The 72,089-nt window shown below is 37.9% G+C and overlaps 1 protein-coding gene and 1 pseudogene across 3 annotated transcripts; both read left to right on the top strand.

Moving 5' to 3' along the window:
• Positions 1–19,101: 19,101 nt before the first annotated feature.
• On the top strand, positions 19,102–44,854 carry SLC35B3 (solute carrier family 35 member B3). Of its 3 annotated transcripts, XM_044258700.1 has the most exons (12): positions 19,123–19,208; positions 20,959–21,084; positions 22,842–22,977; positions 24,736–25,029; positions 27,109–27,230; positions 30,778–30,932; positions 32,221–32,328; positions 36,599–36,696; positions 39,383–39,475; positions 39,882–39,993; positions 43,136–43,205; positions 44,228–44,854. In XM_044258700.1, exons 4-12 carry the CDS (start codon positions 24,829–24,831, stop codon positions 44,376–44,378), a joined length of 1,110 nt encoding a protein of 369 aa, XP_044114635.1. In that variant the 5' UTR covers positions 19,123–19,208; positions 20,959–21,084; positions 22,842–22,977; positions 24,736–24,828; the 3' UTR covers positions 44,379–44,854. The 3 variants fall into 3 exon arrangements, with proteins under 3 accessions (XP_044114624.1, XP_044114635.1, XP_044114643.1); XM_044258708.1 differs by lacking the exon at positions 20,959–21,084 and having other exon boundaries at positions 19,124–19,208; XM_044258689.1 differs by lacking the exons at positions 20,959–21,084; positions 22,842–22,977 and having other exon boundaries at positions 19,102–19,208.
• Positions 32,926–34,192, top strand: LOC122893153 (annotated as a pseudogene).
• Positions 44,855–72,089: the final 27,235 nt, after the last annotated feature.

Below are 72,089 nucleotides of genomic sequence, written 5' to 3'. Positions count from 1 at the left end.
ATGTAACAGACTCTTAATGAATTGAGAACAATCATTAGGGGCCCATTTATTTCACTGATTCTTATGTCACAGTTTCCTCACCTTTGTCCACCCATAGTCTCTCTCTTCTGCATAAAAAATTTTGTTTGAAGCCCAAAGTCTAAACTTACCTCATGACCTCAAACACTTTGTCCTTTCCTTCCTTCCCACACACCCAGGTTGAAAGAAACAGTTGGTTGGTCCTACCGAACGTCATGATTAAATGCATGAAAATTATACATAATATAAATATACATGGAAAAATATAAATGTAAGAATGACAGATATAAAAAATAAATAAATAGTTCTTTTACCATGTGAGGATACCACAAGAAGCCTGTGACCTCAAGAGGACCCTTACCCACCGTGGTAGCCCCCTGATCTTGGGCTTTTGGCCTCCCGAACTGTGAGAAATAAATTTCCATTTTTTTATAAGTGAAAAAATATATAAAACTAAGAAATTAAAAAGTAAATATACATGACTAGAACAAAAAAATAAGTTACATGTTTTATATAGCCTGAGCCCCTGTTTTGGCTGAACCTAATTTTTCAACTAGGAACCTGTAGGATACCATTACATGAAAAATACAGATGCAGAAAATTATGTATTATATTACCACCTTAAGTTTCATAAAGGAAAAAATATGTGTGTATACTTCTTATGCATAATATTGCTAGAAACATATTAAGACACTAGTAACATCAGCTGCCCGAGGAGAGGGAACTAAGTGAATGAGACCCATGGTGTGTGATTGACTTTTCATTACGTATGTTTTTGCAACTTTTGAATTTTTAACTATGTGGATATGTTATATAGTCATGAGTAACATTAAAACATTAAGAAAGCAATAAAATTAAAAATATATAAATATTTAAATAAAGAATCACATCAATGTCAGCATAAAAGAAGTTTGGAGCATTTTCTCTGACAAGTAGTCTCAAGCCTATCCTAGTAATTAAGCTCAAGGGAAAATGAAATACTCTCAGAGTTGAGTTTAATCCCCAAATTGCTGACTCTCTTCCAAGATTCCCTACATATACATGAAAAGGAAGGAGTAAAATAATCCTCTTATTCAACTTTCAAAATCACATTTGTATATTAAATATCATTGTCTTTAAATTCCCATGCCTTTATATATGTCAACCATCCAGAATTGCATTGTGCGTGTATGCCCCGGTTGGAGGTTTCAAAAAAATTTAAAACTATGGCATCGCTGCTCCTTTCAGCAACATCAGTAACTAATATGTTTACTAATCTAATAAGATTAAGAATCAAAAATACATTTTTAAAGGTGTGGCAAAATTACCTTCAGATTGCACTGTTTCATGAACAGCCCTCAAAACAATTTCTTCCATCATTGAGGTTCAGAATGTGACTGAATGACTATAAAATATTCAAATTACTCTTAATACGTCACAAACCAATAAATAAGGCACTTCAGATGTCTGTGACAAACCCAGCCAATTCAGGAATTTGCAATCTGAAATAATTCAATAATAGGTTTGGGAATCATTCACTCAGCCACATGTATTATAGACCATTTGGATCAAGCACGATGCCAACTCTGTGTCAAGTTATAAACAGAAGTATTAAGAGCCATTAAAGATACCCCACTCCAACTTCCTTACATACAAATCTGTTCATTTAGCTCATACTCATTGAATGCCACCATAAAGCAAGCCCTGTATTAGGCAGGGAGAATAAATATAAGATACAGCCACTTCTTTCTTAAAGCTCCCAGCTAAGTAAGGAACAGAGAGAAAGCACAGATACTATAAAATACTGTGGTTTCTGCTCTAAAAGAAACCAACATGTGATTCATGAGAATTGCAGTGGCTCAAGACAGGAAATTAATTGTTCATCTATTTGGCAAAGAGGGGACGGGGAGGGATCTTTAGGAGGATACTACTTCTCACAGGTAGAGAGTATGCCAATCGCAGAGACTTCATTCAAAATTCAAATCTCTGGATTTCCAGTAGCATTCATTTTGCTACACCATCCCTAAAAACTTGATCAAAGATCATCAGTACTTACAGCTGTAGCCCCCACAGACAGAGGAGTGAGATTTAATTTAAGCAATGTTTTTAAGATGTGTCATGCTAACAATTACCTACCTCACAGAATTAAAATATATATATATATACATAGTATGAATATTATATATATATTTTAAACAACTCAAAACTTGTACCAAAAGCATTTAAAACTTCTACACATGCACTGTATGATAGACATACATGTGTGTGCAGTTTTACGTAGAAGTTAACAGATATGCAGAGCTAATGATAAGTGTTATTTCAAAACCAGAAGTCCAATTCAGCTTATTTACAATGATTTTGGTACTGCAAGCTTATTAACTAACCAGCTGTCAGACTGTGTTGCTACAAAACTCTTATCCCAGCAGGATGCTTAGACTGGAAGCAAGGATGAATCTTTTCATTATGGCTGTCTCTCTTATGTAACTGAACGCAGCTAATGCAGTATAAAACTAAACTGGCTACTTAGAATGTCCAAACACCTTATCCTCTTCAAATGCGTGCAAAGCAAAGCAATGGAAACATCTGAGATGATGTTTCTTAAGAAGCAGAGTATTGGAGCAAGCCGCGTGTCAGCTCCCAGCAGGTAGTAAAAGACCAAGTTTGGCCATGTAGTAGGTCACTTTTACACTTTCAGATAACCGACAGTAGAGCAATAATGCACAGCTCTACAGGAGTACTGGGGCTATGCGAATGTGTCAGAGTCAACTGTACTGATATTCGATAAGGATTGCTGGATGTTGCCACTCATTTGAACGAGAAGATGCAGCTCCTTCCTGCACAACTCTTGGTTTTCTCAAGGCTCCTATCAAGAGTGCCTTTCATAGAAGACAGGGATGCGACTTAAAACAAAACAAGACAAGACAAGACAATGGCCTTTAAGAACACTTGAGTAGGGTGCCTGGGTGGCTCAGTGGGTTGAGTGCTCTCAGCTCAAGTCATGATCCTAGGGTCTTGGGAGGGATACCCTCATTGGGCTTCTTGGTCAGCGGGGAGATTGCTTCTCCCTCTGCCTCTGTCCTCCGCCCACACTTGTGCACTCACTCTCTCTCTCTCAAATAAATAAATAAAATTTTTTTTAAAAAAAGGAACAACTAAATATTATCTGTTAAAGTGATGTGCCCTGGATCTCCCTAGAATCAGATAGTCTTCATAGAGGTTATATTCAGCCCTTGGACCTAGAACCTTTGTGTAATATCTGAGTATATCCTAATGCTAGCAATGCTTATTCCCTAGTCCTTCAGCTTTATATATTATCATACCTGCCAATAAAACGTCTCCTGTTTTCTCATTTTTATTCCATTATCTTTTTGGAAAGTTAAGACAAAAACTGGGAGAACAAAAGTAAGGAAGAACACATATTTCACATCACAGCATGCTAAAATGAAGTAAACCAAAATGCTACAATTTTTCTCCAAGTTATGTTGGTCTGCAGCCTTTTTTTCATGGTGAATCCGATTAGCTATTGTTACAAGAAACTGTCTAAGTAAATTTCTCTTTCTATGTTGGTTCTATTGCAGATAATACTAAATATCTAAGTGAATGAAAGCTAGATATTTTATTTCTAGAAGAATTTATATTGCTAAGACCTAAATCACAATAAAATAATCACAGGTTAAGCGGGAAAACAAAAGTATGTACATAGAAATAGATATGAAATAAAGATTTATTTCATCCCCTGGGGATAAAAATATATGTTTATAAAAATAAAAAATTTTTAAAAAAATTATTTCATGAATAATTATTGCAATGAAATAAAATGAAAGGCAGCAGAATCATGTTCACATGTTATTTGATTGTGACCAAAATTGATTAAAAGAACTTCAGAAGGAGGGAAGGGGAGGAGTTTCTAAAAGGGCTACTAAAAAAAGAGACTTCAAATAGTTGCTTTAAATTCAATAGTCATGTTGGCAATTTATGGACTTGATTATACCTTCAAAATGAACAATAACCCAGTAACAACTCCCATAGAAGGACACTAAATTTTTATGAAATGGTATAATCGGATTGGCAACCATATGTATAATAGACTTGATTCAAAGGAGAAACAATTCATGGTAGCAACTTTCTGATAAAAAAAGATAAACTCTAATTTTTAAGACTAATTCATGTAACTGAGAAAAGCCATCATCACATTAAACCTCATTGTGGTATTTCATTCTTGTTCTGTATAAGAATAACAAGAATGCCTATGAATATCTTAAGCAGATACCTATGGAGAAATGCATCAGGATGTTTTCAGTATAACAAAGGAAAATAATGAGGCCTCAGTCATTAACACAAGTGACATTAAAAAAGTGAGCTAATATTTTTCTAGGGTTTTAAATTTATCAATTTTTTTGGACTATTTTACTGGTCATTGATTATAAAATTTCACTTTAAGGGCTTTAGCTTTTAAGTCAAAAGAAGGACTGGGGGGGTTGTGAGTTTTTTTGGTAAAAAAGAGTTGTCCCTTCGTCATGTATTTTTTTATTTATTCAGTTAATTATTTATATCAGTGTGGACTCATAAGTATTACTTATTTATTTATTATTATTATTTAAATTCAATTAATTAACATACAATGTATTATCTGTTTCAGGGGTACAGCGCTGTGACTCATCAGTCTTATATAATACCCAGTGCTCATTATATCATGTGCCCTCCTTAAGGTCCATCACCCAGTTACCCAATCCCCCAACACCCCTCCCCTCCAGCAACCCTCCATTTGTTTCTAAGATTAAGAGTCTCTTAAGTGGAAATAATCATTTCTTTAAACTTTTTATACAATATCTTAAAAATTTAAAGAAAATAGCCATGTCACATACCTCTCCAGACTTCATTTAATTATATTTACTTAACTGTAGAAACTTCTTCTCTAGAATACAGAGAAACTAAAAATAAGGAAAAACGTATCTGTCATAAATTGATCCAATATTAGTTATAAACTGAAATAGCATAGAATAAAACAAAGATTCCCTTAGTTCTGATTCTTTGGTTCTTTGAAATGCAAAAATACAGTGTATTTAGCAAGAAGTTTTGTTGTTGTTTTTTTTTTAAAGATTTTATCCATTTATTTGACAGAGATTACAAGTAGACAGAGAGGCAGACAGAGAGAGGAAGGGAAGCAGGCTCCCTGCTGAGCAGAGAGCCTGATGTGGGGCTCCATCCCTGGACCCTGGGATCATGACCCAAGCCGAAGGCAGAGGCTTTAACCCACTGAGCCACCCAGGCACCCCTAGCAAGAAGTTTTTATGTCAATTACATTTTGCTATTATTTTATATATTATAATAGTAAATATACCTTTATATTATACTATTAGTCTCTTGGCAGACCTTCCAGAATGTGTTTTGCATGCTGATTTTTTTACCTACTTTCTAGTGTTGAACAGAGCAAATTGCCTCTAACCACAACTACAATTAGCCAAATATTAGTGTGAGTTCCACAAATCAGGCTAGTCTAATAAAATTTTTCAACTTATTTATTACAGAAGTCAGTTTTTAAAAAAGTAAAATAAACTATAATAGATTTTACAGACAAATCAAAGTTTTGATACTACCTATATAAACTGTTACTTATTCAATTGTATCAGTGAATCAAAACTTACCATTTCCATAAAGCACCTTGGGAGAAATTTGTTGATAAACACTTCCTTTGAATAGTTCTGCCCTTGATATAGGTACAAGATGATTTGTCCTGCACTAGGTTTTGCTAAGTTAACAACTGTTTTATTCCAAAAATGCAGAGCAGCCTTCTATTCCCTGCTGCAATATTGTTAAAACACCAACGTGGGAGGCCCTGGAGTTATACAATGGAGTGCCCTGGCTCAAGGGATATGCAAAATTCAAACTTCTTTGTATCTATGAGGACCTCTTCTACTGAATTCATTTGAAAATAGAAAGCAATCCCTTTTAGACAGGAATGCAAGTTTAACTTTCCTTTGTTAGGTGGTCAAAATCTGTGCCTAGAGAACACAGAGGCAATAAGAGCAGATTTTCACAAGAGTAATGTTTACCTTTGGTGTGTGGAATTACAGATTAGATACTTCATTCATAACTAATTCATTCCAGTAAGATATTTATGTTGTTTCCAAGGTCCCTTCTCAGCCAGACCACCCTGAGGATCCTGTTTTCTCTCTCCTTCCTCCATGCAGCTTTGATCTGTGCTCATGGATTTTCTCTATCACTGTCAACTCTGTCTCCTTCCAAAGGTACTACCAGAATAGATTAAAATGCTCTACAATTTCTGTAACACAATAGCCATGTGCTAGCTGAATTGTGGCTGATCAAAACTGAGACGCACTGGAAGTGTGAAAATTCAAACTGGGTTTTTAAGACTTTAGGTAAAAATATCTCATTAATAATTTTTATTTTATTTTTTATTTTTTATTTTTTATTTTTTTTAAAGATTTTATTTATTTATTTGACACAGAGAGATCACAAGTAGGCAGAGAGGCAGGCAGAGAGAGAGAGGAGGAAGCAGGCTCCCCGCTGAGCAGAGAGCCCGATGTGGGACTCGATCCCAGGACCCTGAGATCATGACCTGAGCCGAAGGCAGCGGCTTAACCCACTGAGCCACCCAGGCGCCCCTTTTATTTTATTTTTTAAAAAGAAAAAAAAAAAAGTGGAAGCAAAGCAAAGCAAGCACAGGCTCAAGATGGAGTCACTTATGCTAGGCCAAGTCAGCAAACTGGGGCTTCAACCTCCCCAAGAGGTTTCCCTCTTGGGGAAACCTTCTTCCAAACCAAGAGGTTTGGGAGTTTCAACCTCCCCAAGAAACAGTCTTGTCAGTCAGGAATTTTCTGGTCAGCACCAATGAATGAATCTGTCCAATAGGTCCTCTCTATCCCTCAAAGAAAAATGAAGTAGTCCACCTAATAAGACTCCCAGGGAAGGTGATCTTGTCCGAACAGATCCTTTCTTTTGCTAATAATTTCCTTGCCCCACCCTGCTTCTTACAAAAACCTTTCATTTTGTAACTCCCTTCTACTTTCTAGATGGGATGCTGCCTTATTCCTGAATGTCTTAACAAAGCCAACTAGATCTTCAAATTTACTAAGCTGAATTTTAGTTCTTTAACAATACTGATTACAGGGATTTCTGTGTGCCTCAGTTATTAAGCATCTGTCTTCGGCTCTGGTCATGATCCCAGAGTCCTGGGATTGAGTCCTACATCTGGCTCCTTGCTCAGCGGGAAGATTGCTTCTCCCACTCCTCCTACTTATGTTCCCTCTCTCTCTCTCTGTCAAATAAATAAATAAAATAATTTTAAAAATATATTGATTACATGTTGAAATGATAATCTTTCATCTATATTGGGTTAAATGAAACATTATTAAAATTAACTTCACTTTTTCCATTTTACCTTTTTAATGTAACTAGCAGGAAATTTAAAATTGCATACGTAGTGTATATCATATTTCTATTAGTACTGCTCTAAGAAGTAAAAGGAACCAAATGGTAAAAAGATTAACCCTCCACAGAAAGCAGTTTAGGAATAATCTTGTAAGAGGCTTAACAAATTGCTTTTTAAAAGTAAAAATAAAATAAAATTTGTCACAAAAGGGATTCTCAAACTAGTTGCTAAACAAGTAAAATAGCCCATCTTTCTCATTATATGTTTGAATTCTTCTTGCAGAATTTTGTACTACACAAATTATTCATGCAAAGAAAGAAGGGGAGAGGGGACTCAGGTCCCCGGTGGCCCAGACTGGGTGAACCTCTGTGCATTTGAGAGAGAGCAGAACAAACTCTGTAGCCTTGGGAGTCAAGCATCCTCCTGGGGAACTGAATCTATAGCCATAGTCTCCTTGGCATAATCCATAGTTTCCATCCCACCCTAGAACTAATCCTTTTATCGTTAACACTAATCGCATTGTAATTACTTGTGTAAGTATCTCCACCCCACGACTGTGAGCTTTGTGAGGGCAAGAATTGGTGTCTGTCTTACTCAGGGCCATGTCCAAGTGCCAGATGCATATATAATTTGTAAGTGCTCCTTTTTCTGTTCGGTGCACCTGGAACCACACATCTACCAATGAACTGTCTAGCTTAGAAATGCCACTGAAGTAGATAGAAAAGAGATGACCGATAATAATACTATGTAAATGATGATATAGAGTACACAATCAGCTAGATACAGGGAATAGGACTCTGTGACCTGAGAAAGAAACCACCACTGAACTCTGATCACAGCCAAGAAGCCCTAAGGCACTTGTAAGTGCTTTTCCATATAATGGCCCTAAAACAACCCATAGTTTCCTTATAATGCATTTACAATGAGGTTTTGACACCTGCTCTCTTTCAGGGGATGGCTGCCATGATCATTCCCGCAAGGACCACATAGGTCCAAAATCAACCCCTCCTCATCTGTACAATGAATCCTTTAGATGATTGGAGGCAACCTCAGTCAGAGGTTGTCCTGGCTTGGACCCATAACCTCTGAGCAATTGCCACTTCTGGGTCTGCCTGCCCCTCCCCTCCCCAGTTTAAGAGGGTACTTTCTCTCTGACCACTGTTAAAAGCTTGCCTGCTCTGAATTCTTTCAAGAATGGAGGTGGGGGAACAGGACTCCTTGTTAACAATGATATATAACAATAGTAGGTGATATTAAAAAAATATATAATGATACTAAAAAAAATTAATAGGGTGCCTATGTGGCCCAGTCAGTTAAGCCAGAGTGACTATTGGTTTTGGCTCAAGTCATGATCTCGGAGTGGTGAGATACGGCTTGGCCCTAGGCATGGAGCCTGCTTAAGACTCTTTCTTTCTCCCTCTCCCTCTGTTCCTCCCTCCCAAAAATAAAAATAGTAATAGTAGCTAACATTTATTGAGGGCTTAACAGATAATACCCATTGTGCTAACCATTTAACCACATTTAACCCTTTTTCACTTGGTAATGCAACTAACCAGATTAAGTACTGTTATCATCTCCATTTTATACCTTGGAACACTGGAACTTAGAAGATTTAGGTAATTTACTCAAAGACACCCAATAAGCAAGTCCCTGTGCCAGGATATAAATTTAGTCTGACCCTAGAATCTAAGTCTTAACACTATGCCAAGATGATTTGCCAGGACGTTTGAGAACCTGAGAAGCATAAAGAGTCCTCCCATAAAGAACTGTCCTGAGGGATAGAATGCAGAAGTACTTACAGGTGCCCCTCCTTCCCCAGGAACATTGCCTGGGAATACTAACTTCTCCAAACCTTTTAAGGGACTGTGTGTGTGTGTGTGTGTGTGTGTGTGTGTGTGTGTATGCACATGTATGCGCATAGATGCATGCATGCGTATACAGAAGATTTCATTCTCAAGGGTTAACAGAATCAACCAGAGAGCCTGCCGTTACAACACATGCTGAGGCTATAGTTGATGGCCATCTTCTTCCTCGTCCAACATCCTTCTTAGATTTATTTTACCCTTAGCCTGCACCATAGCTGATTGCTTGCCTAGTGGGGTAACTGAGACATTTGAGCCCTTAGTTGCTTTGCCCTTATCAGGTCATGCTGCTGCCATTGCTTTCAGCAGTTTTGCTCACCTTGGAAACGCCAGGAGACACCCCATGGAAACGCCAGGAGACACCCCACTGAATCCTTAGCTTTGTCAACATAGATAGTCCTTGACTACTAAATAGAGTAGTATTCATTATGAACAGGTCCTGATAAGAATCCAGGTCTTCCACCACCTGCTTGCCCACTACTATGAGGTACCCAAACAATCAAAGTGTAGTCATAACTCTAGTTTCAGCGGCTCCTATTATGGTCCCTGGTTCTTCCATGGAGATCAGAATCTCTAATTAGCAGAGGAATGGGAAGCACAGATTCTCCAGCAAAGTCACTGGGAGGCATTGGGAGAAAGGCCAATATTGTTTTCAGTTCTTGGTTCCCAGACTGATATATTCTAGCTCCTTGGGCACAAGATCATATCTATCAGCTGTGGGTTTTAGGCATATAAGTATCCTGGATAATAGTCTTCCAACTCTATCAGGGTATTATTCCTGAGAAGGAGATTTGATGTTCATTAGAGCATAGCAATGTCTTACCAAGCCAGCTGCTTCCAGGAGATGCAACACCCAGTAAGACCAGTAGAACCCATGATCATGTATAATTTTGTGACATGTCCTTTACCATAAAGTGGGTCCCGTAGTCAGAAGCAGTCAGAAAATCGGGTATTTTATAAGTTCATCAGATTGTAGGGCTGGCAAAATCCATGTGAACAGGAAAAATTCATAACAAAGGAGATACCAGTTCCATTAGGAACTGATCTCTCCAGAAAAGACAGGCTGTTCTGTAATCAGTCAAGCAGCTGACTCCTCTCCTTTCAGGATTTACCATCAGTCTTTGCTGCTGACAGGCTAGACATTCCAAGACTTCTACCAGCCTTAGTAAACGGGAGCTTTAGCTGCCCGGGACAGGCATTTACCCCTTCTTAACATCATGACTATTTTATGAGCAGATCAGGCAGACACTGAAGCAGCTGAGAACAGACGTTAACTAACATACATTGGACAAGTCATCCTGCCCACTTGTTCACTGTGTGCCTCCTCTGTGATAAAGATTCTATAGGAAGCATAAATTTAAGTCACGACTCATGAATTTTGTGTACACACCCTTATATCTATCCACATGCCTCTTCCAGAGTTCCCTGTCTTCAATCTGTCAGTTTTGTACCTTCTAGACCCCTGACCAGAGTAGATATTAATTAAGACAGAAGTGGCCATTTCTCCCTCCATGCAAGGTGGACAATCAAGTGCTCACAGCTCTGTCTCATGGGGACATTTCACCCAAATGTCTTCTTTTTTTTTTTTTTTTTTTTTTTTTAGGATTTTATTTATTTCAGAGAGAGAGAACAAGTGGGGAGAGGGGCAGATGGAAAGGAAAAACAAACCCCCCCACTGACATGGAGCCCAGTGTGGGGCTTGATCCCAGGACCCCTGGACCATGACCTGAACCAAAGGCAGATGCTTAACTGACTGAGCCACCCAGGTGCCCAGACACCCAAATGCCTTCTTAGGGCCATCCATGAGGAGGGTTGCAGTAGAGCAGTATTGCATTTTCAGCTCCCACCAAGCTATTCAGCCAACTAATCCTTTTAAAAGGTCTGTGTTGCTGCTGAGCTTGCCCTGGGGCCATAGGTGTGAGTTGAGGGAATGGTATTGGTGAACAGAGGTAGGTGATATCTAACCGACTTTGCACTCGGGACCTGCTCAGGCTTGAACCTTAAGGTACCATTTTCCTCTTACAGCATATCGCTGCTGTACCTGTCCAACCTTATGATTCAGTGGGTCTAAATTTGACAAGAGCTAGGTCATGATGGGCATTCACCCCTTTCATAGCAACTTCGTGTCTCAAGGTTACAATCCAGCCTCTGCTAGGTCCTGGGACACTACAGGAGCTTGTCAAAATCAAGCAGCTCTCCTACAGAAGGCATGCACTGCCCTTCTGATTTGCCAGTCTGAGCTGTGATTCTTGTCTTGATGTTTTCCAGAGGTTCCACCTAACCCTATCCTCTATAGTTGATGCCTCCAGCCCCCAATGAATCTACTGGGTCACACATGTCAAGTGTCAGAGCTGCTGATACTCCAGTACAGCCTGAATCTGTTACACAGCAGATCCAGGCACAATCATAGCTGAAAGTCTTTTGAGTCATCTCATGAATGGATTGACACTATTCCTAAATGTGGTATATGTGACCTCCAAAATTGAGGGGCCATCAGGTGCTGGCTCGCTCTCTCTCTTTCTCCCTCTCTCTCTCTCTTCAGTAAGGACTGCAAAGTGCAACAGATTTTCTTTCACTTGAAAAGATGTAGCCAAATCTTCTGTGTCTCATATAACTTTCCTTCAGCCAATCTCTGATTTAAGCCACAGCTCTGGTGAGTGCGCATATCCACTTGGTACTTGCAATGTTTCCCCTCCAGTAGACCCTATGAGTCTCTCTGATTCCTGCTCCAGGGTCTCCTCGATACCACATGTGTTTTTTAGACAATACTCATGTATGTTTTGAAAGTTGAAGGGATAGGAGCTGTAGATAAATGATCCAAACTCCAGTCCTGCAGGCTTTCCAGAGTATTGCCTTTGCTCATTCATTCTCCCACCTCTTCTCCTCCTTGTTTACCTTCTGCTTCCTGAGATGGCTTTCCAAACAAACTAAGGTCTAGGTCAAGGTCAAGGTCTAATGTCAGGTGAAATCAAATTAAGAGACGATGCTGCCGACTCATAATTCATTAGATGCCCATAAATTGGGCAGATTCTGAGCCCTTTTAGGTTTTATCTCCCACGCTGTGACACTCTTTCTAGAATATCTTCCCGGAATATCGAGCACTTGCCTCCTGTTCTCTTGATCCAATGAGAATGACATCAATGATATGGAGAACTTCAGGACAATCAAGATTCCTGAAGGATTCAATGTTGAGACTGAGATGTTGAGAATGAGAATGAGAAGGTTAACCTAGCCCTAGAAAAAGGCAGTGAATGTAATGTGTACTGAAGTCATTTTCACAAGGGAGCGAAGAGCTTTTTTTCTGCTTTTATGGATGGGACATTTGCCAGCTCAATAACCATAAGACAAATATGAGAGGCTGTTTTATCTATTCTAACAAAAATTGGAGCTGCCACTTTGTTAAGTTTACAGAATCTACCAAAATAACACCATGACACTCGTTTTTTTTTTTTTTTCAAAGACCAAAAAGATGAATTAAATGGGTTATGATGGAGGTCATCATCTGTACATTTTTTAAGTGTTTCCTGGTACAATCTCTGCAATCCCTCTTGGGCAAAATAAGCTTTTGATTTTTCATTCTGGCCCAGGGAGGTCATATGATTTTAGGAGCTTTCACCTGGCCCTTCCTAGCACAAGAATTCTTAATGACAGGTCAGAGAGGGATCTATCAGTTGCTAAGCATGTCAGTACCAATTACACCTGGGGGAGTCCATAGACACATTGGCCACACGATAACACAGACTTTGGTGTCAATTTCGTCCCCATGTAATTCACTTTCCACAGCATGCTCCTCCTTGGGCAAATGGCTTTCAGTCCCTTGGGGAATGTATTGGGAACATTTATTGTAGCAATTTGTAGTGGCATTGCAGGGTTCTTCCTCAAGGGACCTGGCTTCAACCTCAGCTGATGGGTCTGGGTGTGAAGGTTACTTGTATCAAGGCAGTTAATGTCAGCCTTTTGCTCACTACTTCTGTTTGTTTTTATGGCTATTCAAGGCAAACAATATGCTTGGATACACATCTGCCTCATTGTTGGGAACACTTTGATTGTGAGCTTTCAGGCTAAAACAACCTGGTTGGATCTCTGGCTTTGCTACTAGTTTAGTAATCACAACCACCTTAACTAAATGGTGCCACAGGGTTCTGCTCTTCTGGAACCCTATCATCCCTGTCGTCCTCATTGCTTACTAGGGGTTCTAGTTCCATGGAAGCATCTCCTACTTCAGCCTTAGCTTACAGAGGAAACCAAGCTTCTCCAAGATACCAATGCTCTTTCCATCAGTGTATTCCTTATTGCAGTGCCCACCCAGCCTTCCCAGGAAAAATGGTCAGGTGTGGGGTTCTTTGTTCTCACATAATAAGTTCATTCCAAAACTACTCATCTCCTGATGTCTTCCTCGATATTCTGCCAAGGCCATTCTACCTACATCATTTACTGTGGACCTTCACTGCATTTAAGTTTCAGTGAACCATCTTGGCAGGGCATTGGGACTGCCTCTAGGTGACCTTGCTTAGCTACTAAATTGAGTCATGGACGTAGCTCCTACATCATCAAATCTTCCATTATCTCCAGCTCCCCTGTCCAAAACCTGCAATATCCACGCCAGGATCCTGGCATATGTCCTCCCAGTAGCTGACAGTTCTTATCAGCTAGATCTAGTGATTCTTTGGATGACACAACTATTTCCTCCAAGAGAAGGGAGTGCACTTCCCCACTCAGGCTATCCCAAGAACTCATCTTAATTTTTAGTCTGGAGACAATGAGGGGATGTTGGAGGAGATCTTGAGGATAAGCATGACCTTGTCAAGCAACTGTCTCTGATGAGGTCTTTTCATTGCCTTCCGGTGGGAGTGGCAGTGTGTCTCTCTGCACAAGGGGAAGGGGGTATTTCTACCAGCCCAAAGGGCTCAAGGGAGTTTCAAAGTGTAAGTTTCCTAAGATCACACACACAATTTCCCCCTTCCTAGATCCTTCTCCTCCCCTATCAGGGCCCTGACTCTAAAATCAGAGATCTGCCAAGGATACACATTCAATTACCAATCAGCTCTGCCACCCTTATAATTAAATCTTGAAGAGGGGTTTTGGCATTCTGCCCTGTGGCTGCAAGAGTTGATCTCTTTAGATGCTGATAGGAAGATTTCCTACCTCTCATGAGAGCCCTAAGTCGATAGTTGGCCGATCATGAAAGTTAAAAACAAACAAACAAACAAACAAAACCCAGCAAATTCTGCTTTCTTTCTAAAGTGTCATTGTCTACTCCCATTCAAGGGCTAGAGCTACCATGCAGGACAGTGTTTCTTGTTCATCTTCTATGAGCCTGAGTAATTGTGATACCCCAGCCCACCAGGAATATTCCTGTTGCCATCTGACTAGTGAGTGACCTGGATACCTGAGGGGCTACATTTCACACTTTCTTCCTATGTCAACTTTCTTAGGCTGATTTCCCTCAAAAGCATAATCTAAGACAGGCACTTGTGTTTGGCCAGGTCATTTGTAAAGTCATCCTAGTGGGAAGCCATGAGGGGATAAAGAGAATTGTAGACAAGATAATACAAGAATGGGTATTGAAATTGCTGCTGTGAGCAACACAATTCCCCCAGGACCTCTTGAGAAGCACAAGGAATGGCCTCACAGAACTGCCTTGTTAAAAGATAAGAGGCAGGAGCCTTTGTCCATTGGATACTGTCACCCATTGTTTGAAAGCTGGCCCTGGAGTGTTAACTCACCAACACTTCAAAGGTGTGCAAAGTGTGAGCTGAGAGGGCTACTGTTGCCATTGGAGTCAGCAAAGTCAGAGGAGCTTCAGGTTAGAAAACAGAGAATTGTAGAGAAAGGAAACTCTCAGAGAAAAGCAACAAGTTTGCATGAAACTGTCCCCACAACCAAGTCCGAATATGAGTCAGGGCTTTTGATGCAAGAGGATTATGAATTTCTTAGGGGTTGATAATCAGTTCATAGCTACACAAACTTTAGTTTCCCCCTGGGGTCTCATAGTGATGTAATGGAGTCAGTATCTATAAACACCTACTCTGTAGTAAGTTCTACTCAGGTAGTCTGTTACATACACCTCACATTGGGCACGTAAAATTATGGCATTGACTATATTACTTTGCTAGGATTGCCATAACAAAATTCCACAGACTGGTGGCTGAAGCCACAGAAATTTATTTCCTCACAGTTCTGGAGCTAGAAGTCTGAGATCAAGGTGATGGTAGGGTTGGTGTCTTCTGAGATCCCTCTCCGTGGCTGTCTCCACCTGGCCTTCCTTCTGTACATGTCTGTTTCCAAATTCTCTCTTTTTTTTTTTTTTTTTTGACAACTGCTACACCTCACCGTTTTCTGCTCTTTTCTCCTTTCTGTTAAATGATTATTGTTCTTTCTTGGAGTGTCTCCTAAAGAGACATCCAGGTAGATGATGTCCAAACCCTAGTGTGCTCTAGGAAAAAAGCTCTGAGACTTCCAGTCAGCTCCTTGGATGCAGATATTTCCGAATTCCCAGTTCCCTCTTTTTTAAATTTATTATTATTTTTTTTTGATGATGCCTGTCAGATTGAATTACGGCCCACCCTCACCACCTCATTCTCCTTTAGTTACCCCTTGAAAGATCCTGTCTTCAAATACATTCGCACCCTGAGGTAATAAGGGCTAAGATGTCCACATATGAATTTGGGGGGAAAACACAATTCAGCCTTTAATATTGACCTTTACAATAAAAATATATACTTATACTAGGTTAAAGTACAGCTTATTGAATTTTTTTTAAAGATTTTATTTATTTATTTGACAGAGAGAAATCACAAGTAGACGGAGAGGCAGGCAGAGAGAGAGAGGGAAGCTCCCCACTGAGCAGAGAGCCCAATGAGGGACTCGATCCCAGGACCCTGAGATCATGACCTAAGCCAAAGGCAGCGGCTTAACCCACTGAGCCACCCAGGTGCCCTAACTTATTTTAATTAATACAAAAATTACTCTGTGGGCACCTGAGTGGCTCAGTCAGTTAAGCATCTGCCTTAGGCTCAGGTCATGATCCCCAAGATTCTGGGATCAAGCCCAATATCGGGCTCTTTGCTCAGCGGAGCTTGCTTCTCCAACTCCTTGCTGCTTCCCCTGCTTGTACTCTTTCTCTTGTCAAGTAAGTAAATAAAGTCTTTAAAAAAATTACTCTGAATTCATAAAGATCCTTTCCCTTTTACAGCTGATTTTTTACTGTTTTATTATTTTATTTGTTTTTCAGGCACATGAGAAATCTTCATATGTGTAACTTCATGCTTAATTTAAACATTAAATTCTATGTTATTTTCATTATTTTCTTTTTCATGGCTTAAAACAAATTCCATCTATTCTCTAAATATATTTCCAGTGAGTTTGGACTTGACACTAGTTGAAAGATAAAATCTAGGAAGAACTTGTGATCTCTGTCTGTCAAATAAATAAATAAAATCTTAAAAAAATAAAAATAAAATAAAATCTAGGAAGAATGGGATTTGCTGCTAAAGGGGGAAAGAGTAAATTAGCCTTCAGTGAGGCAAAGTTGAATTTTCACAGATCAGCTATTAGCAGTTTTCCTGTTTTAGTTTTGTTTTTGGAGATCAGCATATTAGCATTACTGTAGCTCTGATTACTGCCTTGTCTAATGTCTCTTTTATATTGGTTGACTCTCCTTGGACTGCCTTTCCTCCCCTCTTTCTCTCATTCCAAACCCAATGGAATCCTCATCATTTAGGTTTTGCCTCTTAGAGAAAGCTTTCATAAGCCATGACAGCCAATATTTTACTTTTTCTGGATTCCCATACTACTGTCCTAACACTCATTTGGCATTTCATCTTAGTCATTCATTTACCAAATATTTACCAAGTGCAGAGTGTGTACCAAGCACTCTGCTCTAGATGATGGTACCACAGATGCAAATGAGACAAAAATCTCTGGCTTTATAAAACATACGTTTGAGTAGTGGAAAAAAATATGTGGGGGAGGCACAAACATCAAATATATGGGAATCTATCATAACTGTTATGAAGACAAGAAATGCACAGTGAGGACGGTATCTGGGTGTAGAGGGGTTAGACCTCCTACTTGGGTAGTCAGAAAAAACGCCTCATCAGGTTACATTTATTTGAGCAGTGACCTGCAGAAAATGAAGCAGCACATCCTGCGGCTATCTGAGAGGGTAGTGTTCCAGTAGATGGAACGGTAAGTCCAGAGCACAGACGCTTGGAGTTTTTGGAGAGGGGTAGATGGGCTCTGAAGCATAGCTGTAGAAAGCTGGAGCCTTTCAGATCAAGTTCTTACTTAGAAGCCATAGTAAGGGTTTTGAACTTTAATCAGAGTAAAACAGTAAGCCATTAAAGCATTCTGGGCAGGGGAAGGATATATTCTGCCACAGGTTCTAAAAGAATCATTCTGGCTGCTGAATAGAAATTGGGAGCAGAGAAATAAAGGGAAGATAGAAAGACCTGTCAGAAGGCTACCAGAACTGTCCAGGCAAGAGCAGATGGTTCCTTATGACACCTTTGGTACCCTAAGTTGTTTTATACCGACGTTTACCTTTTCTTGTATATCCATAACTCCTTAAGGGCATGGAGCCCATACTTGTAATTTATGGATTATGTATATGACCCATGCATATGCCCATTTAATAGGAGCTCAATAAATGTTGCCTAAATGCTTTTAAATCTACATTATTCAGGTAACAGCATGGCATCATTAAAGGCTTTGTCATTTACTGTTTCTTTAGGAAATTCAAATTCTCTAAGTCTTAATTTCACCACTTATAAAATTCTGGTAACACTGGTGTTAAATAATAATTTAAATAATAATTTAGAAAGTAAGGTTAAACAAAAAAGCCAAGCCAAACTCACCATTTATAGTAAACATTATCTGCTACTCTTATATAAACCCTCACATCCAATACAAAATACAAGTGCTGCCCTTCCTGTATAAGTCCTGTGACATTTTAAAAGCTACACATAACTGACTGGATTCTAACATATATATTAATCCAGTCCATCGCTTTCTGGCTATCTAAATCATGCACTCAAAAATGTCCCGGCTTCCTTGCAGTAATCTTTGCCTTCCATGTCATTTTATTGTTACCTAAAAATATCACAGCTATCCCATCGTGGTGTTTATCTCAATAAATCCCAGTGATTGTAGATGCAGCCCTCAAAGCAGGATAAATGTTTATAGTTTTGATAGCTGGTAAATCCATGGGCTTTACATTCGAAGCAGTAAGTGGCATTGTCGAAACAATGCTGGCAACATTCGTGTCACATTGCAAGGCCTGGGGTTGCTGTAGCTACGAGGTGAATTACAACGTCAGAAGCAACCCAAGTGCGCCTTCAGTCCACCTTCACCAGAAAGCAGGCGCAAGTCAGGCAAGAGCATGAAACCAGAGACAGGTAGAGGGACCATACCAACTCATCTGGATCAAGAAAACGGAAGAGGGGAGCCAAGGGTTTCTAAATCCAGATTCAACATTCTCCACTAGGCTTCCTTCTCCAAGTCAGCGCAGGGCCATTGCATGGTCTCCTGCGTGGTGGCCCACCGGGTGCCAGGGCCCCGGGAGGACCAGGCCGCAGCAACCCGGAAAGAAAGCGGCAGAGGCTCAGAGACCAGCAACGAGCGAACACTGATTGGAGGTTGACAATTCCCCACCCGATGGACGTTCGCGGCTCCTACGCCATTTTCAGAGGCTGCAGAAGCGCATCCCTCGCACCCTCAAGCTCACTCGGCGCTCTTCCCGCGTTCGGGAGAGGAGAGAGCATGCGCGAGAGGTAACCGCGCCCCCGCCGCCGAGCGGCCCCAGACCGGCGAGGGGGCGGGGCCGCGCAAGTGCGCTCGCGCAAGGAGACACGTAGGCGGAAGTGGCGCGCGCGGCGCCGGGGATGCGAGCACCTTGCGAGGAGGCGGCGACCGCTGTGGAAAGTGCGGGAGTAGGCGGAGAGGAGAAGCAGGAGGTGATGGCGACGGACTTGGGGAGGGGGAGCTCTCCGTCTGGCTGGCGCCACTCGGGCTGGGGTCACCCTTTCAGGTGACATACCGACTCTGGAGTAGATGTGTGACCCACCGGCCCTTCGCCGTGTTTGGGACCCAGACGGCCCCTCTCCCCAGAGAATCTGGACGTAGTTTATTTTCATCAATAACGGGCGTGAGGGATCGGGATGGAAGGCACCGGTGACTTCCTCTTTTAAAGAACGGAAACCTACTGGCTGGGTTTCTAGGGAGGAGTATGTCCTCCTCCTCGCCCCCTTTCTGCCCTGTGGCTGGCTAGAACTCCCTGAGGTCCCCGTCTGTGGACTCTGAGGTCACTTGCAGGAGGGCCTTTTAGGCTTATAATAAGGGGCCTCCGGAGGACGGACTGTCGCCTGGGTTCCCAGGGCTGCATCTTATTTGAGAGCTACTTCCGGGTTCTCTGTTAGTTACTCTGCCGAACATTTAATTTGTAGTGCAAGGTGATTGTCCTTCCAGGTTATTAAGCTTAGGTGATAAATGTCCACTGGAAGTTATGCAGATTCTCCAGTCTTTGCAGCTTCATTTTCTCCCCCATCTATTTTATTTTTTCCCCCCAAGAACTGAAAGAAGGTGGAATGCTTCGGTGTGCTCACGGAGGGTTTTTTAGTGTTGGGTATATGCGCTTCTTCTATGGTAGGACCACAGATGTTGAGAATTGGTTTTTGGAGTAATGCTTTCCTAAGTGAATTGGGATAGTTTGGAACTTGGAAGAGAGAGATACAGCAGCATTTTGAAAATAATTTACATCAGTGTTTGTACTTAATTTGTACTTAATTTGTTAATATATATCAACTCCTAAATTTAGATTTTATCCCTTGAAAAAAAATAGAGTGACCATCAAGAAGGAGCGCACTGTTTCTTGAACTTCGTGTAGTGAAGTGTGTACAAAGACATGAGACCGACTCTTGCTTTTCACTGTTTTATAATCACGACCCATAGGTCACAATATTTAGAGTTCACTTAATTTATATATAGTGGCAAAGTTATTTTATTTGTAACATTGAGTGTGACAAAATACAGAATCAAGTTTGTTCTGGTTATTTACGCTCTGATGCCATGATTTCCTCATATTCTTCCCTTTTGTAGTGGGAGACTTTTCTTCTAACGATTGGAAAAAACTAGATTAAGACATTAACTGAAATAATTTTGACTTAAATAGGTCATTGTAAGTCAGTGTTACCACCAGTTATTTATAATTTTTAAATATCAGTATGCTCTAGAAATTGCTCCCTTTTTATTCCATTTTAGCAGTTATTTTGTACCCCCAAGTAACATTAAATATCTGTTTTGACTTTGGGAAGAGGCCTCATCCAGTGATTCACACCTGCGGGTTTTTTGTTCTTAGTTCAAAGGGTTATTGTGAATTCCTAAAGCAAAGCAAAATGTTGCTCGTTTAATTTGAAAATAGTTTTTATGCTTGATTTTAGTTTTCCTGCACCAAAAAGGCATTGGCCTAGTTTCTTTAGTTGTTGCTTAATATCCATCGTTAGTGAAATGGAAGGCATGTGGCAAGGATTAAGGATCATGGTTACCAGGTATCGGAGTTCACAGCATCTTCATCTGTCACGTGAACTGACCAATGGTGTTCTGATTAATAAAAGTGCATTCTGAATGCAAGGCCTTGTAGGGCAGATTTTCTGGTGCTGGTACCTCAAGTAAGCAAAGGAAGTGAATTTATTTCCATGTTCATTTCAGATGCTTTGTGGGAAATTTCAGTGGAGATGTCAATATTTTGGCACAGATATCCAAGAAGTGACAGTGCTGAAGGGATTTAACTCTACATGTCTGGCACAGATCTGCGACTCCTAAGATTGCCAATAGGTGTGTTAAAAGTAGCAAATTGTCGGAAAGGGGCAGGATACTACTGACTGAATGGTGCTTACTAAAGTGCAATAGAGCCCTCCATTTCATATCTTACACTTCTGCTATGTGCGAAAATATTATGAAGATGGTCTTGTCTCTTCCCTTAAAGGTGTCATAAATTTGTGAGAGAAGCAGACCCCAAAACAAAAAGTTAGGCCATTCTGATCTAGGTATTTGTAAAAATCTTTATAAAGTGCTATGAGAGTCCAGAAACCAACCAGCTTATAATTTGTAGGACTTTAATCAGAAGTGAGGCATAATGAGCATTCATGTTAAGTGTGAAAGAGGGATTGGAAAGGGAAGAAGAGATTATAAACAGGCTAATCTAGTAATCTAGGCAAGAGAAAACAGCTGCTAATGGTAGGGTCAGAAACAGATTCTTGGTACATTTATGGATGTAGAGTCAACAGAAATGTTGTCAAAATATAGAATGTGAGGAAAAGAAAAGAGTCTAATAAGTTCCAGATTTTTTGCATCATACCAGTAAGTGACATTGGGACTATAGGAAGAGCAGGTTTGTTTGGAGGAACATAATGAGTTCAGCCCTGGACACTTTTAAAATAAGTTGCCAGTGGAACTCGTGAGTAGAAATGCTTTCAAAGAAGCATTTGGAAATGGAGATCTGGATCCCAGAAGAGAAGTCTGGGTTGGAAATCCGGATTCATATTTCCAGCTGCACATCAAAAGGGTGAGAATCTGTGTCAGCAGACCATATCACACTAGCAGTAGTTCTAAAAAATTGAATGGCATCCAACATTAGTGGTCTGTCTTACTATATTCTAGGCACTTTTACATTCATTTCATTTAATCCTGACAAAAATTCTACCATAGGCACATTTTTTTTTTAACCCTCTTTTAAAGATGTACAACCTAAAGTTCAGAATGGTTAAGTGACTTCCACAAGGCTTTTCAGCTATCAGTATCAAAATTGGTACTGAACTCAGATCTGTCAAAATCCAACCTTGGGGAAAGGCTTCTCATTATGGTAGCTGTAATTTTATTGGATCATTACAGTATGCCAGCCATTTTGCTAAGTTACACACACCTCCAGCAGAAGTGGGGGGGGGATAAATTTTTGATACTAATAAAAGTAAGAAAGAGGTCTTCTAGAAGTTTTATTTATTCTCTCTGTGTAAATATATACACATTTGCATATTTCCCCCAACCTCTCTGTTCTCTATACGATTTTTAGTTTTGCTCACAAAGTTTGCCAGCACCAGAGTACATTTGAAAAATCAGTTTGGATAGACAGCATGTGATTGCAGGGTGGAGTTTTGAGGACATCCAGGGGAAGGGACAATTTATTTGGTTCATCAGAGTATTTGTGCGGAATATGTGTGCATATGCGCAGAGTATGCCAGATACCAAGGATGCAGAGACAAGTAAGATTTGAGTCTTGCCTTTCCAGTGCTCTTCCCTCCCAGCTCAGGGAATTTGGGGAGGGTATCACAAAGGAAGAAGCAATAAGCTTATTTCAAATCCTGAAAGAAGACATTGGGCTGAAAGAGCATCATGAATGTAAGGCAAGGGTCTTTGAAAGTTCATGGTCTTTTTTAGGAATGTATTTTCAGGAATGTATTAGTAGTTCATTGTGGGCAGTTTAAGGCTTGACTGAAAGGGGTGGAAGGAGGAGATTTCTTTGAATTGTACTCTGTATCCATGCCTACACACATGGAAAGTAGTTACTCCAGGTTTTTGTTTCTTCTTCATTCAAGATCATGTAAAGCATGGTTTATAAGGAAAGTCAAATCTGAAGGGTATCCTGCAAGATGACTTAAAAAGTCTTAACTCAGAGATGTCTGATTGAAACAGTGTGGGAAGGAAGAACAATATATAAAGAAGAAGAAACAGGTAAAAGAAAAAAAATAGAGTAAAACTTGTTAAAATTACGCTTTTTCTATTTAGAAATTTGGCAGGTGCCCTGTAAAATAAGTGTTCTTTGATGCCTGAGTTAGTTACAAGTTGTATTCAGAACCTTGATCCCAATTTAAATTACTGAAGATAGCTTGCTTAATCTCTATAAACAGCAAAGGAGAAGTGATCATGAAGAAGTGATTCTAATTCTTGCCATTTTTAAACCATCATGACTGTTTCTTTTAAAAAGATTTCCAGATCTGTCAGAATTATCCTTCTCTATCCTCTTTCCTCAGCTATTCTAAATTTTAGTTCCCATTGGGATTGTAACAGATAGTAGATCTTTTCTAGGAAGATAATTTTTTCATCCTCAAGTGGTTCTTTGTCATGATTCTTCACTCTGTCTTCAACCTCCACATGGAACTCATTCTATCGTGTATATAAATCCAAAGTGAAATGGACAGTCGTCTATGGGACCCTCATGATGTTGTTTTTTGTTTTTTTTTTTTCCACAGACTAACAAAAAATGATGTTTTCCAGCCTTTTATAATTCCAGAGGCTTCTTTCTTATATTTATAAAATATAATTTTATATGTTTCTTTCTCATATTCATAAAACAGCTGTATTGAGGTATAATTGTTACACACACACAAAAACTGCATGTTTAACATACACAATTTAGTGAGTTTGGACACATGCAGGTATACCTGTGGTACCATCACCATAACGATCAAGGTAATACATATTTGTCACCTCCATAAGTTTCCATGTTTTCCCCTTTGTATGCATGTGTGGTTAAGAATGTTTACCATGGTATCTGTCCTCTTAACAGATTTTTAAGTACACACCCTGGGTTTTTAACTGTAGACACTATGTCATATTAGTAGGTCTCTAGAACTTACTCATCTTACAGAACTACAATTTGATATTCATTGAACAACTCCACAAAGACTTTTTCAATTAAAATGATTGTCTCCAGACGAGATCGGGCGCGTTCAGGGTGGGTTAAGCCGCTGCCTTCGGCTCAGGTCATGATCTCAGGGTCCTGGGATCGAGTCCCGCATCGGGCTCTCTGCTCAGCAGGGAGCCTGCTTCCCTCTCTCTCTGCCTGCCTCTCTGTCTACTTGTGATTTCTCTCTGTCAAATAAATAAATAAAATCTTAAAAAAAAAAAAAAATGATTGTCTCCAAAGGAAGAAAACTTTTACTTTTAACCTAAGAAAGGCTGTTGATAAAGCATATTTTTCTTTCTGTTGTCTCTGATAAATCTAGCTTTTCTAAATAACTTAAGTTCTTCGAGTTTATTCTAAAACATCATTAACAAATATATTTTACAGTTGACAGTATTTAAAGGAGCATCAGTTCATTTCTGCAAAGACTGACATTAATGTTGAAGATGTCACTCATAAACTATCATGGATAGATAATTACAAATGATATCTTTAATACATACAGAAACCATAATAAAAGCATGTTTACTTCTTTGATGAAGTAAACTCCAAGTTAGCTTTTGATTTTTGCTGTGGAAATGAGAATGGCATATATTTAGTGATGTATTGGTCTTTATCAGAGAAGATAAATTGGAGAGTAGACATTGTTTTTGGTTGCTTGGAAGCTTGTATGGAGGAGTTAATATATTAATATCCAGAAAGAATGTGATTTACCTATATAATTCTTAAAGAGTGATGTGAAATATTTGGAGCATAATATCTTATGATCCAAATGTTTTTGCTTAATTGCTTATTTCCTTCTTTAGGACTTACCTCAGCAAGCAAAAGAAACACTGAACAAAGGAGAGGAAACCAGTAAAGATAATTTTAGAAGTACTGAATGCAGCAAAACAAGAACAATGGATCTCAAGTTCAACAACTCCAGGAAATATATTTCTATCACTGTCCCTTCCAAAACACAGACAATGTCACCACACATCAAGTCAATAGATGACATTGTAGTACTTGGCATAAATCTCAGCAGATTTAACAAACTTACTCAGTTTTTCATATGTGTTGCTGGAGTTTTTGTATTTTACCTAATTTATGGATATTTACAGGTAAAAAATAGTTACTTATTTACAAGATGCTATTTGTAACAGTTGAGGTCAATATGGTCATTACTAATAGTTTTGTCCAAGATAGTTTTCTTTATAGGATACAACTTTCTTCACATTTTTGAGTTTTTTAGTATAGAAAAAGTTAGTCTGCTACTTTTAGCAGGGATCAAAATTTCACAGTTAAATATTTCAGATGGGGAGAAGGGAGCAGAGACAAATTTAAAAAACTAAAATTATGAAAAAATTTGAAATACATTAACAAAATGTAGGTGATGATTGTACCCATGTGTTTCTAAAAGAGAGTGATTCAAGTATTCAGTGGTATTTTGGAACATAATTCTCCAAAAAAATTGAATGATAGCTATTGAATGATAGCCATAATTTAGTTGGTTGTTGATTCTCGGAGCTCAATAATAAAAGATAATTTTTGCAAAAGTATATTAGGATACTATATACTTTTTCCAGGAGTTTCTTTTTAATCCTGTACCATCTGAATTGCTTTTTTTAATGAAGCACCTGTTGTGTTCTCATTCCTTTTGCCTTCCTCTTCAAATCTAATTTTGTCAGAACCTTATTTTTCTGTGATTTTTATTGGTGCAAAACATTTCTGACATTGCTACAAATTGTCTTCTGTTTGTATTATGTTACGGGATAATTGTATACCTTTGACTAGCAGCAAATTCCTGACCTTCAGGAACATGGGCTGGATGGGTGACGAGCCAGGCTAGTGTAAACAGAATGTTTGGGGACTACTTCTTAATGGTCAGTTCATTAGTATTTTCAGCCATTAGCAACTTTGCTTTTTTAGGCAGCTTTCTAATGTAAGAAAACTTTTTAGAATTCAAAAAATGGAAATAGATGTGTTTTGTTGAGCCAGTTAATATTTCTGGTATTGTTTAGTATTAATCAGTTAAAGTGATCTTAAAAATTATTGTATTCTTTTCCATTGTCCTATAGAGATGTAATATAAAAGGAAGTATAAATAAAGAAAACGGTAGAATTGACTGTTCCTTAGATTGTAAAAATTCTATAAGGAGTATTAGTGTAAAACAAAAACTTGATTTAAAAATCTTAATATTTATGAAAACTAATTACCCCACTGGCGGATGATACAAAAATTCAGGTATCACAATGAAGAACAATGAAAAATAGTAAATTTTATCAAACACAGGTTTTAATTTCTTGTTGAGAATTTTTTTTTTTTAATGCCATTGTTAAATAATTTGGGGCAGAGTTAGCCATTGCCAAAAGGAATATGAATTAGAAATTTACAAATTTTAATTATCTTTTTCTGTTTGATAAATTGTCAGATTTTAATTTATAACAATGCAAAGCTTTTAAAGTTAAATAAACATTGCTTTTACTTTTTGAAAACTAACACTACTAATAACTCTTACGTATAATAGCATATTAAAATAATTTAAAGAAAATGTTGGTTAAGCCCAGTATTGGAATACCTCTTACTGACTTGTTAATGGGTTATTAATAATTAATGTAAATGTTACTTCATAATATAACATTATGTTTGACAAAGTAGCCATTTCCTTTATATGTAGAAAATTTTATATAATCTGTGGCACAAATATTCAAAAAAATCACATTATTAGTTTGAACTGATTAAATTCCTATAGAAAAACAAGTCTGAGATAATAGACTTCTAAAGAAATATGTTTGTTATACAGTAAATGAGTCTTTGAACCAACTATCTTTCTCATTGTTGGGGCAATTCTTAATTTTGGCAATCTTTCTTTTTTTTTTCCTTTTTTTTTTTTTTTTTTTTTTTTGTTGTTGTTGTTGTCGTTGTTCTTAAAGAAAAGCCTGGGATAACATTTCTTCATAGTTATCCCTCCTTCCCTTTGCTTTACTCATCTGAATATCTAACATCAGTTCTTCAGAATGACCTCCTGAACTTCTCTGATTTTACGAGAAGCCTTTGAGATTTGGGTGTTTTTTCGCTTTTTATTTTTTATTGTTGGGGGTGAGCCTTGGGTTCTTTTTAAAATGTTGTGTTTATAGGAATTTATTGTGAGGAAATTGATCTGTCCCAGAATTTAACAGTATTAATATATCTTTTGACAGGAATTAATATTTTCAATGGAGGGTTTTAAGTCCTATGGCTGGTACCTTACTTTAGTACAGTTTGCATTTTACTCCATATTTGGCCTAATAGAACTTCAGCTTATTCAGGACAAAAGGAGAAGGTATGTGGTTTGTTTTTTTATTTTTTTGACAGATCATTAGTAGTAGTTAAATTCTTTGTTTTGTTCTTTGGGAATATGGAGTATCTTATACATGAAATATATGCATTTGCAGTTAAGACATATCTAATACCCAATAATTTTTATCAGTATAATCAACTTACAAAAAATATTAAATATACTTCAGTTGTACACTGAAGAAAGTGGTCTCTCTTTTAGGGTAATGTTATCAGAAAAATGTGGTTTAGGATCAAATTATGATAAATATATCTTGAAACAAAGTATTCAGATGTACATACGTGTTTTTATAAATCTAACTGAAATGGGTGTAATTACTGAAAGGTTTACAGTGCTAAGAAAGATCAAAGTGGTGAAATGAACGATCAATGCCACTTTTATAGTGGTTTTTAAAATGCACGATTAATACTTTGTGGGATATATCCTGTTTAACATTGTGTTCTTTATAGTGTGCAGTCACTGACACAGCATGTTTAGACATCAGAGAAGCACGCCTTTTCATCAGAGCCAAAGGAGTTTGTTGACATAACATTTTGCATTAACCATCTAGATTTGAGAAATATCTCGAAATACTTTTAATGGTACACAGAACCATATGCAATAAAAACCTGATTATGAACAGGAGGAGGTTAGGAAGTTGAATGTACCTTCTTAGTAAATGTCAGTGTGGTTATCCTGTCATACCAGGCTCTAAGATGTGAATATTTCATGTAGACACTGAACAGTTTAAATGCAGCAAGGAACTATAATACTGATAGCCTGTCTTCAATGATAGAAATGTTTAGTCTTTCAGTAAAAATTAAGAAATACTCACAGCTACTATTTTTCTTAAAAAATGTTTTTGGTATTTGTCTGAAGGTAACTATAAAATTTTAAATATTTAAGTCTATCATAACAGTATTCCTTCATAGTTCTAATTTTGCCTCTCAATCTCTCTTTATTGCCAATAAATTATTCTAGCAGTGATAGTAAAAAAAATGTTTGAATCTGAGGTTAGCGTCTATATTATTTTCATGCTCTGAAGCTGCGGTACTCAGCCATATAGGTGATAGAATAATTAAATATATCTGTCAAGACTAATGTATAAGAAAGCATGATGATTCATTACCAGTTGCAAACTGCTGGACGTCTATTTCCAAAATAAAATAGTCTAATGCTATCTTTATAAAATGGAAAGCAATACAAAGATATATCTCCTTTAGAAAAGATACACCTCTGGGGTGCCTTGGTGGCTAAGTCAGTTAAGCATCCTACTCTTAATCTCGGCTCAGGTCTTGATCTCAGGGTCCTGAGTTCAAACCTCACGTTGGGTTCCACACTGGGCATGGAGCCTACTTTAAAAAAAAAAAAAAGATACACCTCGCTCTCACCTACCCAAATGAAATAGGGAGTGAATCTCTAGCCATGTTTATCCCAACCCTTAAACCAAATAACCATAACATTTTTTTTTGACCATAACATTTTTAAAGATAAAATAATTTGTGTTGATTTAAACATAAATGAAGGAGAACAGAAGGATTTACAGACATATAATAAATATAATTATGAATTGAAACTTTTTCATTTCCAAGGCACATTAAAAAATATTTTTAGAAAAAGCCTTTAAAGGTATGTTACAATGAAAATATGCTAAATGACATATTTCTGAATTTAAGTGGCCCTGCTCCTTAGACCTTTAAGTAGCCAAGCTCTTTGCTTAGTTTTCTCTTTTTTCTTTCTTTTTTCCTATGTTTATATGAATACTATATACTTGAAAGAGAAAAGGATTTGAAGTCAGAAAACATGTATTTGAGTCTTGGCATGGCCTCTAATTAACTCTCTTTAGACCTCGACGGAGTTGCTTAAATTCGCTGACATTTGAGAATCAAATGTGGTAATGTGCGGGGAGCGCATTGTAAGCCTTAACACCCTAAATACACGACTTGTTATTTTTCACCAAAGTTACCTGTAACTTTATTATTACTTTGCATGAGGTTTTAATAAAGGAGACCTGCCACATTGGTTGCGAAGGGGCTGTTGAAAGTCACAGTCCATCCCCCTGCCTAAAGAAGTAAGAAATTGGGATATTAAATAAAACACCCACGCGGCACTCCAGAGGAAGATGATGAATCTAATGTCCTGGTCTCACCAGTGGATGAACACACCGCGAGGAGGACTGGGGTTTTCATGCGTCTATACAGCAGGTTGCTGTCAGAGTTTTGACCCTCTGAATGTAGGCCTCCTGAATTTTAAGTCCCTTTTCTTTCTACCTGTGGTGGTTACTTCTGTAATCACCATTCCTTGTGATTTTTTCTGACTTGAGGCAGAAAAAAAATTTTATTTTCTGGCCACTGTGTGCAATTTATGTTGAGGAAATTGGACCACTGTGACTTCTATCATTATTGGAGGAGCAGTGCCGTCCTTCCTGATGATACCTTACTGAGGATTAAGCCCCGCAGATGGCGTAGAAATCCTTGTTTGGGTAACACTGATGCATATGTGCATGCCAGGTTATTTCTGCATGGACTTTAAATGTTGACTAGTGTATTAGTACTAAAGTAGGAAAGGCCTCAAATTGAAATATAAGTGGAAAAGATAGATTTTAATTGAATTTTCCAGTAAATTATTTTGCCTTATATCTAGCCAAATAAAAAAATAAGGAGGAATTTTGTTGTCTTGATTTAAATGTGAACACAAATCCCAAAGTGGAAGCTACTTCCAAGTATGCAGCATAATCTGATTATGTGAATAGTACTTCATGTATTAGTCACACCAGTGTACAAGATTATTTTAGACCATTAAATATCTAGTCAAAGTGAGCATATGCTCGCAATAATAATGCAGAATTCTGAAGATGCCAAATTAAAAACCCCTTTAGGAAATTCATATAGAACCCAAAGTAGTGATTTGGGATTGTGAGGAGAGAATCAGAATCTCCATCTTGAAGAGTTTATTATTGTAACATCTTGTGGAATACAGAGTTAAAGTTGACATCATGGTAATAAAAACCATGTTTAGAGTTTTAAGCTGCCACTCCAGAATATCTGCAGATATTCTGCTCAGGTTATTTTAGCAGAAGGACTGAATGTATTTTTCCTAATGCTAGATGGGAACATTAGGAAACAGAACAACAATTTAGAAGTTGAAAATTAGTTAAGGTGCCTTTTACTGTTATGGGGGTCAATATTGTTTAAAACTCAACTCTTTTTTTCCTAAATTTAGTCAAGATAGTTTTTATATATATGGTAGAACGACTGTTTAAAAAACTCTTACCAACATTTTTTTATACCATCTGGAAGAATCTCTGTAACTCTGATATATGATTTTTTCACACAATTGAAAGTTCTCACTTGTGATTGATTAAATAAGGGTAAATTGTTGTTTTTACCAACATTCTTTTATATAAGTGTGATAACTTTTAAAATAGTGCTATTTCACCAATATTGCTAGAAATATTCAACAGAAATTAGGCATTTACACATTGTAAACACATTATCTTACAGTAGTATGAATTGGGTCCCAAAATGAAGATTTTAAAAATTGTCTTTTACAGAATACCAGGAAAAACCTACATGATAATAGCTTTTCTAACTGTGGGTACTATGGGGTTATCAAATACTTCCTTGGGCTACCTGAATTATCCTACCCAAGTCATCTTCAAGTGCTGCAAATTGATTCCTGTTATGCTAGGAGGAGTTTTTATTCAAGGTATAGTAATGATATATTTTCATACTGTTTGAAACTAATAGGATATGTTATGGCATCTAGCATTAGGAAAAACATTAAACTCTAGTTAAATATTTTCAATAAACATTCCCAATACTAGACATCTTATAAAGTCTGAGTGACATCTTATAAAAATAAGGTATTATAAAAACACTGATACTTCTGTGATATCTCCTAGTATTAGAAATCAGTAATTCGGATTTAAGAAAGATAAAAATAGTATTTTATTATTTTTTTTTCTTTTAATCTGGAATCTACCACATTTCCAGAAATACTGTGTTCATGTATTGAAGGCCTAGCTCAGAAATACCTGGAAAACTCCCTTTTTCAGCTCTTTCATTCTTCTGCTCCTCAGGGCTCCTCCTTCTCCCTTCATTATACAAATGGGCAATTCTCACTATGAAGTAAGCGTAACCTGAGCAGAACTGCTTTTTTACCAAGTCTGCTGGCTTATTGGCTTCCTAGATCCCCAACTAAGTTACAAGCTATGTGGAAAAAGGAGTAAAGAAGAAATTGTAATAGCAAGTGGAACAAGTTTTTGTTATTCATGTCATTTTGTAATTCATGAGAAATACTTACATTGATAATCAAGGGCCCCTGTATCACTGAAGTTCTTACACAGCCCAACTTCATTTTTTACATTTGATGCCTTCCCACAGAGGCCCTCTAATGAAAGTATGTCTGTTGGCTACTTCACATATAATTTTAGGGTAAACGTTCATGCAGGAAAAAGTATTGACACAAATTCCCATTAAAAACCACATGCATGTATAATATTTTCTTAGCGATCCTTGTGAAAAGGTTACAGTACATGATTTTATTGAAATGTGGATATACTGTAACAGGTTAATTCTCACCAACCTAGAACTTATCTGATTATGGTAGTTGTAAACTTAAACAGTTCTGTAACCTGAATAATTGCTCTGGTTACTTTGCAAATGTATAAACCATAAGAAAATTAATACCTTCTATTATATATGAAGTAAAGGAGGCCCTCGTGTCCACAAACTGTAGTCTATTTACTCACTCTCATAACATGTAAAGTAGGATCTCCTATCTGACTTACAAGGACATGTTGGTGCTCACTGATCATTAATTCTCAGAAGCCCTTCTTCTGTGACTGTCTCAGGCGTTGATCTAAGTGTTCTTCAGACACTTTTGACTTTGGATATAAAGAGCAGGTCCTGCTCAACTTGGTTAGACACGTAGTCTAAAACTGTGCCAAGTGGGCATTTGCGTAATGAGCTTGGCTTTCATTTATTTTACACAGGGAAGCGCTATAACATTGCAGATGTGTCTGCTGCAGTATGTATGAGTCTTGGCCTGATATGGTTCACCCTCGCTGACAGCACGATTGCACCTAATTTCAACCTGACAGGTAAGGAAAATATTTGGGCTCCTGGATTTTGCAGGTATTTTGGTTTAAGAGTAAGAACTTTTGCAATTTCATAAGAATTTCAAATGATGGTGTGACATCTGTGATTTTCATATTTAACATAAAGCTTTCAGACTTTCCATGTAAGATGTAGTAAAAATATTATGGTCCTGGAAATGTAAGAGTTATTTTTAGTGCTCTTGTATTTTGACCTGACAGGAGGCTGTTTGGCCAGTCAAAATCTTCTGCGATTGGGTGCATGGTAGAGAAATTTCTCAGGGGCGAAGCTGGAAGTTTACACATGAGTTGTAGACAAATCACATCAGTAACTTTTTATTCTGTTTTTTTAAAATTGAAATTGTACATTTATTTGTCATTGTTTTAGCTGAAGAGGGAAGGTTATGCTATATGTTAATACTGAACTCTGTGCTCTAAGTGTGGTCAGAACCTTAAAGTGCCTGAACTTTCCACCATGAACTTATCTTACAGTGTGCCAGATAGACCTTTGTAAATAAAATTTAGATTCTTCACAGGCAAAATAGGTATTATAGTATATTTAGAACTAAATAAGCATAAATGTGTTATAATAATTGTTTTTATTCTAAAGACCTTGAAGAGAAATTATTATGTGTACAATATTATTGTACTTACACTACTGAGTTTTATTCATAAGCTTATTATCATCCTGTCTACTAGCCTGACAGAAGCAGTATTTAAAATACTTAGGTGTTGTAAGGGGCCTCTTTTTGCCAAGAGGAGAAGTAGGTATGGATGAAGATGGCAGCACCCAAGGCAGCAAACTACATCATGAAGGTCTCCTGTAACCAGGCAGAAAGCAGCAAGAAGCCCATTGCTGAAGACATGACGATGACGTCCAGAGATTACTACTTTGATTCCTGTGCTCACTTCGGCCTTCAGGAAGAGATGTTGAAAGATGAGGTGCACAGCCTCACATACCAAAACTCCCATTTCAGAACTGGCAGCTCTTTAAGGACAAAGTAGTGTTGGATCTGGGCTCAGGCACAGGGATCCTCTGTGTTTGTTCCCAGGGCTAGAGCCCATAAGGTCTTTGGGAAAAAGGGTTCCAGTATCTCTGATTATGCGGTGAAGATTGTCAAAGCCAAGTTGGACCACATGATGCCCGCCATCAAGAGGAAGGCGGAGGAAGCACTTTGGTGGAGAAGGTGGACATCAATATCAGTGAGTGGATGAGCTATTGCCTCTTCTATGGATCAGTGCTCAATGTGGTGCTCTGTGCCCCAGATAAGAGGCAGGCACCTGGTGGCCTAATATTCCCATACCAAGCCACTCTATAAATAACAGCCTTTGAAGACTGGCAGTACAAAGATGACAAGAGCCACTGGTGGGAAAATGTATATGGCTCTGACAGGTCTTGCATTAAAGACGTGTTTTTCAAGGAGCCCTTGGTAGATATGGTGCACCCCATGCAGCTGGTCACCAAGGCCTACCTCGTAAAGGAGTGGGCATCTACACTATCAAGATAGAAGACCTGACTTTCACCTCTCCAGAGCTTCTGCCTGCAAGTGAAGTGGAATGACCTGTGGCTTACTTCAACATCGAGTCCCTTGCTGCTGCAAGAGGACAGGCTTCACCAGTCCCGAGTCCCTGTACGTGTGGTGGAGCAGTGTTCTACATGGAAGACTACCTGGCAGTGAAGACTGGTGAGGAGAGCTGTGGCACCCCTGGCATGCGGCCCAGTGCCAAGAATAATCATGACCTGGACTTCACCATTGACATGGACTTCATGGGCAAGCTCTGTGAGCTTTCCCCTAACTGTTGGTGGTACCCGGTTTCTCCCATCCCAGCCAGGCCAGGCCTGCATGGGCCCGGGGCTACAGCCTTCTAAGGCAGTTTTGGGCTTTCCCTTCCTCCCTTCCATCTCAGGGAGTTTTAGGAGTCTGGGCTGGGAAGGTCACACCGTGACTGTTTTTCATAATTTATGCTTTTATATGGTTGCATTTATACCAGTAGATCCTCAGCAGGGGGAAAAAAATAAAAAGGTGTTCAGAGAAACTCTGAAAAATGGGAAAAAATTCTAATTATTCATGAGAAGAAAAGTATTACATAAAGAAGAAAATCATTTACATCAGTTTTGTTGTTCTTTCCAAGAATCAAAACTTTTCTTACTGGCTATGAGTCAACCTTCATTAACTTTGTTAACCAGGCTAAGTTAGTGGATTTAAATGAACCAGTATAGTCTCTTGGAGCAACCCTTTTGACAACCACAAGATTCTGGTGGAACCTATTACATCTCTTTCAATTTTGATTGTTCAGAGTATAAGTGATCACTACTTTGATGAGTTTTACTCTGGAAAGCTTATAGTGATAGATGTGTCTGACATGGCTTAGATTTTTCAGGAACACTTCATGTCAGCAACACGAAGAGGAAGACTGTATATGAAAACTGAGGTAATTGACTCTTTTTTTATGAAAAAGCAGTTTTAGAGAAGGCACAGAATTTGCAGTCAGAGACATGGCTTCCAGTTCTGTTCAGGTCACTTAAAATCATAACCATGGGTAGATTGTCAGACCCCTTTATGCTTCCCTTTTAAAACAGAGCTAGTGATGATAGCTTGCCTTACACAAGGCCAGTGGGAGGGTTGACCGAGGTGATGAAATAATGGATGAAAAAGTATACACTTGCTGCGCATGGGGGATAATGATGGAAAGAGGTAGCGACAGTAGTCCTGCAACTTCTCACGGTGATGTAGTGCCAACCCATTCTGACTCCCCAGGAAATATTTGGTAAGAGAATTGGAACTTAATAGTATTTCATCATTAGGAGTAACTGATGAGCACTTATCACAGCCCCTAGTCTGATAATATATTATCTAAAAGAGATTGGATTAACTATTAAGATGGTTACTTAAGGTAGACATAAATAAAACTTTGAATGTATAAAGTGAATATATCAGAATTTACTTATTCAGATAAGTGTCTGCCTTTAAATATTCCCTTCAGGGTGCAGTTCAGGTATTTTCACACCATTGTCATTGCTCAGAACATTTTTGGAATATCTTCGAATAGCCTGTTAGGAGCGAGGATATTGTATTCAGGGTCTTCAACAGAAGCTTGTCTTTTTGTTTTGACAAATTTGATATTTGAAAGAAGGAAAAGAGCATTCAAAATCAAGTTTAGTGGATAAAAATGTATGATTTGATAATAAATGCCACAAAGTGAGATGATCAAAAGGCAAATTGAAAAGTATGAAGTCTTGAAAGTTCTCTATTAAATGCATACACATATATTTTTCTGCTCCCTGTAATTGCTTATACATTGTTAAAAAATAATGCAAAAGGGAAACTTCTTTAAATCCCATCAGAATCCTGGAGGTAACCAACGCTGCCTTTTGTTCTTTCTGTAAAGCACCATGGCTGGTGACCAGGGTCCCACACACTTGCCGTTAACTGCCTGCTTCTCAGGTAGACATGCTCATTTGCATGATTGTTGATTTCCAGCTTTGTGTACGCCAGTTGTACCTGTTCCAATAACCATGTGATAATATTACTTAAATTGTTCAAAAACAATTTGAAGAGAGACAGAATAGTTTCTGTTAAGTTAATTGAAACAGTTTGGTTGACTCGTCAGTAAAATCACTAGGAAACAACAGTAAAAAAATATCATACAAGTGTGAAAGAATTCTTTCCCTTTCACCCAACTGCTTGAGAAGTTCCTGTGTTTTCCATGTGCTTTTTAACAAAAACAACTAGGAAAGCATTAACAATGTATGTTGCAAGTGTGGTTTATACAGAGGAGAACGGGCAGAATTTAAGTTAGGACCCACACTCGGAGAAAAGACCTTTGCAACTGTGTGCATGTTCTTGAGTTCTCAATGAAATGATTTTAATACTGTAGGTAACACTTTTTATGATTTCCCTCCCCGTCTGATTTTTTCAATTAACCGACTAACTGCTAGTTCCGGTAGTGCTCCCAAGAATTTCTTCTATAGTTGTTTAATATAGTATTCCTTTCAAACATTCCATCCTATTTAAAAGCAGAACTATTATTTGATCTAATAGGGAAACAAAATAAGCCTGAATGTAGTTTATTAGTGTCGGTTACTTGTGTTTTTAACATCATCATATCTGTGCCCATTACAGCTGTTGTGGATAAAAATCATCAACTTTTACTGAAACAGGATGATTTAAGATCTGCTTTTGTTTTTTTTAACCCAATTAAATCTCTGATAAATCTTGATCGTTGTTCGCCTATTTAAATAAAGAGGTTGTGTTTCTCTTATGCTTTCTTAAAGGTGTGATCCTTATTTCCCTGGCACTGTGCGCAGATGCTGTCATCGGAAATGTTCAAGAGAAAGCTATGAAACTGCATAATGCTTCTAATTCAGAAATGGTAAATACCCCAGCGCTTTTTCTTCACAGCAGATAGATGCAAAAGTGGTGATGTGCTTAACCTGATGAAATAGTTATGGTATTAAGGAGTTGTATGGCATTTTTAAACTAGTTTGTCATCATCATTTTCATAAAAGTAATACATTCAAACATCATGAGAACTAAAAAGTATAGGTACCACTACCCCTGCTAAGAGCTTATTGTATAATATTTGATAAATTTTTTCATTTGTAGGATATTTTTTACATATTAAAAATTTGCTTTCTTCATCACTTTTTTCTTTGTATTTGGTATTGTTTTCCATTTAGAAGTTTGTAATTTTGATGTAATTTTTCTTCGTGGGTTCTGACTACCTATTATGATTGAAAAGGGCTTTCCCAACTTTGAAGATTTAAGAATTTTACCCATGTTGTCTACTCATGTTATGATTGCCTTTTTAATTAAATTTTTGTTTGTTTGTTTTTGTGTTTTTGTTTTTTTGTTTTAGAGAGAGAGAGAGTGAGAGATGAGGGGGTGGCATATGGAGAAAGGGAGAGAGAATTTTAAGCAGGCTCCACTCCCAGCTCAGCACCTGACATGGGACTCAGTATTGTAACCTGAGACTGACCTCACCAAAATCAAGAATTGGACGTTTAACCAACTGAGCCACCCAGGCTCCCCTAAATAAATCTTTGATCCAACCAGAACTTTAAAAAAACTTTCTTCTTTATCTATCTACTTGCCCCAGTATCATTTATTGAAAAACACTTTTCCAGCAAAAGTGCCTTCTTTATCATATACTATTCTAATGTAGGATTCAGAATAGTATTCTTTTGAATTTATTTCTGCACCAAAATCATGATGACAGGATGACAGCAGCTTTATCATACATTTACCATCTGTTAGGACTAGCCAGGAGTATTCCTTTTGTTTTTCAGAATATTACTACCATTAGTTATTCTTGGGTGTTCACATCCCCCAAATAAACTAGAAAACCCCATTGTTAATTGTGATTAGTATGGCATTGAACTATAAGTTAAGTTAGGGAGAATGGCATCTATACACTTGAGTCTTTTTCAGTTCAAGAATAAGGTATGATTAGGGCGCCTGGGTGGCTCAGTGGGTTAAGCATCTGCCTTTGGCTCAGGTAATGATCTCAGGGTCTGGGATTGAACCCCACATCAGGCTCTCTACTAGCAGGGAGCCTGCTTCCCCCTCCTCCTCTCTCTCTCTGCCTGCTTCTCTGCCTACTTGTGATCTCTGTCAAATAAATAATAAAATCTTAAAAAAAAAAAAATAAGGTATGACTTTGCTTTTATTCAAGTGGCTTTTTTTAAATGTCACTTAGATTCTTATTAAATTTTTTTCATATAGGGCACCTGGGTGGCTCAGTGGGTTAAAGCCTCTGCCTTCAGCTCAGGTCATGATCCCAGGGTCCTGGGATCGAGCCCCGCATTGGGCTCTCTGCTCCTCGGAGAGCCTGTTTCCTCCTCTCTCTCTGCCTGCCTCTCTGCCTACTTGTAATCTCTGTCTGTCAAATAAATAAATAAAATCTTTTAAAAAAAAATTTTTATATAAATCTGACATATTTCTTATTGAAGTTATTGTTAGGGGGTTCATCTTTTGCTGTTGTTACTGCAAATAATGCCCTTTCTTTCCTTACATCTTCTACCTGGTTGGTATTTGGATATAGGACAGTTATCATGTGTATGTGTACATTAATTTCACAGCCAACCCCTTGCTAGACAGAGAACATACCACATGAAGGGTATATAGGAATGGTCTTTCCTATTACTTCGTCAGCAGAATGGGCATCTTTAAGGAGTCTTTAATCTCGGTCAGAAGTTTTCTTGAAATTCATCACCACTCTTCCTAGATAAAGTAAAGATCGGAGAATCAAGGAAGTATAAGTAGCTAGAAAGTTGCTATAATACAGTGGTTAAGTGCTTAGAGTCTGGGCTAGGATTGCTTCATCTATATCCTAGCTTTACAAGTTCTCTTATCCTGGGAAAATGACTTATTATCTCTAAGTTTCAGTTTCTTTTATCTGCAGACTGAGGATTGATGATTTAAGAGTGTCTAACTCATAGGCTGGTTGTGAGAAGTAGGTGAACTAATTCATGTAGAGTGTGGTTAGCACATTATTATTAGCATTATTAGTACCTGACTCATCACAGGTGCGCAAGTATGACGACGATGCCTGCTGATTGTGCGGTAGAGGAGTTTAAGGAGCTGGGCTAGAGAGATTGTAGGAAAACTGAGACATCAAGCAATAGATATGCCCCTGCTTAGTTTCATTCTCTGTTAATCTCTTCAGAAACTTAATGTTTGGGTTTTCTGATGTTTAATAAGTAGCTTGGGAGGTTTTTTTGTTTTATGTGTTTTTTTGGAATCCCAAAATTCAGATGTGGTTTGAATTCTGTAAGCAAGCCAGGCAAATAAATGAATATTATATAACTGTATTCATGGAAGGATCAGTACTGCTATGTTACAATGTACGTAAAATAAACCGTAAACTTTTATAAACAGGCTCAGTCATTATCTCCAGAAAGCTAAGCCATAATTGAAACAATGATGTCATTTAAAAATGGTTTGTTCTTCAGATTTAATTGAGTAGATTAATTGAGCCATATATTGTGACTCCTTCATTTTCTGCCTTTGGTTTGATAGCATTTTCTTTTCCACTTTATTTTTTTTATCTACCATAGGTTTTGTATTCGTATTCAATCGGTTTTGTGTACATTTTATTGGGATTGACATGCACTAGTGGATTAAGCCCTGCAGTAACATTTTGTTCAAAGGTAAACACTAATCACATTTTTAAAAATAAACATCTTCCATTAAATAGTTCCCTCTGTATTTCTTGTTCAAAAAGATTATTCTTTATGTAATTTGATAACTCCTTTAATATAATATATGCAGATCAGAAATTATTTCAGAAATGAAATGACTTGTATTTAAACTTACTGTATCCTTTCTTTACCCTGTAAGTTAATTTTTAAGCGACTCATAATGTAAAAGTTGGGGATTTTTAATTTCATCATTGTTTTCCATTAAATCAGAACTAAATAAGAATCTTTGCTTGACTGAATTGTTGAATGGCTTATTATTGCTCAGGAAGTTGATTAAAATCTGTAGTTTTATTTCATTTGTAATACCTCAGGGTTTGTTTTGCATTTTCCTAACAGGCTTTTTTATATGTTGCAGAACCCAATTCAGACTTACGGTTATGCTTTCCTTTTTTCCCTCACTGGGTATTTTGGAATCTCCTTTGTTCTGGCTCTGATTAAAATTTTCGGTGCACTTCTTGCTGTAACAGGTAGGAATGATATACCTGCTGAGATTATGAAATAATCATTTAAATTTTCTGTGATACTGCTTTTCAAAAGATATGGGCAGCATCTGTTCTGTATTAAAAAGAAAATTGTTATATTTTCATCAATTTATTTTTTGGCTTATGGTGTTTTAAAATTCTAAAGACAATGATGTTTCCTCATAATTTTTTATTTGAAGGGTTAATTTTAAAATCAAATATATACATTTATCTAAATAGTAACTTTTAAATACATTAGAAGTACCTTTTATTAAAAAGTATGATGGGCTGAATATCCTCAGAGAAAAAGCCTGCTTTTGTATGCACTTTTTTTTTTCCAATTTATTTATTTTCAGAAAAACAGTATTCATTATTTTTTCACCACACCCAGTGCTCCATGCAAGCCGTGCCCTCTATAATACCCACCACCTGGTACCCCAACCTCCCACCCCCCCGCCACTTCAAACCCCTCAGACTGTTTTTCAGAGTCCATAGTCTCTCATGGTTCACCTCCCCTTCCAATTTACCCAAATTCCCTACTCCTCTCTAACGCCCCTTGTCCTCCGTGCTATTGGTTATGCTCCACAAATAAGTGAAACCATATGATAATTGACTCTCTCTGCTTGACTTATTTCACTCAGCATAATTTTGTATGCACTTTTAATTTACAACTGAAAACTCCCATTTTGATGCACTTAAAGTATGGCAGGTATATTTTAAACAAAGTTTTTTGGATGGACCTTTCATTTGTACACTTTCTAGGGAATTAATCAGATTATTCTTTCTAGTCCCTAATAGTTATCATGCACCTACTTTATGCAGGAACTTTGGCATTTTAGAGGAATGGGGGTTGAACTGGTTTTGCTTTGGAGGAGTCAGGAAAACAGATGAGGGGCTACAGGTGATGCCCCATGAGGAGGACAGATGACTCCGTGTGCTAACCTTATAGCATTTGCCCAGTGAATGGTCCAGATAACAAATGCTGTCGGCCTCTTCCATATGGAGAGAGCCCTGAGTGAAGCCCAGGATTGGGAACAGTGTGGCATTGTCCTGAAGGGCGCTGGATTGAGATGTCAGTGATGTTTAATGACACGTCACTTGGAGAATAACTCTGTCCTCTTCTCTGGGCTTCATTTCTCTCTTCTGAAGAGACTTGGTTGGACTTGATTATTTCTATCAGAGATACATAGGACTTACATTATAATGCATACATGCATTAGTCATTTACCTGATTTTAATATTTCATTGTTTTAGGGGAATACTTATTCTAATACTACAGCATCAGTTAAGCAAAGGAATAAATACCTCTTTCTCTATAGAAGTTTATTTGCTTCATAACATTTGTCTTTACTTACTCACATAGGATTCCCCTTTTTACTTATTTTATGACTCCCCTTTTTAAAGTTTACATTGCTAACGGTAAACAGAGGGCATGTCATTGTAGATCAGGCTGTATCCACAATCTGTCAAGTCATCTCATGCTACCAAGAAGGGTTGCGAATTCATATACTTAGCTTGGGTTCCAGTTTTGCTCATAAGATAACTGTTCAGAAAGGGTTTGATGTCAGTCGATATGTATTGATTAAACCCTGTGATTGGTATAAAAAATGTGAGATGCCGCCCTTATCTTGAAGGTGCAGGCAGGTTTATTTCTGTCTCATGTAGAAGAAATTCAGCTGTATGAATGCACATGCATATCTGTTATTATGTACCAGGAGCATGTACATGTACATATTCATTTTGATCTTGCAATCATCCCATGTTATTGTTCCATTTTACGAAGGGTCGACTGAGGCACAGGGAGGTGAAGTGACTTGCCCAGTGGTCAACCAGCTAGTAGGTTGCAGAATCAGGATTCCAAGCGAGGCAGTCTGGCTCCATCCTGTGCTCTTAACCCACATGTTATCCTCCCTCCTGGCCTGGTGTGGGAAACCAGGCTTCTTCTGTCTTCTCTGCCATCTTCATCCTCTTTGCACGCAGCAGGATGGGAGAAGATGGACACACCTTTCTCTTTATGGAATTTTCCTAGAAAGCACACTTCCTAGAAATAGCACTTTTGGGGCGCCTGGGTGGCTCAGTGGGTTAAGCCGCTGCCTTCGGCTCAGGTCATGATCTCAGGGTCCTGGGATCGAGTCCCACATCGGGCTCTCTGCTCAGTAGGGAGCCTGCTTCCCTCTCTCTCTCTCTGCCTGCCTCTCTGCCTACTTGTGATCTCTCTCTGTCAAATAAATAAATAAAATCTTTAAAAAAAAAAAAATAAAAAAAAAAGAAAAGAAAAAAGAAATAGCACTTTTGCTCTTTCTTTGGCCCAGATGTTGTCACATGTCAACACCTAACTGCAGAGAAGGCGGAAGGTATGCCCGTAATAGGGAGTCCATTTTACTAACACAGAAGGAAAAACAGATTTGGGGAATCAGGCTCTGACACATTTCCGAAACTGATTCTTCATTTGGAGTTCATTTCTTTATGCTTTGGATAGTAAGTGCCAGGAGCTGTAGAATCCAGAGCTAGAGGATGACTAAGGCGAGAAACTAAGTAAAGCTCAGCATCTAGAGGAGGATAGCAACTCATAATGCAAAGTGGGGCAGAAGGCATGATGGAGACATATTGCCAAGGTCCTATCTCTACATGGGTGGGACAGGGAGGAGGGTTTCAAACCTGACGGCAGACTTCAAGGTCATACTTAAAAGTTAATACAGATGTGTAAAGAGGACCATAAAGATTATTCATGGTGTTACCCAGAAATGACCATGATTAAGATATTAGTGTGTGCTTCAGCTTACTACTTGTAAAGACTAGCCCCTGCTCTACGTAATCATAGATTCCTTGGGAAAGCCTATCTTTCCTACCAGACTGAGTGTTTTTAAGGGATGACCTGCCTCCCTAGTGTCATGGCCTTTATCAAGTACTTACTACCATTGTTCTTAACATTTAACCGTATGATTTAATGTCTATACCCTTCTTAGACTGTAAACACCATAGCAGTAGCAACAGTGACTTTCTGTTTGGTTTTTGCTTTCCATCGTTTTCTTGGTGTGTCGCATAGATATGGTACAAAGTAGGGTCTATAAATATTTGTTGAAAGTAATTTCCAAAATATTACCAAGATGGTAGGCACATTCTAAACCAGCCTTTTTTCTTCCTACAGTGACAACAGGAAGAAAAGCCATGACCATTGTACTTTCATTTATGTTTTTTGCTAAACCATTCACATTTCAGTAAGTACCTTTTAATTCAACAAGTTTCTCTACTTGTAGATACCTGGTTTCGTATTTCCTCCTAAGCAGACTTAATTTCTTAAAAAAAAAAAAAAAAGTGTTTCATCTAGAGCCCTAGTTTATTGATGTGTCTTCTGCTATTTCAGAAATTTAATTATTTTGAAGAAATCATATTGTACGTTTAAATTGCCTAACCAGAGTCCCAATGCGATTGTGACCCCATTTCCAATATAAATGAATGTGAGTGATGTCTTGAGATTAAAGGATTCCACCTTGCCCTGATACATACACACATACATATGAAACCATTTATATATACGCATAGTTTTTAAAATTATTTGTCATCCTCTCCCACAAAGGATTTGAGGTAGAGAATTATGCTGTAAGTTTATTTAGTTTATGGCTTCCTATAAAACATTGACTGTTTTCTCAGTTGTCTAGTATGCGTTTGAAATCATATCATTTGAATTTATGTTGCTTAGTAATTGAGAAGATTCAAACCTAGAAATTATCATTGTGTAAGCTTAAAGATAACCACAAGATAAATTTCAGTCTGTATTGTTTTCTATAAATCAGTTTCTCTTTCCCTAAATGCTAGGTAACATTACAGCAATCTATGTCAGTTCCCCTACTTTCTCAGCATGTGCAACTTTTTATCTCCTACGTGCTACCCAATTGGGATAAACCTCCGGACTGCCATCGCAGATTGACGTACTCGGTGCTCTAAGTATACTCTTAGATTATTGTTTAGGACATGGACTTGAACTTGCTGTTATCTTCAAAGTTCAGATGACCTACATTTAGGATTTTGTAAAGTCTCTCTGTAGATACTTAACATAAATGAGATGGAATTCTATCTAATCTGATCTAATAATACCATTTTTTATTTTAATGCCATTGTAGGCCTCCGATAGCAAAATTTTATTTTATTGCAGAATTATTGTGAACTTATCACCAAGTTCTGTGGTTCACAATAAATTGTTACCTTGATGCTAATATTTTTTCCTTCTTTCTCTTCTTAGGTATGTGTGGTCTGGTTTGTTAGTCGTCCTTGGTATATTTCTCAATGTTTACAGCAAAAATATGGATAAAATAAGACTGCCATCACTATATGATCTGATAAACAGAACAGTGGAAATGAGGAAGTCAAGGACGTTGGCACAAACTGTATAGGCAGTAATTCATCCTACTTAAAATAGAATTCTAAGGGAACAATCATCAAATAATTAATTTTCCAAAGGGATTGTTATAAAAACCAAAGGATCTGAAGGCATGCTCTCCGTTTGTGGATGGGTCAGCTATGAAGTCAGCCTCTTTCACAGAGCACTTGTTTAACTGTGTGACTTCTGAAGCAGTCAAGAGAGCCGCATCTGCCACACCTTAGAATAAAATGTCAGTGTGAAGGACTAATTCTTAGCATTCTGTTGAGAATTTCACTGGAAATGGACCATGTTGCAAAACTAATTGGATATCATTATGACATTTCAAAGAAATTGATATAGTAATATCAATTTAGATTGTTTGGTCTTTGTTCATTTTGGTGGTATTATTTAAATGATTCTCTGTTATAAGAGTGAACAGATGATTTAAAGTCTAGAAAGAATAACTTCATTATAAATAAAAATTATTCTGTGATTTTTTAAAATAAATATGTTGTTAGAATTTTGTTATGAAGAGGGAAGTGAAGGCTTTCCCTTTTGTTATGAAGAGGGAAGTAAAGGCTTTTTGGTAGTAAGGCTTTATGTAAACTTCAAACCTTAGGCTTTTCTCTGATCATTTAAAAGTATTCTTTAGAGAAAACATGATTTAAGTTTTCTGTGGAATATAGACCATCTAACAAAAGGAATCATCACCCTGCATCCTGTAAGTATGTATCACAAGAAAAACTTGTTACTATCCATCAAAGAAGTGCTAAAAGATTTAATGATTTGGATTTTTTAATTAAAGAAAAAATAATTCATGTCTCAAATTATAATTAAATAATAAAATTATCATAGTTTTTCTCATAAAACTGAAATTTAATTTGACAGCTTGAAGATTAAATAGGGTAAATGTAAGAAACACAAGTAGATTTTAGCAAATTTGTGTAATAGGTAGTTTGCAGTTTTGAGTCAAAACTCATAAAGCTTTTGGCCTTTAATGTTTTAGCAGTGAGGTTTGGAATTGCTTCCAGTGTATTAAAAAAATCATCTCAGTCTTCATTTTCAGTATAAGTGATTCTAGTTTTAAAACAGCTTAGTTTCTGCCTTAGTGATATCACTTACATTTTGTGAGAATGATATACTTGGAATATTTAATCTCATTCTTAAAATTCCATTGTATTCCGATGGTGACTTTACTAGTAGGTGCATAGGTGGGTACAACAGAGTACAAATCCTATAATAATTTAAGGATTTAGCATAAGGAATTCTGACTGATTTTCGTTTGTCATATATTAAAATACTGTGAGGGTATTTTTCCCCAAGTGGTGATTATATTTATGTTTCCGTATTTTGAAATGAAAGGAATCTTAGTTGGTATTTTACTATGCCTTCTTAAACTCTTAAAATGGTAAGGACTTGTGCTTTAAAAATGATTTTCCAGGTTCTTGATAAAAGATTATGATGTTAACTTTTCAAAGCATCCTTTTATGCCCACTTTTTTTTTTTACCTTTGTTAAGAATTCTTCCTCCCACCCCCCACTTTCAAGCAGTTTAACAGTGCTCAAAAACTGGTTTGCCAGCCTAACCGTTTATACTCCCATTTGCTTTTTTTTTTTTTTTTTAACCTCCCATCAAATGAAGGTGAACCTCATCTCACTTATTTGTGTCCATGGAGTACTCTTCTTAATGAATAGTGTGAAACCCAATAATTGCTATAGTAAAGGAAATCAACATTTGAATATATACTTTGTGTCACGTTTTATAATAGCATTCATAAATCTTATGTGATCACAACAGAAATATAATAAATATAATTAATTAATAAGGGAATTAAAATAGTAATCTCTATAATCACTAAAATTTAAGTGCTTATTAGGCACTGTTATAAGTGAAATATTCAATAAATTATTTAATTCTCACAACATCTCTATGAGGGCAGGTATTGCCCTCATTTTACAGATGAGGAAGCTGTGGCCGGTGGGATTAGGCGACAGTTGCTAACCTTATATGGCTGGAAAGAACCAGAGCTGTTTGTCAAGCAGCCTACTCTGAGAGTCAGGCTCTTAATCAACTTTGTAGCCTCTCTAAGATGATGTGATTATGTTCACGGTTTTGCAGATACAGAGAGGACCAGAGTAAGTACTTAGCTCACGATTAACTGGATTTCAAACCCAGTTCGGTCACACCCCAGAGTGCATTTTCTGTCTACCGTACCCCACTTTGAGCACAGAAGTAGCTCAAAGTAATATAATAGAAGATGAAATATTTTTAGTAAAGAGTTTGAGAGACATTAATGAATATACAAGGATTGGAACATTAGTTAAATGCAGATACATGTCTTTGTTTAAGCAATATGTACATATAAATTGTTTCTTCAGCGGTGTTCATATTAGGTGTCTATCACAGAGTAGGCACCCAGTAAATACCTGTGTTATACACGACTAGTGATCAAAGAATACTATTAGCCCAAAAACTACACTGGACAATATATTCTGAATTCTGCCACCTTCTCTCCCCTTTTTTGGTATAACCAGTGCAACAAAGTAACAGCAGAAGAATCTGGTGTCTCCCGTGGATTACCGTATTAGATTTTACCTGGATGGATGTAAGCCGGCCTAGCCAGAATCCTCAGTAAGGCCAACTTGTATAATAAGTTTCCTTGGTTCCTGGGAAGGACCTTCTCATGTTGGGGGTTTCCCAAGTAACAGGCATGTCTTTGATATTCATGGTGGGGCCCCAGATCGTTCCAAAGTAAGGGCTGGCCATGCTGGAATGACCAGCTATGGAGTTGGGGCTTTGAGCATCATGATGTCAGTCCGACCTCCAGAGAAGAACAGGGTTTGTGTCATCAGTGATTCAGCCATCAAGGGTCTGTAGTGAGGCTTTATAAAAATGACATAGGAAGGCTCAGGAGAGCTTCTCAGGTTGGAGATCCACATTGATGTGCCTGGTGGGTGATGTGTCCTGAGGACATGGGAGCTTAATGTTTGTAACCCGCCCAGACCCCACCCTCAGGGGCTCTTCTTCTGTCTTGTCCTGATTCAGAAGCTTCATAACAAAGTATAGCACTTCCCTGAGTTCTGTAAATTATTCTGGCACCCTAGAACCTGACCCTCAGGGCATAGTAGGGACTGCCCTATTTGTACCCGGTTGGTAACAGAGTGGCCTGGGATCCTCAGAGCTTGCAGCTGGTTTTGGAATTGAAGGCAGTCTCCCGGAAACTGCCTACAAAACTAGACCGAATCTGGGTTTTCAGAACTGCACTGCTGGCTTTATGGTGAACAGATGTTTTCAAATACTGTGAGCATTCTCTGGGCGATCCTCTCAGTCTCTCAGTTTATCTCACTTTGCGATAAAAAGTGATTTTTATCGTAAATCCACTTCACATTCTCGATTCGTCCTGATCAAAGAGCATGGAATTCTAGAAAAATTTGACCAGGATAATAGGCCAGTAAGAGGGCTTAGCATAATGAAAATATTTTTGCATTCCAGTATCGCATTTGCCCTTTAAAATTATCAAATTATCACGTTATGCATATGATGCCCAAAACCTTTGTGTGCTTACTTCCTAAATAAGCAGATGACAGGTTTGTTTTTTCCCATTATGTGTTTGAGCAAAAAATTTTTTTCCTATTTTCATTAACTCTGCTTTCCATGGGTCCCTATTAAAAGTTCTTATACTTGCCCATTGAGCCAACCGTCTTAATGTTTTTAACAAAGAGTGTAGCATCACTGACTTGACTGCACTATTTTTGCTTTAACATAATTTACTCACCCATTCTCACTGGGCACATATGAGCCACGCACTATACTAGATGCTGAGGTTGCCAAAAAAAAACAAAAAACAAAAATACTCTTAAGGAACACCCATTCTAAAGAAGATTTACTGTGATTGCTACATAAAAATACATGAAACTATGTTGTTTTCTTCAGTCATAGATATCTTACTAGCCTTAAGTTGTTGCAAAATAATTCCCCATAGTGGTAGTGTTTCCAAAACTTAAATGTGCATATGAGTCACCCAAGGATCTTCTTTAAAAATATTTTAATTTGATAGGATTGTGTATGCTCCTGCTGCTGGTCTGTGGACCACACTTGAGTATCAGAGTCTTGGAGTGCCAGATCCATTTCCTGTTTTTGGTGTCGGGACATCTTAAACTCCTTGAACAACTTCTACCTGATTCCCCTCCATTTGCTTTCCAAACTTCTATTCTGTGTGACCTAACACTAATTAACATCTCTCAGTCTCTTTGTTCAAACCGACCAAAGATCTCACCATGGTGCAGAGTTGCTAGCATAAGTGAAAAGAGTTCTTTAATCATTGTAGGTGTATGAAAGATTTAATATTCATTACTTTCTCCATAAATGTTACTTTTTTAAAAATCTTCACAAAACTAAGATAAACCCATAATTTCCTACCAGTCATGGTCTGTTGTTTTAATTTCATGGCATGTAGTTAGAATACTTTTTATGCTATTTTGTAGTGACATTATGAAGAAAATGTTCACTTCAGTGATTTACTCCTGCTTCAGAATGAACTGTGTATTACAAGGGGTTTGGGAAGTAGGACTTAACACTTAAGGGATTCTTCTGAGACTTTAATCACAAAAATGTGTTTTATTAAATATCTTAATCCTGTGATACCCCCAAATTTCTAAAACATAATTAATTAGTCAATTTTAATCAGTTTAACACAATTGATAAGATTTAAATAGATGAAATAAGTAAAATGTGGATAATTATTCACAATAGATAATGATAGAAATGAGACCTAGGAGTCATTATTATAGATTTCCTTGCAAGATTCATCTCCCCTTTTTTTTTTCTCCTAATGCCAGTCACAATGAAAGGAATAATAAAAAGCAGATGAGTTCAAGTGTATATTGTGCTTTATTTCTGACTCAACAAAATAGGAACATTTGGGGATTGTTTTTTTTATATGTTCTGGAAAAAAGCATATATCTTAATTTTAATTGCATAGGATTTTTTTTGTATGTGTGGGTGTATGTATAACATACATACATACATACACCCACACACACCCCCACTCAGGGATGACTCAGAAATTCAGGTAATCTTTTCTCTAGTTTCTAACCACATTTTAATTGATATAATGTTAGTATGCAGTATATGCCATCTTAGTGATGTAGGAAAGATATTTGGGTCGAAGCCAATGGCCGAGAAAGAATTCTTGAGACTTCTTTGGTGCAAAAAGGTGGTTTTATTAAAACACAGGGACAGGACCCGTGGGTAGAAATTGCTGCACTGGGGTCATGAGGCGTAGCTGATTATTTACATTCAAGTTGGGAGGGGGTTAAGAATAGCGTTAAGTCTCTAAGGAATTTTGGAAGCAAGGTCTCCAGGACCTTGAGGTGGCTAGCTATCATTTATTACTGTCCAATAAAACCTTAGTCATGAGACCCTTCAGATGTATAATGGTGAGTCATATGCTTGGGGATGATGGCCCACATATTTTCTTGGGGGACAGAGATAAAGGAAGTTTCCAAAGGAATTTTTATATATTAAAGTAGACTTTGAGGGTCATGGGTGTTGGGCTAAGACTGCCTTTTGCCCTTAGCAAAATATTACCAAGGCAGCTGAGTTCCCAGAGGAATGTCACTCTGCCTGTTTCAAGGATTTGTAAATGGGCTGTAAGTAATAATGAAATTTAAAGTTTCTTTTGCCTTTGTTTCCCACATTATCAGGACTGTTTTCATATCTGAACAACTCATGAAATCAAAGAAGTTGATAGCAATATCTGCTCTTAAGGTTTGCTCTAATAGGATGGGGTTGTGGTGGGGGTAGTTTACTGTAAACTGCCCACAAACACATCCATAGCCAGTCAAGCCTATCATTTTTTTTTTTTAATTTTATTTATTTGAGAGAGAGAGAGCGTGAGAGGGGGAAGGAGCAGAGGCAGAGGGAGAAGCAGACTCTTCTCTGAACAGGAAGCCCGGCAGGGGGCTCCATCCCAGGACCCTGGGACCACAACCTGAGACGAAGTCAGGCACTTAAGTGACTGAGCCATCCAGGTGTCCCTCAAGCCTATCTTTAAACCACTAAGAATTGTGGGATTCAGAAGAGGCTTGCACCGGGGGAGTGTGGTGCCGCTGCCGAGGGGACTGGTTCACGGAGCTAGTGTGTGGTTGTGGGACTAGTTCAGATGGTGCCAGACACCAGCTGACAGTCACACGCTGAATAAAGAAACTCATTTTCCAGCGTCCCTGCTATCTCATAAATCCTCAAAGTTACTCTCACTGGCATATATTTAATTATTCACTCCATTCTTAGCAGTTTGCCATTCTCCTAAAACACAGGCATGAGCAGTTTTTTTTGGGGGGGGGGCTGTTGTTTGTTTGTTTCCCCTTAATTCTGAGGGCTTGTCTATTTACAAAGTTTCTAAGATCTAATAGTTTATTTTTTCCTTCCCTCTAGGGCTCTTATAAGCGATGTCGGTTCTGCTTTTGTCTCACATATCCCTGAGCTGTTCTTTCACGGCTTCCTTCTCTTTACTGTCTTCTTTCTTGCTTGGCTCAGAGACTCTCAATCTGATCTTTCTACCTGTTCTTCATCTACCCAACCTACACTTTATCCCATGCAGTGTAGTGTTGTTTTTCTATATTCCAACTATTACATTTTCATACCTAATACTTCCACTTGGATTTTTCTAATGATTTCTTGGTTTTGCTGGATTTAGCAGTATTTTTCCTTATTACATTTATCCTGGTTATTTTAAATTCCTGAGTTCTCTGAATCATTCTGTTTCTGATGTTTGTTTTACAGCGATTACACACCTTTGTATAGGCATTAGCAGTGTCCTGTTCTCCCCGCTGCCCCCTGCCAAGCCTTCTCGTTATCTACTACACCCCAGTCCCCAACATACAGCTCTCCCTGCACACTGTGCCCCCACACACAATGCACCCCCCTCCTTCCCACGCCATGCCATACACACACACACCCTTTTCTCCTTCATACTGAAAGGCTTAAAACAATCTTAGTCACCCCAGGACACCTCATTTTTTGCTTTTGTTTTTGTTTTTTCCTAGAATCCATATGTTTATCTATCTGCCTATCTCTCTCTCCTGTGATTTTCTCAGGGTTGTTTTAGAAGAAGCCAGCAGTCTATGCTAGTTCACCATCTTGATAGGAGCCAAAACCAATTTAAAAAGTTCTTACTTGTCCTACTGTTTCACTGATTTGCCATTGCAGTGGTTCTCTAATTTGCCATTGCAACCCATATAAATGATAGTTGGTTGGCTGCTATTTTGATTCGATTTATTTTAGAAATACTAGCTCATTTACCAATTTAAATTTAGAAAAATTCAAATTTGAGCAGTAAGATTTATAATGCTTAACAATTTAAAGATCTCAAATATTTTGGAAGGAAAACTAAGTAATGGAAATATAGAAATCAGTCAATAATAATCTTAAATTTTATATTAGATAAGATTGTTTTAATCCATATGCATAATTGTTTGAAATTGGAAAACGTTCCTACACCTAAAGCCTTGATTATTTGAGATGATACTGATTCATATACCTAATAAGATTCTCCAGTTGTGCTGCTGTCTAATGCACAGTGAAGGAATCATCACTTGTACAAAATCCTGGGAGACGGGAAAGGCAGAGATCATTTCCATTGTACAGACTTGGAAATAGGCCTCCTCAAGATAAATGTACCTTAAGTTCACATGTAATAAGAGACAGAATAGACCCAAATCCAAGTGTGTGTTACTCTGGATCCTAATGCCTGTCTGATAACCCATTCCTGAAACGCTACTCTTTCTAGCCACCGCACCACCAGATGAAGCTTGGTATCCTCTTCATTGTTTCTTTGTCCTCCTCCAAAGGACTTAATGCTGTCTTCTTTCTCTGGCCCATTTAACACTGAGCAAGACTTTTTCCAAGGAAGGGACTCTATGGACAATTCTGCTGGTTTACTTATTAACCCATTTCAGGAGACTGGTCAGCTCAACTAGGCTTTAGAGGGATGCCTGGACAGTGGTGAAAAAGGGGATTTTCTTCCTGTTGCCCCTGCTTAAGTAAATCCTCCTCCTCATCAGTGAGATGCCTAACGTTACAATAGGCACTTCGAGTAGACTACCAGCAGGTAATGGGACTCAAACACAGGGAGAAGTTTTACGGACAAGTGGACTCAAAGGACTAGTCAGAATGTGAATCTTAGAAATATTGAGCATGGAACCAAAGAAAGTATGGTCAAGGTTGAGAAGACATCACGGGGTAGAACACATGGCAGAAGCTGAATCACAAGGGAAAAAAAAAAAAATAGAGAATGTAGGTGCCAGGATCAGAGGAGAATGAAGTGGAATATGACTTGCTAAGCTGTGAACTCGAAGGTCCATTTGTCTCCGCGAGCAGGAGATCCCGAAGGGACTAAGTCTAAAGCTGGGGTAGGGATTAAAGGTCATCAACAACAAGAATTTCAAAAATATGACACACAAAAGCCAGATCAGAAGTTATGCTTTGATGATTTTATGTGACTCCTCTATGTTAACTCAAAACAATGTCACCACCATAAGAAAGTGAAGAATCAAGAATCTAGAATTTGCAATCAATATTTCTGAATTATTGTCAGGAATGTGATGGGATTTAACATCAGTTGCTTGATTTTACTGTATTTCACCTGCCACATTGAAAAATAGATAATTCCAAGCCCATTCACCACAGAATTGAAATTTCTTTCTTATGACAGTTTTGTTAATAAGTAGTATATAATTTGAAATTATATTAAAAAGTCAAATAACATTAAGCTTTTCTAAGCATACAACTTCAATATTAGTATGAATTGACTTATCTTCCAAATAGAAATGAATATTCAAATGAGGTGGCTATAATCTCAGAAGGCTTCATTAGAACCATATGAACAGGGTCGCCTGTGTGTCTCGGTTGTTAAGTGCCTGCCTTTGGCTCAGGTCATGGTCCCAGGGTCCTGGGATGGAGCCCTGCTTTGGGCTCCCTGCTGGGCAGGAAGCCGGCTTCTTCCTCTCCCACTCCCCATCTTGTGTTCCCTCTCTCCCTGTGTGTGTCTCTGCCAAATAAATAAATAAAATCTTAAAAAGAAAAAAAAGAGAGAACCACATGAACATAGACTTTTCCTGGAGAGCAGAGATGGTCATGAATGGTTCATGTTCTATTTTAAAGTGACATTGACTCATATTAATAGTGCCATCTGGACTAACGACTTTTCAGAAAGGTTAATAAATAACAATCCATGAACCCACATGTCCCTTCCACTGAAAAGTATGAGAAGTATTCAGTCCCTTCCACTGAAAAGTATGAGAAGATATACATATTTACTACAATTATTACAATTACAATTATAATAAGCAATGAGAAAATCATAAATTTTTTAGTGAAATCTGTTGACCCAAATGTCACATTGCTTCATCTATTCAACAAATGTATATTGAGCAATTTGAAAGACTCCAGAATATTTATAGGATATATAAATGGCATAGCTCCTTCACTCAGTTATCCCACAAGAGAGACGCAGGCCTAAAGTTATGGTATAAAAATTTCTATAATGTGACAATAATTTCTGTGATTTAAATACATATGAAATGTTCAGAAAGACTTTCTAAGAAGTGGTATTTAAGCAGTGCAAGTAGGAAATTATGAGGACTAAATAAGCACTCAGAAATTGGTGTTGGAGAGAATGGAACCAATGTCAGAGATATTTAGGAGGTGATTAATATGCGATTGGAAAGGAGAGGAAGAATTATAGGATAATTTTTGGTTACAAAATAACTGACCAGTCCTCGTTAGAAGTGCAAACTTCACGAGGAGCAATGAAAGAAAGAAATTGCCACAGACGGGGGAAAGGCAAGGAGACAGGACAGGTAGGCTGCCTTGGATACCTGAACAGAAAAAGGACAATAGTGAAAAAACTCATGAAATCTGAATGAACTTTGTAGTTTAGTCAATAATGTCAAACCAGTCCCAAATAGTGAGTTTGCTAAGTGTTTTGTTTGACAAATATGTTAATACTAGAAGAAGCACATGTGGGATTTGCCTGTACTCTAACTCTTCTAGCAAATCTGAAATTAATTCAAAATAAAAGAATAAAAATAGAAAGTTCCTATCAAAGATACCACCAAGAGAGGAAAAGTACAGTAGTCCTTGGAGTGGGAGAATGAATTTGCCACACATATAAATAATCAAAAATAACTTGTATCTAGAATATGAATAGTTTCCTTTTTTAAAAGATGCATTTATTTGTGAGAGAGCATGGGGCAGTGGGGAGGGAAGAGGCAGAAGGAGAGAGGAGAAGCAGACTCCCTACTGAGCAGGGATCCCCATGTGGAGCTCTATCGCACAACCCTGAGATCATGACGTGAGCCAAATTCAGGAGTCAGATGCTTAACCAACTGAGCCACCCAGGTGTTCCTGAATAGAGTTTCTATAATCACGAAGAAAAAGGACAGCTCTGTTAAGCTAACTGGAATTTAAATTAAAACTTGGAGGGGAAAAAAAAAAAAAAGGATAGCCCAACACAAAACTTAGGAAGAGACTTGAGGCATTTTACTGAAGAGGATAGCCTAATGGCCGTTCAATAGAGGAAAAGATGCTCAACCTCAGTAGTCAGCAGGGAAATACAAATTTCACCTGAAGTGAAAATCTACAAATGAAAAAAGTCATAACAACTACATATTGACAAGCATGTGGCAGAAAAGAAATTGTCATATACTGTTGGTAGAAATGTAAATTAATAAAGCCAGGTCAGAAAGCTACCAGGCGTTATCTACCAAATTTGAATATACAGATATCCGTGACCCAGAAATTCCACTCATATGTACACATAACAGAAACGTGTGCACCTGTCTATCAAAAGACAGAATATTCAGAGAAACGTCATTCCTAAAAGCAGAAACTGAAAGCCACCCAGATACAGTAGCCACCCACAATAGAATGGAAAGGGGGGGGGGATAGTATATACATATAAATGGTATGAAAATAAATTTCAAACGAATAATGTTTCATGAAAAAACTTAGTACGAAAGAACATAAACTATATGATTCCATTTATACAGATGTCCCCCAAAAAGGCAAAACAAAACTATGATGTTTAAATGTTTTGGTGGTAAAATTATCTAGGAAAGTCAAGAAGTGATTTAAAAACTTGTATTTGGGGGATAAGGAAGGGAGGAGGGTGGCAGGAGGGGGTGGGTATGGTGTTTGCAATGTTCTGTTGCCCTATGTGATGATTTCATGGTGTGCCCTAAAGCACTGAGCTGTATAGTTTTATTTGATGTTGTTTTCTGTATGTGAGTCTTACATTCCACAATGAAACCGTTTTCTAAAAGAGGAAATGGGGGGAAAGCAGAAAACATACTCTTTAGAAGATGACTCAACAGCTCACTAAAAAGTGGGGCATCTTAGACCAACCCATGCTTTATTCCTTTGCCTTAAGTCTCATATTCCTCTTTCAGTGAAAAATTCATTCCTTCATTTTAGACTAAATCAGACATTTTTAATAAAACATAAGATTTTCTTTTAGTGGTGCCTTCTCCTTATCAGAGTATCTTTAGCAGGCTCAAGGTGCACATGAAAAGTTGTTTCTTGCTTAATGACAGCAGCTGATTAAATGGGTGTAACTTACACACACACCCCTACCTTTAAATACATATTTATTTTTTAAACCCTCCTTCAAAGACAGTATATTTGATTTGAAGGGAAGTAGTCAGTCATTAAGATACTTTTTCATCACATATTGCATTAAGTGTTTTCCATTTAGAAGACAGATCTAAAACACCAGTCTTATCATTCTTCAGTTTGCAAATTAAGTATAAAATCCTGCCAGTGTTGCATTCATTAGAATAAAACAGTCTTGGAAATTAAGCACTAATTTCCCCCTCAAATGGCCATTTCTGGCTTTTTTCTTTCTAATTACCCCTGTAATGAAGTGGCCAGTATTATGGTAGGAAGTGATTTCAAAGGCAGCAATTTCTTCTTATGAATCATATACGTTATTTCTCCCCTAATGTGAGTCAACCCCAGTTATAGAAAATGCATGTGCAAACTCCCATCTCTGCTGAGACTAAAATCGTTTTTGGAATAGCAAATCATACTTGCAGCTCCAAGAGTAGGCTTTCAAGCATTTCACTAAAGCAAAGAGAACGGAGAAAGTCATTATATTTTCACTACGAGATCATTTCTGATCACTCTAATCTGTTGCTCTCAGAAGCAGATTTTCAATATCTTAAAACACTGCTAGGTTAATAACACATCTGGCAAGGATAACGTATCAAAATAGATGTGAGAAAAGGCACTTAGAAAACTATAAAGCACTATAAAAGGATTAATTTCTGTTAAGCTGTTAGTCTGAGCACGTCCTCTACTATTGATCATGCCATTCACTCTGCTTCTAACACAGTTTCCCCTTTTTGCTTTCCTTAAAAGTGAGGCTTCCCCAAAATATCTTGCTTTCACAGTTAAAAAAGAATTTCTCTTTTAACTTTGATTCTATTCCATGCAGACTTCAGGTCATTCTATGTCCCCTTAGAGTTATTTTCCATCAAATGATTAAAATGTGGTAGGGGTGCCTGGGTAGCTCAGTTGGTTAAGCATCTGCCTTCTGCTCAGGTCATGATCCCAGAGTCTTGGAACTAAACCCCGCATCGAGCTCCCTGCTCTGCTTCTCCCTCTCCTTCTGCCTGCTGCTCCCCCTGCTTTTGTGCACTCTCTCTGTCAAATAAAATAAAAGCTTTAAAAGAAAATTTGATCAAGCAGGATCACCTAGCTGACTCCACTGTTTAAGTATCTGACTCTTGCTTTCAGCTCAGGTCATGATCTCAGGGTCCTGCTGGGATAAAAAAGCCCCAGCATCAGGGCCCATGCTCAGTGAGGATTCTGCTTGAAACTCTCTCTCCCCCCTGGACACACACACACACACACTCTCTCTCCTAAAAAAAAAAAAAAAAAGTGGTCAAGCAAATGTGGTCAAGCATGGCTTCTAGACTATGAATTGCATGCGGTAACCTTAGATTCATGCACCAAACTTTCAGCTGTCCTATTAAACTGGTTTTGAGATCATTTACTCCAAAACAAAGAGTGGTAACTAGGCACTCCATTCTTTGGTATCAGTGCTACCAAGTTGAAATGGGAGTGGTAGCATTCAGAGATAGGTTTTGTCTATTTGAAATGGAGCAGTGCTGACGTTTGCAATGAACTGTCACGACTGAGATTTTTCTGATGAAAAAATAAAGAAAATAATAATAGTGACCATGGCAATCCCTAGATTGTATATTAGGCTATCTTATCATTGCCGTACGTGAGAAATTGATAAACTCTTACCGAGCTGAAGGTACCACAGCCAGTTGTAGTTTGGTAACAGATGGGAGAAATCAGCATCCATCATGAATATTTCTGGATCCATCTGGCCCCTCATTTCTCCCCAGGGGTCTTTCTTTTCCTATAGCTTTCATTGATCAACAGTGTATTCACTGAAAGTTCATGGGAATAAAAAATGCAACCTGGTTGGTCCTTGAAAAACCTCTACCGCTAACTAAAAAAATTCAAACTGTGAATACTTACTATTTTTACAAAATAATTTAAATTTTATGAAGACATTCTTTTTTCATTTTAAGAAAACTGATCTCCTCGGGGTGCCTGGGTGGGTCAGTGGGTTAAGCCGCTGCCTTCGGCTCAGGTCATGATCTCAGGGTCCTGGGATTGAGCCCCGCATCGGGTTCTCTGCTCAGCAGGGAGCCTGCTTCCTCCTCTCTCTGTCTGCCTCTCTGCCTACTTGTGATCTCTGTCTGTCAAATAAATAAATAAATACAATCTTAAAAAAAAAAAAAAACCAGATCTGCTTAAAAAGGTGACTCAATCTTTGGCTCAAAATATGGTATTGTAGGACAATTATGGTGGCAGTAAAAAGATCTGGTTGAGATCTGGTTGAGAAAAAGGAGAAGGAAGGGAAAGATGAATAAAGCACAAATGAAGCTATTCGGTGTGAAACTCCACACTGAATACATGCCATTGCAAATTTGTCAAAACCCATAGGACTAGGTATCACAAAGAGTGAGCCTTAATGTAAACTATGAACTATAGTTAATAGTGGTGTATCAGTTAGATACTGATACATTAATTGTAACAAATGTAACACTATGGAAACTTGTTAATAATAGGGAAACCATGTGTAGGTTAGTGGGGGTGAGGGTGAGGGCATGGGAGGAGGAGTTGGGTGCATATATGGGACACTGAATACTACCTGCTCAATTACTCTGTGAACCTAAAACTATACTAAAAAATAAAAAACCTATTAATTATTTTTTGAACAAAATAAAATAGGGAGTGAAGAAGCTAACCATTGAAGACAAGGAATACCCTAATCTCTTACTGGAGATCTGAGAGTAAATCCACAGCCCTCAAGTTTTTCGCTTCGAGATAGTATAAGTTACTCTTAAAATTAAAAGACTTGGAAATAGAAATAAAAAATAACAACTTTTTTGAAGTTTTACAATGCCTATATTCACCTGAACTGTATCAGAAAAATAAAAATAAAGAGAAATCCGTTACCTATCATTAAGGTATTTTTTTTCATTAAGGTATTTTAGTAAAGATTAGACATTCTAATTAAAAGAGATTTGCTTGCTTATGAAAAATTGAGGGGGGGAGAATGTGGAAATAGAAAAAAGTTTAAATCTTAAAATATGTATATACGACATTTGTGGAACAAATCCGTAATGACAAGGACAGTAAAGACAAAGACTCACCAACCCAATACTGAGAGGTTTGGCAGAGAAGCAGTGTACACAAATAATTGAAGATCACTAACAGCGAAGGGAGCTCCAAGAGCTGCAGGTAGTTCACTGCAGCTAAAACTGATTTCAATTAGGGTTAAAATGCAGAAGGGGATGGGGAAAGTTTGGGGTTGGGTTTTGCCCTTTGGGAGTGGGAAGTCATTGTGTGGCTTGCAGCTGGAAGCAACAAGATTCAACAGTGTGCTTTAGGAATGACTGGGGACAGAATTGGAGGGGGAGGGGACTCATGAGGAGATGTACCAGAATAACACAGATTAGACTTGATGAGGTCTATGGTAAAGGGATATGGAGGAGGGGAAGACTGAGAGGTATAAAGGAGGCAGCCCAATAAGACTGAGAGGCGGCTTGGGTGGGAGAAGGTGGGGAAAGCACTTGAGATGACTCCCTATGACATGGAGAACATAGCAGGAACAGGGGAGGTGCACAGCACAGTGTTGGGAAGGCACTGAATTGCTCGTGGGGCATGGTGAGATTTCGTTTGCCTTGGGTCATCTGGGTGGCACTGTCCAACAAGAAAGAAATGGATTTATGGCTCTGCAAGTCAGAACAGTCTGTGCCAAAGATGAAGTCATCAGTCTAGAGATGGTACTGGGAACAGAACACATGACATTGCCTACGAGATGTCATACACAGTGAGAAGGAAAGAGACGCAAGGACAGAACTCTGAGAAACACCCACATCTAATAGACAAGCAGAGGGAGATGACTCCACCAAGATGTTTGCAAAGACCTGAAAGGGAAGAGAGGAACCAGGAGGCTCGTGCCATGGAAGGCAAGAGAAAAGAAGTGTTATTCTCTGGTGTAGAATGATACCAAGTAGTTCCCTTCAAGATGCTTTCTCATTGCCTAGAATATTTTTAAAAGTCATAAAAGAAAATTGTGTGTCATACATATTCTAACTCTAAAATGTTAAAAATGCATCTCAGTGAAATAAATCTAATCATAATGGAGTGCCAAGTATATTCATTAAAAAATCATATCCAACTTAATAGCCATAGAGACCAAGAAAAGAAGTACTGCTAGCCTCTCTTGGCATGAGCCAAGCCTCACATCGTGGCTCCTACATTTGTGGATTCCTAAGAGAAAAAGCAAAGCAGTATCAATGTGCACTAGCCTTGGAGTCGGGGTTTAATTATGATTCCTGCCACTGGTCAGCTTAGGCAAATCCTTTAACCTATCTGAAGTCCAATAAGGGAGATAGCAAATTCTGGAAATTTAGCGTTTTGAGTATTATTTTCTTACAATCAGTTCATTTTCCTCCACTCTTTAGTACTCATTGCATACTTCCAAATACTAAAAAATCTGGTGGAGTTCTGGAGAGTAGCTAATATTTTCTTTCAGCAAAATTCCTGCTTAAAGGTATGTCAGTGTCCCTGAGATCACAGTAGCTCCCTCTCTTCCCATAAAGATTCTGGCATAAATTCTGTACAGGGTCCCATGAGCTGAGAACTACTGAACCATACCCCATTTTCAGGGCAAAAATTGGAGTGCAAATTAACCTTTTCATTCAATCTGAAATTTTTTTAAGATGAAACTTGTACAAAAACAACTGTAGGTCTGTCAACATTTTTTTTTTCATCCAGAAGCTTGTCTGATACATAGTGGAGCAAGGTTTTCATCTCCCCTTCTATCCCAGTGTTTAACACACATCTCACCACAGCTAGACGGGGACCACCTTGTTATATTCTAAGCCTGCGCCACAAGTAAAGGTAGAGTCGAAAGCCCCTCACAGCAACAAATAGGTTACTACACAACCCCATGTCCTCTCTCTGAATTACCACAGCAGGATAAGACCGGCAGCCCATTTATTACCACAGCCATTTTGGGGAAAAAGAAAGATAATTTGGCTCCTAAAAATGATGGAAACAAAATGCCTATCCCTTGATACACTAAGCTGGAATTTTGCTTGTCTTTATTTTGTTTTTCCTTTTGAACAGATTTACTGAAGAGACATCATTTACTTACAGTAAAATTTGCCCTCTCTTATACCCAGCTTTGTGGATTTTGGCAAATACCCACAGTACTGTGAAATGGAGTCTAGAAGAGCCAAAGAACACCCCTCCTCCCCAAATCTCCCCCATGCCCTTGTAGCAGACTCTCTTCTCCTGCCCATCCCAGTTCTTGGAAGCCAATGACATGTTTTCTGTCTCTATGGTTTCGTCGTTTCCAGAATGGCATTTAAAACAGAACCAAAGTATATGGACAACCTCTTAAGTCTGGCTTTTTCCCTTACGCGAATGCATCTGAAATTCATCCCTAGTGGGGCCAGTGTAAACTGTCCCCTTGCATTACAGTAATACTCCATTGTAGGACTTTGCCGCAGTTCGTCATTTCAGTTTTGATGGTCATTTGGATTATTTCCAACTCTGGCGATGTGAATAAAGCCACTGCAAACATTTATTGTATGGGCCTTTGTAAACAGAAGTTTCCTTTCCCTTGAGTACATAAATACCTAAGAGTAGGATCTTTATGCTATCTGCTAAGTGTATTTTTAACTCTAAGAAGCTTCCAAACCATTCCTGGGTGGCTCAGTGGGTTAAGCCGCTGCTTTCGGCTCGGGTCATGATCTCAGGGTCCTGGGATCGAGTCCCGCATCGGGCTCTCTGCTCGGCAGGGAGCCTGCTTCCCTCTCTCTCTCTCTGCCTGCCTCTCCGTCTACTTGTGATTTCTCTCTGTCAAATAAATAAATAAAATCTTTTAAAAAAAAAAAGAAGCTTCCAAACTATTTTCCAAGTGGTGTTCCTATCAACAGTGTACGACAGTTACAGCCGCTCTGCATCTTAACCGATACTATTACGATGTTTTCTATTTCAGCCATCCTAATAGGTGCTTAAATGTATCTCATTGTGATTTCAAGCTGCATTTCCCTAATGATTATGATGTTGAGTATCCTTTCCTGCCTTTGTCATTTATGTATCTATTGTGGTAAAGTGTCTGTTCAAATCTGTTACCTATATTTTATTGACTGTCTTTTTTATTACTGAGTTTCAGGACTTCTTTTATATCCTTTTATATCCTAGATACACATTTTTTTTAATCAGATACATGTTTTGCAAATATTTTCTCTCAGTGTTCAGCTTGTCTTCATTTTCTTGACAATATTCTTCAAAGAGCAGAAGCTTTTATTTCGATGATGTTCTTTTCCCCATTTTTTTTAAAGATTTTGCTTTTGACCACTTCCAATAAATCTTTGCCTTATCTGAGATCAAAAAAAATTTCTTCAATGTTTTCTTCTAGTTTTACAGTTTCAGATTTTACATGTAAGTCTAGTTATTTTTTTTAAGTTAGTACTTACTTAAAATGTGAGGTATGGTGTTTATTGTTTTGCGTGTGGATATTAAATTATTCCAGCACCATTTATTGAAAAGACATTCCCTTTTCCACTAACCTGTCTTTGCACTTTTGCTCAACATCTGTTTGTGTGAGTCTAATTCTGCACTTGATCCTGTTCCAGCAATTTCTGTGTCAGGTTTTTCCCCCAGTATTGCACTGTCTTGATTATTGTAACTTCAATGTAAGTCTTAAAATCAAGCAATACTAGTCCTACAACTTTGTTCTGCTTTTTCAAAACTGTCCTGTCTAATTTAGTTTCTTTGTCCTTCCATTTTAGAATAAGCTTGTCAATTTCTTTTTAAAACTGTGGCTGGGGTTGCTGGGGTGGCTCAGTCAGTTAAGCCACTGACTCTCAGTTTTGGCTCAGTCGTGAGATGGAGTCTGGCCTTGAGCTCCACACTCAGCAGGGACTATGCCTGCAGATTCTCTCCCTCTGCCCCTCCCCCACTTGAGCTCATGCATCTCTCTCTCTTTCTCTCTCAAATAAGTAAATAAATCTTTAAAAAAATCTGCTGCCAGGATTTTGATTGGGATTGAGTTGAAACTATAGATCAACTTGGGAGAAATGACATTCTAGCAGTATAAAATTTTCTAATCCATGAATATTACATATATATATATATATATATTTATTTAGGTCACCTTTGATTTCTTTTATTGGTATTTTGCATGTTGTCAGCATGTCTATCTTATACATGGTGCTAGATTTATACCTAAATATTTTTTACTTTAAGTGCTATCATAAATTATGCTTTTTAAATTTTATTTTCCAGTTGCTCCTTCCTGATATATAGAAATACATTGATTTTTCTGTATTTGTTAGAATTCTATTTTTAATTACAATATTCCCTCTGGTCATTGTATGTATTCTAGGACAGTGGACTCAAAGCTGGATAAACATAAAATTACCTATGAAACTATAAAAATACAGATTCCGGGAACCTCATCTCTCAGAAGTTGTTATTCTATAGTTCTGAGAGAGCCCTAGGAATTTATGTTGACGTTTTCCTGGCATTTCTGATCTCGGTGAGGTTTGGGAGTTAGTCTTAAGTGTTTGTGGATATAAATTAATCAACAAGCAAATATGACAAGTGACAGTTCATTTCCCATATTGACAGTACTAACCTACATTGAGTGGGCATTTTTAGCTGGATTTCTGGTGATGGATTTGCTGTGATAACTCCTTTCAGAAACCTGACTGTTTCTTTTTAACCAAGGGCATATATTTGTTGGAAATTGTGCCAGATTACTAACTGGCACATTAAATTTCAGTCATAAAATGATTCATTCAACTCATTAAGTTCCAGTCTACAGCCATGCTTGGCCAGATTAGCACAATATTGCTCACTACTTGAGCAAATTATATATGGTTTCTTTGGGGGAGAAAGCAAATAAGGGGACGCTGGCTGAAAAAAAAATACAAATTTGTTTAAATTCTAGAGTGGTTTGCTGAAATCAAGTATGGTGATGAAAGAATTATTGAGTGCAAGTGCTACAAAGTTGTATTTAATTAGCTTTGTTCAGACTCTGGGAGTCCAGACGCTGGACCATCTAAGAGCAAGGATTTCAAACTGGCCTCCGTCTGAAGGGACTGGAAGAAAGACGAAGAAAGCCACCAGGATCCTGGCATTTCCTCTGTCCCTTCTCTTCACCTACCATTTCTTGCTTTTCTCTTGCTTTCTTCCAGAAGGTTGGCTTTCTCTCTTTGCTCCCCCACCCGCAACACAGGGAGGGGAGAGAGGCAGAGAGAGAGAGAATCTTAAGCAAGATCCATGCCCAGCCTGACCGAGGAGTCAATCCCACGACCCTGAGATCATGATCCAAGACAAAATCAACAGTCAGTTGTTCAACCGACTGAGCTAACCAGATGCTCCTCTATGTCCTCTTAGTCAAGAATATCCCTAAAGAAGATCCTAACTTCTATATCTACATGACCCAGAAGTAACATCAATATCTAACTAACTAAAAAACTCTCAGGCCAGGTTATGGGATTGACCTAAATTATGTGACCACCTCTTCATACTGACTGATGGGGGCTATGGTAAATGATCCTCTGAGAAAAAGATCAAGTAAGGCTTGTCATTTTATTAACATTGGCCACATATGGGTGTCTTTGAGGAGTATCACAAAAAGTATGAATGATGACATTATAGTGATATGAAGTGTTTCTACCATGTCATTTTGTGGTGATGACATGATATGTCCCATGTAAGTGTAGATATTTTGAATTGTCTAATAAACTAAGAACAGCATTTGCTAAATAAAACTCTAATGTTTGTAAAAAAAAAAAAAAGAAGAAGAAGAAATTCTATTCTCAACACTTAAAGCTTAAATTTAATCTATCCTTTTAAACATGAGCATTACAGAAACAGAATTGCTGTAATTAAAACTAAATTACTTCTACATAAATGAGCTAACTATGTAACAGGGCCATGGAAATAAGACCATTCACATGGATTTTATACTATTTTTTTCTTCTTCCTCCCTAATTCTCAGATTACAGTGGTTTCCAGATTATACCTTAGAATTTAATCAAACTGGCCACAAAGCTTGGCATTTCAGAGCTGCTTACACCTGAAAGGGAAAGGAAGATTTCTCTATGTGACTTATCAAGTATTCTGGAAACATTAGAACCAGATTATAGACATTCTCCAGAAGGAAGTCTTGGGGGAATTCAAGCCAGACTATTAGAAGTAGAATAGAGTTTTGTCACGACATATGCTTTGCTTTAGAGAAGAGGAAATTGAGGCTGCAGAACAGAGGCTACCTTCTGTGAAGCCAGCCATGTTTGTCCACTTAAAAGCTCTGGGTAAGAGAAAAATAACAGTGGTAAGCTTTTAAAAACCAAGCCTGTTATTCTCCCTAAAGAAATGATCCTGAACAAGGTTCCTTCTGCCCATACCCTATTGTTGATTCCCACATCTATCTAGCTATATTCATCTCCTTTATTAAGCCTCTCTTCCACCATCTGGGTGTCCAAGCCTAGACTTTGTATCCACTGCTTTTAGTAGAATGCTACTTTAATCTTCAAAGAGTTATGTCAATGCTGCTGATATTCTTTTTGTTTCATTTTGTTTTTGTTTTTTTTTTTTTTAAGTAAGCTCTACACCCAGGGTGGAGCCCAATACGAGGCTTGAACTCACAACCCTGAGATCTAGACCTGAGCTGAGATCAAGAGTCAGACACTTAACCAACTGAGCTACCCAGGTGCCCCAGTGTTGCTGATATTCTTATAAATGCATCTAGAGTTTACTTACGCAGGACACCTGACATAAAGACTTATTTAATCAAAAATATTTATATATAAATACATAAGACAATAGAAGAAACTGTTGTTGTCGGAGTTTTAATAATTTCATTTGTGGTTTAGTTCTCAGAGTTCATACTGATGAGTGTTATGGACTGAACTGTGCCCCTGACAAGCACTTATGTTGAAGGCTTAACCCCAGTGTGACTCTTTGGAAATAGGATCTATAAGAAAGTAATTAAAGTTAAATAAGGTCATAAGGGTGGGGCCCTTAGGAACTTCAGAGTTCTCTCTCTTTCCACACACGAGGAGAGAAAAGGCTATGTGAGGACAAGCAAGAAGGAGGCCAAGCAAGAAGAGAGGACTCACCTGGAAACAACCATGGCAGCCTCCAGAACTGTGAGAAAATAAATGCCTGTTGATTAAGCCCCCAGCCTGTTGTGTTTTTTTATGACAGCTTGAGGAGACTGATGCAATGAGCAGGCTGTGGGCTGTGTTGAGAATTGCAAAGCGTTTTCTGAACTCCTATGCAAGGGAAGATAACATAACAAAAAATAATATAAGCATATATCCAGAACTTACTATTATGTATATTTTTAAAAGCTTATTTTCATTTTCCAATGTCAGCACTTTTAAACGTTGTAAGAAGGTAATCTATCTGTTTGTGCTTCTTTCTACTGTGAAATTTTTTGCCAGATTATTTTTACATAAGTTAGAACAATTTGAGCATGTTTTGCATTTTTAAAATGTTATATTTATTTCAGATTGTACTGTTTACTAAGACTTTTCCATTGAATCACTTCTTGTATTATTTTTTCAATAGTTTCTTTGGAGATTTCATCCAATATCATGACCCATAATCTACTTTTCATAAAATAGAATTACAAGTTTTGTAAAAATTCTAATCTTCCATCATATAAAATTCTAGGCTGTTTAGATTAATTTTCATATTACCTCGATCCCTTAAGTTCCCCCCAAAATAAGCTTTGTCGTCTGTTGTGTGAGCCTGTTAGATTAAAGAGATACTACCTGTCTCATCTTTCATTCCATCCAGACCCCACTCCCAAGCTGTAGAAGGGTCCATCGAGACAATACTTATATACTGACTCCTGGAAGATAAAAATCTCTGAGTGACAGTACATTCCATTTGCAGCAATAAATCCTGAAGGCATACAGAAAGTTGCCATTAGTTGTATCATTCATTCCTGGGGCATTTGTGTGGGAAAACTTTAAGGGCATTTTGCAAGCTGGTAAACTGAATAGCAAGACTGTGTGAATTTATTTGCAGAGCCATGCTAAAGGATTACACTGAAATACACCACTCTTAGTTCCTCTTGTACATTTCCATTTTCCATTACCTTATCATTAAAAGCCATCCCAAATGTTCCTGACTGATGGAGATCAAGGAATGAAGATGATGTCCACTGACTTCACAGTTCTAATTCAGTGCTAGTAGATCGACTCCTGAAGATATTTGAGTCCATAAGTTATGATTAAAATACTAAAAAAAATGTTCCAGTTTTGATGCTCAGATTCACTTTAGCCCCTGTTTGTTATTTTATACAAGGAATTTAAATGCATCAGAAATTGGGACTTAATATAACTTGAGAAAGATCAGCATTAGTTGAAATCATTAAGGACAAAACTTTAATTCTCCACTTGTCATTGTTAAATAATGTTAGCAAAATCAGAGAGCATGATGGTGATTGCCCCTGTTCACACAGTCTGGTTTGATTATTTTGACTACATATATTATCATGTGCACGAAGTTCATGTCAAGTTGAGTCTCAAGGAATGCTAGAATGAGAATATTGTTCCAGTGACCCCATTACGTCCCAGCTCAAATCCAGACTTCTGTGAAAGACAAACAAAATCCTCCATTACCTTTCCTGCTCACACTCTGTCTTGTGTATGTATGTGTGTGGGGTGGGGGGGGGGCGTCTCTTTTTTTTTTTTTTTTTTTTCTTAAACCTCCACAGAAACCTGTGCTCCAACCAGGCCTTCCTCCTCCTTCCTCCTTCTTTTACGAATATGGTATTTGTCCCCACCACTTCCAGAGTCATGTCAGAATTCGTTCGCTGGTGTGACACAGGCTGGGCCTGTGTCTCCAGCCTCATCCCTCACCGTGCCTCGCACATACAACTCGCTCCCTCCAAACTGTAACACAATAAACTCTCTCTTCTCCCTCTCTCACTTGACCTCACCAAACCGATTCTTTCTGTCCAGGATCTTCTTCTTCTGCCTAGTTGCTTCCTGACTTAAGATTCCTCTTAGGCATGAACAACTCTGGGAAAAGTTTCTTTATACTCATGTTTCTCCCCCAGTCATGTCATGTTGCCCTCCCCTGAGGTCAGTGAGCATGCCATGCTCTGTTCTTGCAAGACACTCATCACTCTGTACTCAACAATCTGCCAGGATCTGTTCTACTTTTCATTCCAGAGCACAAACCATGTCTTTTATCTTTGTAGCCCTCCCACCTAGAAAAATGAGTGAAAGAGTGATTGTTTATTGAATGAAGACCCAATATCATACCTTTGCTCATATTCTTCCCTTTGCCTGGAAACCCCTCCTTCCTTTGGTCCATCCATCCCAATTTTCTCTTCTACCCAAATCCCACTTAAGCCTCATTCCCCTATGAAGACCTTCTCCTCTCTGTTTATTCTTAGAGCATCTGTTTTGTGTTTTTAGTTGTTTTGTGAAAGGCTTACAGACCCAAAGCAGACTAGAAGAGGTTTTTAGTAACGGTTGGGTCTGTATTACTTCTGCACAGCCTGATGCTAGGCACAGAGAAGTTTCCTGGTATTCATTGGCTTGCCTGAATGGGGAATGAAACACTCTGGAAGGAGGGCAGAGGGCCAACCCCTTCAAAAGAATAATGATCTGTACAATGCCATGGCACTCTTTTAAAATAAAATAATTCTTTTTTTGTTTAATATAAGTGCTATTATCACCATTATTATTTGTATTATTATTATTATTACTTGCCAAATAAAACACATCTATCCTGAAGCCAAAAAAAGCAATAAGAGTAGTGACATGCTTTGAGGGTTTTTATTAGTCAGAACACTGGTCTATTACATGCTCAAGTCTTTAATATGCATGAAACAATATTCTCTGATGCAACAGATGATTAAAGAAATATATTAGAGCATTCATTCTGAATGGAAATACATGGACAAGGTAATTCCCAAGGCTCAGAGCAAATACAGAGAGGAATTTAAGCTGAAGTAGGTCATTTCTCTCCAGAGAAATTCTATGGAGATTGCTTTCAATTTTGGTTTTAAATTTAAGAAGTTGTGGCAGAGAGTTGAAAAATGTGGTTTCTGGCTTATTTGCATGCAAGCTCTATTTTTTTGTTTGTTTGTTTTTGTTTTGGGGGGAAGGATGGGATGGGGAGGGGGGTGAGAGCCCTTTCTTTTTTCTGCTATGAAGACCCCTCATTAAGAACTTCATCACAGGACCTGTTTGTTGTCAAATCACCAAAAAAACTTCTATTTGCCATTCTGGCTACTAACTAGTTAAAGGCCTTGGCTAAGCCTCTTGACCTTTCTGAACCTCAGCTTTTTTACCTTCCAAATAGGAATGGTGACATCCCTGCTTATCCCACATTGTTGTGGAGTGGAGTAGGCCTGGGAGGTACAATAAAATAAAAAGATAGAATTTTTCATTTGAAGGCAAGCCGTTAAGATCCACATGTTCCCACAGTTTGGGCTTCTCCCAAACTGAATTTTCAGACACTTCTATTAAGTCATGAGGCTAGCGCTAATGTATGCTTAATGAGGACTTAAAGCAAAACCTGCTTTGCTTATCTAGAAACAGAAGAATTACCCCTGGCTTGCCTAGCGCACTTGCCTGGGATTTTTCTTTCAACCCATCAATCGACAAGGTATATATTGATTAACTGTTATTCACAGACAAGTAAAATGGACAGTGTATAGAGTTTTCCCATTCTCCAGAACCGTAATATATACTTGAAGATGTAAGACTTGTTGTATGTGTGTCAGGTTAATTAAAACCCCACCCAAAGTAGTTGTGTAGATTGTGGTCATGGGGGATGTTGGAATCAGGGTGTTGGAAGAGACTGCATTTGAGGCTTCTTGAAATCAAGGCAGAGTATTAGTCTGCTAGGGCTGCTCTAACAAACACCATAGACTAAGAGGCTTAAATAACAGACATTTAATTCCTCCCTATTCTGGAGGCTGGGAGTCCACGATCAAAATGTCAACAGGTGAGGTTGGTTTCTTCTGACGCCTCTCTCCCCGTCCCTTAGGTGGCCACCTTCTCCCTGTGACCTCACATGGTCTTCCCTCTGTCTGTGTCTGTGTCCTGACATCCTCTTTTTATAAGGACACCTGCTGTCTTCTAGCCCCAGCCCATCCCAATTACTTTAACTAATCACCTCTTTACAGACCCTGTCTCCAAATAGTCCTATCCGAAGATATGAAGGTGAGGACTTCAACACATGAATTTTGGTGTCACACAATTCAGCCATGGCAGGGATAGTTTAGATACTTAGAGGGAAGGCATTCCAGGCAGAGGGAGAGGTGAGAGGCAGAAAGGGGCATGGGTGAGCAGAGACATCATGTAACTTAACCAGAATCATATAGCTTAAATTAACAGCATGCTTCACAGTCACCAAAATACACTGTTTTATTTAATTTGCACAGCCGTCCTGAGACAGAGATTATTCTTTACAAATGAGAAAACAGATTTTTAGTGGCTGCCCTCTCACCTCCCTCCTCAAACGTAGTGCACTTGGAGGGGAACTTACTCAAGAACAGATTCTTATTCATGAGGTTTGGAGAGAGATGAGAATCAGCTTCAATAAGGATCAGTATTCCTAACAAGCTCTTACGTGGTGTTGGGTTGCTGGTCCATTACCGCACTCTGAGTGGCAAAGGTACGGGGATGGGAAAGCAAAGCTGTGGAAGGTTATGTTTTAGAAGAATATAGTGAAATTCGTTCATCAGTTCTAATAGGTTTTTGGTGGAATATTTTGGGTTTTCTATATACAATATCCTGTCATGCACTAACAGTCAAAGTTTTACTTCTTTTTTGCCCATTTGAATGCTTTTATTTCTTTTCCTTGTCTCATTGCTGAAGCTAGGACTTCCAGTAGTATGTTAAACAGTGGAAAGAGTATACACTCCTGTCATGTTCCTGACCTGGGGGAAAGCTCTCAGTTTTTCCCCATTGATGATGATGCTAGCTGTGAGTTTTTCATAGACGGCATTTATTATGTTGAGGTATGTGCCCTCTAAAACTATTCTGTTGAGATCTTTTTTAAAAATCAAGAATGGATGTTGTACTTTGTCAAATGCTTTTTCTGCCTCTATTGAAATGATCATATGGTTCTTATCCCTTTTTTTATTAATGTATGTATCACATTTATTGATTTGCCAATATTGAACCAGCCTTGCAACTCAAGAATAAATCCCACTTGATTGTGAATGATTCTTTCTTTAATGTATTTCTGGATTAACTTTGCTAGTATTTTACTGAGAATTTTTACATCTGTATTCATTAAAAATATAGCCCTATACTCTTTTTTAGTGGAGTCTGTAATCGGTTTTGGAATCAGGGTAATGCTAGCCTCATGGAATGAAATTGGAAATTTTTGTCATTTTTCTATTTTTTTGAATAGCTGAAGATGAATAGGTATTAACTCTTCTTTACATGTTTGGTAGAATTCACCTGTGAAGGCATCTAGTCCTGGATTTTGTTTGTTAGGAATTTTTTGGTTACTGATTTAATTTCCTTTCTGATTATCAGTCTATTCAAGTTTTCTATTTCTTTCTGTTTCAGTTTTGGTAGTTTATATGTTTCTAGGAGTTTATCCGTTTCTTATAGACCGTCCAACTTTTTGGCATATGATTTTTCATAATATTCTCTTATAATTGTTTGTACTTCTGTGGTGTTGGTGGTTATTTCCCCTATCTCGTTTGTGATTTTACTTGTTTGGCTCTTTCTCTTTTCTTTTTGGTAAGTCTGGCTAGAGGTTTATTAATAATATTCATTTTTTCAATGAACCAGCTCCTGGATTCATTGATCTGTTTTATTGTGTTTTTCTGTAGTTTATATACCATTTTATTTCTGCTCTAATCTTTATTATTTCCTTCCTTCCTTGGCAGGATACAAAATAAACATACAGAAATCTTGGATTTCTACATCAATTCTGAAGCAATTGAAAGAGAGATTAAGGAATCAATCTCATTTATGCACCAAAAGGAGTTGCACCAAAAGGAGTAAGATACCTAGGAAGAAACCTAACCAAAGAGGCAAGAGACTTGTACTCTGAAAACTATAAAACACTGATAAAAGAAATTAAGAAAGACACAAAAAAATGGAAAGACATTCCATGCTTGGACAATTGTTAA

The sequence above is a fragment of the Neovison vison genome, chromosome 1 (genome assembly GCF_020171115.1).
Source record: "Neovison vison isolate M4711 chromosome 1, ASM_NN_V1, whole genome shotgun sequence".
Classification (NCBI taxonomy): domain Eukaryota; kingdom Metazoa; phylum Chordata; class Mammalia; order Carnivora; family Mustelidae; genus Neogale; species Neogale vison.
Note: the sequence above shows the minus strand (reverse complement) of the source record. Positions and strands in the feature narration are given on the sequence as shown.

Bases quoted from the DNA above. Each gene is read 5' to 3' on its own strand.
- SLC35B3 (XM_044258689.1), top strand. From the start codon at position 19,137: ATGCGAGCACCTTGCGAGGAGGCGGCGACCGCTGTGGAAAGTGCGGGA. The intron at 19,209-24,735 runs GTGATGGCGACG...TTCCTTCTTTAG, and splicing joins GCGGAGAGGAGAAGCAGGAG to GACTTACCTCAGCAAGCAAA. The intron at 30,933-32,220 runs GTATAGTAATGA...TATTTTACACAG, and splicing joins AGGAGGAGTTTTTATTCAAG to GGAAGCGCTATAACATTGCA.